This window comes from Pinus tabuliformis, chromosome 7 (assembly GCF_031772625.1).
Source record: "Pinus tabuliformis cultivar Carrire ecotype Pingquan chromosome 7, CPIR1, whole genome shotgun sequence".
NCBI classification, from domain to species: domain Eukaryota; kingdom Viridiplantae; phylum Streptophyta; class Pinopsida; order Pinales; family Pinaceae; genus Pinus; species Pinus tabuliformis.
In genome coordinates this window covers 848,965,691-849,037,779 of record NC_142293.1, presented here as the reverse complement: position 1 = coordinate 849,037,779, position 72,089 = coordinate 848,965,691, and positions in this window count along the sequence as shown.

Here is a 72,089-nt window from a genome sequence, read left to right as displayed (position 1 = left end):
CTGAAGAAGAAGAAGAAGAGGAAACAATTTCACCAACTGATGAAGAAGAGGAAGTTGTTGAATGCCATGGAATGTGGGACTTCATATTGCCTAACTCCGATATAGAAAATGAACAAGAAGCTTTTCCTGTGACTACTAGGAGTAAAGGTGCCCCTGAACCTGTCCAGGCAAGTTCAAAGAAAAGAAGTGCAGGTGCTACTACTACAAAGGAAAAGGTATCCACAAAGAAGCCACCTGCAACAGTGCCGCAAACCAACCTTCATCCTCAAATATACCTTCAACATCTAAAACATTGTTTGATTGACTCAGGGGCATCCTCTAATATAATGCCAGCTTCGGTTTGTTCCAAACTAAACATTGAGCCCCAAAAGTCCGCAATTCACATTGTGCAGTTAGATAGAACCAAAGTCCAGGTTTTAGGGGAAATTAACTCTGTAACTATCAGGTTATCGGCTGATCCACAAGTAGTTCAAAGAATTGATATCTTAATTGCTGATATACCTGAATTTTATGGTTTAATCTTGAGTAGGGATTGGTCTGAAAAGCTCCATGGGTATATTTCTACCGATTGGTCCCATATGTGGCTACCCTACAAGGGAAAGCCAAATCAAATAAAAATCAATCGAGAGAAACACATGACCCATACTGTTACAGAATTTGAACAGGAAAATCAACCAATAGCATTTAATAACAACATCTTGGGGAATTATTCATCTGAATCATTCTTTGGCAACTTCACTGCCCAACCATCTCCTTTCTCAGTAAACAATTTTACATCTCAGATCGAAAATTATTCACAAACAGATAGATCAAGATGTTTTTAACAATACTGAGGAAATTGTAAATAAAATTGTTGATAATTCTTTATTTTGGTCACTATATTTTGATGGGTCTAAGTCTAGCGGAGGCTCAGGAGTAGGATGTATTTTGGTTAGCCCTCAGGGGGAAAAACGATGCTGTCGTGTAGGTTGGAGTTTGAATGCACGAATAATACAGCTGATTACGAAGCCTTAGTCCAAGGACTATACAAAGCGATTGGCCTCAAGGTTCAATATTTGAAAGTGTTTGGTGATTCAGAAATTGTTATTAAATAGGTGAGAAATACAATTCATTGTCTTTCTAGCCATCTCAAACATTATCAGTCCCTGGTACAAGAACTCACCTCTCAACTTTTAGCATTCAATATTTCTTCCATCCCTAGGTCTCAAAATTCAGCAGCTGACTTGCTAGCTAATGTTGCTTCCAAACTCCTACCTTCCGAAGATTATAGCCCAGATAAATTTTTAGTAGGGTTACTTTTTAGACCATCGATTCCTGACAATGTCACTAATTGGCAAGTGTTCAATCACAATGAAGACATCTTACATTTTTTGACTTCCGAAAATTCCTACGATGATCAGATCATTGAGGAAAGCGAGCATGACCTTCAGATGAAAGAAAAGCACGAGGAAAACTCAATACCAAAGCCCGTGGTTAAACTTGAGCATCTTTACGATATTAAAGACAGGTTTAAACCAGTGACCAATACAAAGCTCCAAAGTTCCACCTTAAGATTTGAATTGATAAACCTTGGCACTGAGCAAAACCCTCAAAACATTAATTTGGGATTAGGACTTTCTGTGGAGGAAAAGATAGCATTCATTAGATTATTAAGGAAAAATAAACATGTCTTTGCTTGGAAATATGACGATTTAAAAACATATGATGCATCTATCATCTAGCATACCATTCCAATGCTTTCTGAACAAAAACCAGTTCAACAAAAGTTGAGGAAAATACATCCGAACTTAGAGAGTCAAATAAAATCAGAACTCAATAAACTCTTGAAAGCTAAGATTATTTTTCCGTGCGGCATTGAAACTGGGTCTCCAATATGGTGTCTGTTAGGAAGAATAATGGCGACACCAGGATTTGTATAGATTTCATAAATCTGAATAAGGCAAGCCAAAAAGACAATTTCCCATTACCTGCTATGGAGCAGATACTCCATTCAGTAGCAGGTTCTGAGTTAATGTCCTTTTTAGATGGTTTTTCAGGATATAACCAAATTTTGGTCCATCCTGATGATAGATTCAAAACTACCTTCAGAACGAAATGGGGAACTTATGCTTATCAGAAAATGCCTTTTGGACTTATTAATGCAGGAGCCACGTTCCAAAGAGCGATGGATATAGCTTTCAAAGGATTGATCAACAAAATAGTAGTTGTCTACTTAGATGATATTACTGTATTTTCTAAGAAGAGATCCAATCATTTGCATGATTTAAATCAAATCTTTGAACGCTGCAGAAGGTATGGTATTTCACTCAATCCCAAAAAATCCTTCTTCGCTCTTAATCAAGGAAAGCTCTTGGGCTTTATTGTTTCCAAAGATGGTATTTATATTGATCTGGATAGGATTAAAGAAATCTCTGAAATTCCTTTTCCTCACAATAAAAAATCCATGCAGTCATTTTTAGGACAAATTAACTTTGTCAAGAGATTTGTTCCTGACTTTCCTCACATCATTTTACCATTACAAACTATGATTAAGAAAAATTCAGTGTTTAGATGGGGATCTGCAGAAAAGGAAGCATTTGATTCAATCAAACAATCAATAATCAATGCCCCCGCTTTAAACACTCCTAATTTTTCTAATCATTTCACATTGTACACTATCGCCTCTGATTCATCTTATGCAGCAGTACTCACTCAGATTAATGATCACAACTTGGAAGCACCGATTTCATTTTATAGTTCAAACCTGCAGGGTGCTGAACTGAATTATTCCGAAGTTGAAAAAAAAGCCTTTTCTGTGTATAAAGCTGTCAAACATTACAGACCCTTCCTTTTAAAAGCCCATACAAAAGTTATAGTTCCTTTACCTACAGTGAGGCAATTACTAATCCAAAGTGAATTAGGTGAAAAAAGGGAAAACTGGGTTACAACACTTCAAGAATATGACTTGGAAATCAAGCTAGCAAAGATTGTTAGAGGCCAAGGTTTTTGCAGGTTATTAGCAGGAGCATCCAACATTCAAGAACCAGGTGATACAGAACATATTGAAGAAATCAACCAGATAAGTATTACTGATTCTGAATCGCAATATGCAGACTTGATCTTTTATGTGAAAAATGGATATGCACCTCCTAACATGTCTTATAAAAACAAATGGGCCATTAGATTAAAAGCGAAAAACTTCACAATCATTGATGATGTACTTTTTAGGCAAAATTACGATTCGATTTTATTAAGATGCCTAGAAAAACCTGAAGCACAAAAGGTTTTGCAGGAACTACATGATGGACCAGCAGGAGGACATTTTGGAGTTGACACAACAGCTCACAAAATCATTCATGCCGGGTACTATTGGCCCACCTTGTTCAGAGATGCTCATGAATATGTAAGGAAATGCCGAAGTTGTCAAACTTCCAGTGGAAGACAAAGAAAGCCAGCTTTCCCTTTGCAACCAGTCAACATTGAACAACCATTTGAGCGATGGGGATTGGACATCATTGGAGAAATCACTCCACATTCATCCAAACAGCATAAGTATATCCTTACTACCACTGATTACTTTACTAAGTGGGTTGAAGCGATTCCTTTAAAGACAACTAATTCCGAGGCAATTGTGGAATTCATAGATCAATTCATTATTACCAGGTTTGGTGTCCCAAATGCTCTTGTTTTCGATAATGCATCTTATTTCTCTGGAAATGCTATGTTTGAGTTTGCTATTAAAAGAGGGTTTAAACTGAAAGATGCTGCAAATTACTATCCCCAGGGTAATGGTTTAGCAGAATCTACCAATAAAAATCTAGTTAAAATTATTAAGCGAACTATCGAACAAAATCATAAAAATTGGCACAAATCTTTAATATTCGTACTATGGGCTGATAGGATAACACAAAAGGCTTCCATAGGTTCTTCTCCATTCAATCTTGTATATGGGAAAGAAGCAGTGCTACCAACGAATCTTGTCCTTCCTTCTCTAGCCCTAGTTCAGTTTATTGAAGAAAGCCCCTCTTCTTCTATTCAACTTAGACATGATCAAATCTTAAAATTAGAGGAAGAAAGAGAAAAGGCCAAAATTACTCATGCAAAACATCAGCAAATTATCAAGTCATCTTTTGATTCAACTTCATCCAGTTCAAAACAGTTGCAAGTTGGTGATCTAGTTCTGAAATGGGACAAAGCCCATGAGGATAAAGGAAAACACACCAAGTTCCAGAAAATGTGGCTTGGACCATTTCAGATCTGCGAGAAGATAGGCCATTCGACATTCATATTACAAGATTTATCAGGTAAGAGAGATTCTCTTCCTGTTAATGGCCTCATCTTAAAGAAATTCTTCAATTGAGGAGGTAACCCCTTCTCCCTTTTTAGTTCAGTAGAATTTGTAGTTTGTAGGACCATTAGGAAATAAAGTTGTAAGGTATCCTCCATTGGCCTTTGCTGAATTGAGAAGTTGCTCAAAGAAGTAGTTTTGATATTTACTTTTAAATAATAAAAGCCTTAAACAAAAGGGACAATTTCTAGGAAATTAGGTATATTCACATTCTGAAACCCCATTTCATTTTTGTGAAATCTTCTCAAGATTTAGAAGTATTGTAAATCATTTTATGGTTTTCAAATTGGCCACAAAAAGGTTATCAATATCAAAATAGAAACTAATTCAACCTTAGCATCTTCAACTCTTACCCTGTCATCCATTCGCTCTTAGGGAGAAAATTGTCCATCCCATTCATCAAAGTTTATGATTACTCAGATTGTAATTCTAAAAATATTTGATATAAAAGATAAGGGGTCTTATTACAAGCCTGCTTACCATGATCATTGGGAAATAGTTTAACTGACATTACCAACACTGCATACCAAAACAGGGTAATGGCTTATTATCATAAGACAAGGGGTCTCATCACGAGCCAGCTTGTTCGGTTAGATTACTACCAGTGAATGGCATTGTCAAACAGCTGGTCACCAAACCAGTACAATGGCTTTTTATCTTACAAAATAATAGAAAAGCAAAAAGAGATACAAAATATGAAAGCATGTTTTGAATTCATTCTTTTAATCATACTCTGAAATGGATGGGATAATGGACAATCAAATGGTTAAAAGGTATCCCTGTTGAAACTATGAACGTTTGCTGGCAGCAAAGGCTCTACCTATGACAAAGGAGTCGATTAAAAATGCTGAGTTGGAAAGGTTTTATGTTTTATCATTATCAACCAATAGAGGCCAATTTAAAACTTAGAGTGTATCTAATTTTAATGAGAGAAGAAATGAACAAAAATAGCTTTTATTTTATTCAGAATGTATGTATACCTAGTTATATTAATATTTTCCTCTTTGATAAGATTCCTATTCAAAGAAAGTCTAAGTATTTCAATATTTCTTAGAGATAACTGTTTCTCCCAGTGAATCGCCAATTGTTGTGTTGTACAACAACCCCCCATTTCATAAAATTTTTATTTTCAAAACTATAATATGAAATGGGTCCCTTTTAGATTAAAATGGTATCAACTTATCATTCCTCAAAAGGTTGAAAAGAAATAAAACATTATAAACCTTTTTGAGAAAACACATAATCGGTCTTATAATAAAAAAATGAATAATCCTTTATTATTGCGATAAAGCGATCGCAAGATTGCATATCACAATAACAAAGGATGCATGACAAAAGACCCATTGGTTCTCCCCGATGCGACAATGCACGAATAACTATCGGATATCGGGAAGGCAAGCGATCATAACAAAGGGCCCCTCTCTTTGCTACGATGCGATATCGCTATCGGAAATCGGGGAATGTAGCATGCATGCATCTAAAAGCCCTCGTTTAAAAAACTCCCGATGCGAATTGATGATATCGCTATCAGCGATCGGGAATTCCGAAAGGACACCAATTTAACAACTTAAGCATTCCCCAGATCGCCGATTGCGATAAAGCTAGGCGCAACTTTCAAAAAGGATTGATAAGGCCGGGATATATTATGGTTAAAGGCCTTTCTCTTCTCGATAGTGATTCACTTACGCCCAACTGCCAAAACATCAAAGCCACGCTTAAATGAATTATTCGGCCAATAAACGATATGATGAGCATTTAAAGGATTGACAGGTTTAAACGACCATTTAATGGAACAGTAAGGTCAAAATCTCTTCAGAGATTGTATCCGCGACCACCTTAAGTTAATCCTCCATTATTCATTGATTAATATACCTCATTCATATTTGGTTTGCGCCACCTATTCTCCGCATTATGTTCATTTTATCTCCTGTGCAGAGCTCCTCCGAAGCAGCAAATTCAGGCCAAATGGGGAAGAAATCTAAGAAATCTGGAACAGCTTCAGCTTCCGCAGTAACAGGACAACACATTGCTGATCCAGGACCAAGCAAAAAAGGATTAATTTCGGACACCACATGTCTAGGTCTCGGTAAAACTACTTGGCTGAGCATCTATAATCTGATCGAGGCCGAAGAGCCTCAGGTAACAACAGTGCAAGCCACAGCAGACCCAACCCGGAAGTCTGACGCAACTCTAAAAGATTTGGCCGACTCTTACCTGCATCAGATAGCAGCTCGAGAGCAAATTATTCCATATACAGATGTGGTAAGATGGGCAATTGAGGAAATCCCAATTACAAATAGAACATTTTGCACCATCGACGGGAGCGTGTTCGGCTCGTTTCAACCTGATGATTTGAGACAAATGTACCAGTTGCCTGCACCGGAGAAGAAGTACAACAAAGCATTTCTTGAGAAGTTCAGAGATGAAAATGACATTAATTCAGCACCTATACGGGATTGGAGACAAAACCCAGTGAAACACAAGCATGAGTCTTCGGGTAAGTACTCTGTCGATTCCTTGTGTTCTCCTTATTGTTATGCCGGAGTAATGATGTGTAGGATATGGGGGTTGCATGATTCCTCAAACTTCACTTTAGAGATGGTACCTTTAATGGAAGCAACATGCAATAGCGAAATAATGGATTGGGGGAATATACTGTCTGATAAGTTAGCAGCAGCTGTTCTTGAATTCAGAAACAAATCCCGCATTACTGAAAGGTTCATTCCTCCATTTTACTTTAGTGCCTACATCTTAGATACTCTCTGTTTTAATTCCGATATTCCTATGCTGGGGTGGAGATGGACTCCACAGGACCCCATGCCCATTCATATTTACCACCAGAAGTTGTGGAAATCCCACTATAAACACCACCTATATCAAGTTTGCAATGGATTTATGTTACCCATTCACTATGCCATTTTTGACAAACCTGCTCCTAAGATTTCCTCACAAGCAGAAAATGACTTGACAGCCATAGGAAGATGGTTCGGAGAAGAAAAATTCACATATGTAAGAGTTTTCGGTAGTCATGCCAGGCCTCATGTCCTCCCCTTGTATACACCTGAAAAAATGTTAGCTCGAGAGATAGCATATCAGCTTACATCCGAAGGAGTTACACAGACTCTAAGGAATAAAAAGAAGCAGGTTTGGCCTCCTTTTCCTCTAAGGTGTGGCGTTTACGCTCTGCATGACTACAAACATGCAGAGAAAGAAGCAGAAAAGATTAATACACTGAATCTCGCCACTCTTCCTAACAGGCGATTTGATCCAAACAAAGTCACCTATAATGCACTTGAACAGGCAAAACTCACTAAATTTGAACATAAAGATGATGAGTTTGATGACCTGTTCTCCTCAGCTGAGTCATTATTTCAGGTTCAAACGCTAGCCAAAATGAGATATCACGATGACGGGTTAGTCGAATTTAACAGACTTAGAGAGCAGAGGTTGCAAACTCTGCCTCTAGATTTGTTAGCAATGGCCCCGATGACACAGTCAAGCGAACCTGAACAATGACTTACCAATGAACCTCCTGCTACATCAGAAATTTCTGGAAAAATCCAAGCAAGAGAGTAGGAGGAACTCCAGAGGAAAGAACAAGAGGAAGTGTAGAGGAAAGAGCAGGAGGAAGTGCAAAGGAAAGAACAGGAGCAGAGCAACACGAACGTGAATGTAGATGCCTAGATTGACCCAAATTTGCTCCAAAAATGGCAGCAATTCGATTCAATCATAAACAATCTAGAAAGCTCAAAGGAAGCCGATACATCCAAAGCGGCTGATACATAGGATACAACATCAAAAGAGGTTCCAAGTGGAACCAACGGCCTACCCCCTACTACAGACATAGAAATAATTCCAAAGATCCTTCGGATCAGATCATTTTGCAAGTGGAGGATATACCTCCATTGGATGTCTTTTACAGCCCAAAGCACAGGGCTGTAGTAAAGCAACAGTGGAAAAGGAGAAGGACTGATCAACCTTCCCTATTCCCTGAACAAACAGTGACAGCCAACGTGGTTTGGAAGGAGGAGTTTGATCCTTCTGATGACCTAACAAAATTGTCCCAATATGTTGGAGCCTATTCGGTAGCCACCATGGACAAGGCATCAGAAGTGAGTAATCTATTAAAAGAAAAGGACCAGGCAATCGCTTCGCTACAAGCACAGCTATCGGAGGCACAACAGAAAGCAGAACAATTCGAACAACAATTGTCCACGCAACAACAAATAAATAATCAACTGAATAAGCAGTTGCATGAAGAAAAACAAAGGATTGATTCAAGTGCAATTCAAAAGCAGAAAGAGCTATCGAAGGCATTGGCAAAATTGAAAGCAGTGAATGAACAGATGTTGAAGATGAAAGATGAGCAAATTGCTCAATTATCAAGTCAAATAGAGAAGTCCAAGAATCTTCCGCAGCCTGCCGAGTTCATAGCAGAGGCACTACAGATTAATAAGGCATTGGTAACACAAATAATATTATTATGTCAGAAAATTGCTCAAGTGGAACCCCTGTGTGACATAACAGCGTCAATAATCGATAAATCAGTCGATGCTAGAACAGACTTGGAGCAGGCCGATGAGACCTTGACAAATTTTCTTGATTGGCAGGACACTGATGAGGGACAAGCAGCTAATTTGCCAAAAATCTTAGAATCCCATAAAGGGATCCTATTTATGGAATGGCAGTCCCAGTTAATGAAGGCAGAGAGAGCAGTTTCTAGATGCAAATTAACCACAAGTAATTTGGTTGAATTAATTAATGATACTCTCTATTTGTCTAATATGATCTCTCAATGTACACCAGGTAAATTACTATCGGCTAAAACATTGGAGCAGTCATGCTATCAAGGGTTGGAAAAGAATGGGAGATTGCTCGCAGGTATTAACAATTTAACTTGGGACACCTATTGGTTGTTCCTAGTAAAACCATACAGCCAGAGAGCTGCCCTCAAGTGCCTAATAGATGCAATCGGGTGTATCATTCCCGATATACAAGATGCCACCTATGCTGCTCAACTCAATTCTCGTCTCAGCGACCTCAAGAAGTGGAACCAATGCTAGCAATATGCCAGCTCAGGTCGAAAGGAAAACAACCAGAGTAATGAATCATGCTGCCGACTGCCAGATTGCTATGGGAAAGATATTCCAGATCAAGTTGTACCAATTAAGTAGCATTTTAATTTTATAGTTAGTTAGTTTTAATCAAGTATTTATAGACCCTTTCAATGCATTGGAAAGGGTCGTAAGTTTTTTTATATGAGTTAAACCTGAAGTTGCACTACTGTACTTCAGGCATATTTTTTATAAAGACTGGGCCAATTATTCCAATTTTGATAACGAAGATTTTATGTGGATGTGCACTACTGCCTTTATTTAAAAGTATTTCTGAGTCGGAAGAAGGAATTCGAATAGCGATTGATGTTGGGAATGATTTGCAGCTCATATGGTACTACTATCTATGTCTGAGTTCATTCTTTTTATGTGAATTGTTATTTGATCAATCTTGCTATTATCGAATATATGCATGTGTTTTTAACAACATTCTTTATACTTTCTACTATTGGATGTTTACAGGATGCTTTTCTTTTAATCATACATGTATTGGTAATATAAAAGGATAAGTGTAACAATGTTTTATTAATTACTTTGTTCAACTATTTGAACAAAGCAATCATTTAGTGAATGAATGTCTATGTTTATTGAGTAGAGTCATCTATATGCCTATTGATGAACATAGATCATCAAGCGTTGCACTTGATAGAATAGAAGCTTCCCGGGATAGAATAGTCATTTGTATTTTCGCTTTTAGATTAAGTCATCCATTCATTATCATTTATTAGAAAACCAATCACTCATCCATCCCCTTTTTATTCATTACTGGGAAAATGGTCCCATTATATCCAGTCGGAGCCACCATCCCAAACGGAAAAGGAGCTGTATTAAGGTCCGGACCGGGTGGTTATCCCCCGATGTTGATGCAACGATTTCCAGGGCATCAACAGAACCTTCAAAGGGGTTCTGGAAGGTTTAGAGGTAAGGTAATTTTCAAATGCTTTGCTTGTGGTAGAGTCAGTCATTATGCTGCGAGATGTCCTCATAAAGGTAAATATGAAAAAGGAAAGGAATATGCAAAAGGGAATAGGAAACAAGTTGGGAATATAAGGATTTACTATACTCATGAAGATAGCGATGGTTTATCTAATAGTGATGAAGATGAAACTGAACAAGATTATTGACTTCTCATGGCTTATGATAGCGATGATTTTTGGGATATTTTAGAAGAGGATAGTGATGGTTTATCTAATAGTGATGATTATAGACTTATCATGGCTTATGACAATGATGATTTTTGGGATGCTTTAGAAGAGGAAAAATTTAATGAAGAAATCTCTAAACTCAAAATCTGTTTAGAAGAAAAGAATATGATCATAGATACCTTGACATACCAACTTGCTGAAAAAGAAAAACACAATGAAAAACTAGAATGTGAAATTGTAGGTCTAAGAAAAGATCTTGAGAAAACAAAATCTCTCAATCTTAGATTTGCAAAAGGATCAGAAACTTTAAATGAAATTACCAAAGTTCAACATTCTCCTCTAATAAAGACAGGTCTTGGATATACTAAAGAAGCATCTCAATCACAGAAGCCATCAACCTCCACCAAAATCTATCTTGATGCAGCAAAGACCAGTGAACAGTATGAAAATCGTCAGCAAAGCCATAAAGCTGATCACCAGGTAAATCATACTCAATTTGCTCCAAGGATGAATATAAATAGAAGCCACAACCAACCTCAGGCAAATCATACTCAATTTGATCCAAATATGAATATCAATAGAAACTACAATCAACAGGTAAATAGATTCGATAGTCGAAAAAACTTCTTTAATGGGCAATGTTTTTCATGTCATAATTTTGGGCACAAATCTGCTCAATGCATTGCTTACAAAACCATCATGACTAGAGAAGCACGAAATTGAAGGAATGTAACAGGGATCAAGAGAAGTTCCTATAATAACTTTTCTCCTCTTGAAAATGAAATAGAATGCTCAATCTATAACAACTTTGGTCATGAAGAATCTGAATGCAGGAGCAAATTTCGGCAAACACCTCAAAAGGAGCAAATGCCATTAAATCCCAAGATATGGAGAAGGAAAGAATCTCAAACAGAAAGATGTGGTATAACCTTGTATGCAGAAGGACAAGAAAATCAGTGGTACATTGACAGTGGATGATCCAAACACATGATAGGTGACAAAGAGAAACTTCACTCATATAATGCCTTAGAAAAGGAAAAGAATGTCTCATTTGGAAATGACACTCTAGTTGTCATAAAAGGTAAAGGTTCTATTTTCTTGAAAGAAAAGGTTAAAGCTGGAAATGATATGTATGTAGATGGTTTAAAGCATAACATGTTGAGTGTTAGTCAAATGTGTGATAAAGGAAATGAAGTGGCGTTTTGATCAAACTAATGTGTTGTTCATGAGCTTGATACAAGAGAGACCATGATCAAAGGTACAAGAACTCCAAACAACTTATACATACTCAAAGGAGGACAACAACGGTGCTATCTAAGCAAAAATGATGAAAACTGGCTGTGGCATAGAAGATTGGGACATCTAAGCTTTTCTAAAATAAGAAAAGCATGCAGAGTCAAGGTTGTTCATGATCTTCCAGATATCAGCATCCCAGAAAATACAATATGAAAACCATGTCAAATTAGTAAGCAAACCAGAGTTCACTTCATGGAAAAAGAAGGGTCAGCTAGTAAGCCTCTTGAACTTATCCATACTGATTTATGTGAACAAACAAGGAAAAAGTCACCTCGTGGAGAAGAATACTTTATTTTGTTCATTGATGATTTTTCTGGAATGTGTTGGATAGGTCTTCTAAAGCATAAAGATGAAGAATTTGAAAAGTTCCAAGCCTTCAAAAGCTTTGGTTGAAAATGAATCAGATCGAAAAATCATATGCCTCAAATATGATTGAGGAGGGGAATTTAAATCAGATGAATTCTTTGACTTTTGTGAACAACATGGAATGAAAAGGGAATTCTCCACTGCAAGAACACCTTAGAAAAATGGTGTAGGTAGAAAGGATGAAGAGAACAGTTCAACAAATGGCTCGAGCCATGCTAGATGAATCTGTAACTCTTGCAACCTTCTGGGGTGAAGCTACATTCGCTGTTGTGACTATTCTCAACAAAGAAAATGTTCGGGTAAATAGCACTCAAACTCCACATGAACTTTGGTATGGTAAGACTCCTATTGTAAAATACTTTAAAGTTTTTGGAAGCAAATGTTTTATGAAAAGGACCGATGAAAAACTTGGTAAGTTTGAACCTAGAGCAGATGAAGGTATTCTTCTTGGTTATTCTTCCAGAAGTAAAGGATATAAATGTTATAAAAAAGAATTGGGAAAATTGTTGAAAGCATTGATGTTGTAGTTGATGAAGCATGCAGAAATCCAAAACAGATAAAATCAACAGAAGATTATGACAATGAGGAATATGGGGATTACTTTCCCACATCAAATCAAAATTATATTGAAGAAGAAACCAATGAAGCACCAGAAGAAGATATAATGGTAGAAGAAAAGACTCCGTCTAGGTATGTTCAGAAAAATCATCCAAAAGCTCAAATTTTAGGGGAAAAGGAGGCTGTTGTATAGACAAGAAGAACTATTACAGGGACCTCAAGCTATCTAGCATTACTATCCTCCATCGAACCTCAAAATATAAATCAAGCATGTAAAGATGAATGTTGGGTCAAGGCCATGGATGAAGAACTTGAGCAAATTAAAAAGAATGGTACTTGGGAATTAGTTCCTAGACCTCATGATAAAAATATTATAGGAACTAAATGGATATTCAAGAACAAGCTAAATGAAAATGGAGAAGTCATTAGAAACAAGGCCAAACTTGTTTGTAAAGGGTACGCTCAACAATAAGGTATAGATTTTGAAGAAACTTTTGCACCTATTGCCAAACTTGAAGCCATAAGGATGTTTCTTGCTCTTTCCAGTTTTCAGAAATTCAAAGTATACCAAATGGATGTAAAATCAACCTTCCTTAATGGAGATTTAGAAGAAGAAGCTTATATTGAACAGCCATAAGGATTCATTCTTAGAAATGATGAAAAACTTGTATGCAGACTCAAAAAATCTCTCTATGGTCTGAAACAAGCTCCAAGGGCTTGGTATTACCACCTTGACAAATATCTACACCAACAAAGTTTTACAAAAGTTTTGCAGATAGAAATTTATATACAAAGATTGAAAATGATACATTACTAATTATTATTGTTTATGTTGATGGTATCATTTTTGGTAGCAATGAAGAATCCATGAGTCAGAATTTTGCTTCAGTAATGTAGCAAGAATTTGAAATGTCCTTGCTTGGTGAACTTACTTATTTTCTTGGTCTACAAGTTCAACAAACTAAAGATGGTATTTTTCTTTCACAAACCAAATATCTCAATTAGATCTTGAAAAGGTACGGAATGGAAGATTCTAAACTTGTATGTACCCCAATGGTAACAGGATGCAGTCTCAGCTCAAATTATGAATCAACAACAGTACGTCAACCAACTTACAGATCCATGATTGGCAGTCTGCTTTATCTAACAGGTACGCGACCTGAAATCATGCATGCAGTAGGAAAAATTGGAAGTTTCCAAGCAAATCCAAAGGAATCACACCTTCAGGCAGTCAAAAGAATTTTCAAATATCTTCAAGGAACTCAGGACTTTGGACTATGGTTTCCTAGAGATGTAGATCTTACTCTTCATGCATATATAGATGAAGATTGGCCAGGAAGTTTTGATGATAGAAAAATCAATAGTGGTGGTGCATTCTATATGGATTCCGGGTTAATATTTGGTTTAACAAGAAACAAAGTTCAATTGCCTTATCTACAGCTGAAGCAGAATATGGGGCTGCTGCATCTTACTGCACACAACTTCTTTGGATGATGCAAACTTTGCAAGACATTCAGATCACATGTACTCCACCCATCTCCATTCTATGTGATAATACAAGTGCCATCAGTATTTCAAAAAATCCAGTCATGCACTCCAAGACCAAGAACATACCCATCAAGTACCATTTTCTATGAGAACAAGTGCTTGAACAAAAGGTCAAGTTGGAGTATGTCACCTCCAAAGAATAGGTTGCTGATATATTCACTAAACCACTGCCCAGAGAAACATTTGAATATCTCAAACAAAAGCTGGAGTAGTTGCTACATCATGCTGCTGTTAAATCCAGTTTTTCAGAGGAAGGTTATTATATGCAGGTTTCATGAAGTATAGTCACGTATACACGCGGGTTTCTGTGGCTGAAGAAGCGTATATGTTTTTCTGACAGGAAAAACAGTGGGTCAGACTCTGATATGGGCGCTCTGTCTGATGTTGATGATTACAGTCTGACGATATGTTTTTGTTCATTACTTTTTATCTGACTGACAAAGATGCCTTGATGAATGACTTGTTGACAATGCACATGTAGCAAAGGTTCAGGGGGAGCATTAGCCTTCACTCGCATTTTGCATTGTTGGCATTATGGTTGCTGAGTCTAGCTATGGCTTCAGATATTTATAACATTTGTTTCTTAAGTCATGTAAAAGTCTAGGGTGTGATATGACTTCTCATACATTTGAATGAGTCCTATCAGACAAGTGATGCAATTTGTATCCCCACTTTGCATGGGATGGATGATGTAATATTTATTGTATTTTTGTCATGTATAAAAAATTGGTATATCCCCACTTGGTTGGGTGGATGAGTCAAATTTGGTATATCCCCATTTGATTGGGAGATTGATGTATGTATGAGTCATTGGTGATAGCAAGGTCAAACTCACATAGTTGAGTTATAGAGTCATGTTCTTCTTTTGGAAAATATTTTTGTAGACTTTGTATGTGGTCAGGGGGAGCATGGACAATTTAGTGCATCACAACATGTACAAAGGGGGAGTTTAATCATAGAATTCAGCATGTGCCTAAGGGGAGCATGATCAATATTCAGTTGTTCATATATGAAAGTCTTCATTTTGGTCAGCCCTTTTCCCTTGATACCAAAGGGGGAGAATATCTTGGTTTGCCCTTTGCCCTTGATGTCAAAGGGGGAGAGTATTTTGGTGTTGCTTGTTATCTCTGACAGTTTCTAGAGCTTGCAGTAATCAACACCAACATGGTTGCCATCAAGTCCAAAGGGGGAGATTGTTGGCATTATGATGCATGTGTTGTCCTTGATGGCAACCCACTTGTAGTAGAACAACTTACTTGTATATGGTAACTAGATGAATCTACGTAACTAGATGAATCTACAGGAGAGATATCAGATGTGACAGAATGCATGGCAGTTGTGTTTATAGATGTGACAAAATGCATGGCATTTCCAAGGAATCATTTCAGAAGTAATATGGCAAATTAGAGTGTAACAGGTCTATTAAGAGGTAACAGGGCATTGGTACAAAATAATAGGAAGATGGAACTAAGGTCTACTGATAAGAATAAAGAAGGTAAAGGAAAAGGCTGATGAAAAGCAATTTAAGAAGTATACGCAGGTCCACTTAGTCAAAACAACGTATACACGCTGGTCGAGAGAACAAAAAGAGCGTATATGTATACACGCACCCCCACAGGAAGAAAAGCGCATACATGTTGGAAAACCAAGGTTATGGTCCAAGGTATTTGATCTGTGGTATTGACCCTAGGTATTTGGTTTGTGGTATTGACCCTAGGTATTTGGTCCAAGGTATTGGTCCTAAGTGGTTTTGGTCCAAGGTATTGAGAAATGCCTAAAACTATATAAGGAGGAGAAAATCAAAGGGATAGACGTGCAAGTAATGAATATCTTATGAAGAGTGGGATCAAAAGCAAATATGCATGTTATGGGTTTATGGTGCTTTTCTTGATCTGAACTAAGGATGAACCTTAGTGGTTGATGGGGGATGAGAACTAATGATGGATCATGATCATGAGACCTAAAATGAATTATTATTATATGGTTTGATCATGGATAGTCTAGATCTGAATGCTAACGCATGATTTACACTATAAATGTTCTGATCTACGTATGATTGAAGTCTGGAATAGTTGTGATGTTTTAAGTTAGCATTTGCAAATCTGTACATTGGTTCGCTTTGGTGAAGGTGTGTATACACGCTGGTTCGGATCTTCCAAGTAGCATATGCAAAAGAAAAGCTTGGTGTTCAAGGATGACTGATATATCAGATCAGTGCTATTGTTTTACTATTGTCTGTCAATGAAGCCTTCTTAGATCTGAATGTAAAACTAAATGAATAAGGAGTTTGTTATTTGATAGATTGATTGTATAAGTGAGAAGAAGTGATCTCTATTGCTGCCTGTGTAATACTCTGTAAGTTGACAGTATATGTTTAGTATATTGCTGGTTGATATGGACTTGATTCAAAAGTTTATGTTTGCAGTAGCTTTGGAGGTATACACAAGTTTGATTAACGTAAGTAGCTTATACACGCAGTTTGGGTTCAGCCAAGTAGCATATACAATCTGATGCATGGTTTCTGAGGTTACAGCTGGTTCTGAATGATGATGCAGGTTTCTAGGTTCAACACAGTGTTCTGATGACAATGATCTAATTGTTTCAGATTAATTGCATGTTGGTTGATGAAGTTTGAGTTTCTAAATTTTTGATGGGTTATTGATTAGTCAAGGTCTTCATATGTTTTGATATGTGCCAGGAGCATCCACTCTGAAAATTCATGAAACGTGGTCCCTGGTGGAAGAGTGGAGTTTTCTATAGGCTAGCACCTATGTACTAGTAAACATATTGGCTAGTACAAGAGCTAGGGGGTTGTAGCTCCCTTCCACTTGAAGCTGGAGAATGAGAGAAGGTTGTAACCTTCTGCAGGTAGAAGCCTATGTACTGGTATGAGTCTGCACCAGTACAAGATTGTAAATATATTTTCTTATTATTAAAAGAAGATAGAGACAACAACAGTAAGTGGTTTTCACCCACACTGGGTTTCCACCTTAAATCTTGGTGTTCATGTGTGTTGCTTACGTGTGATGGTTTATTATGTTTATACTGCACATGGTTATTGTTTAATGATTGATGAAGTACTGATGCACTGATTAAAGATCAACATATCATGAATTAACTAAATCATAAGTTTACTGCATAAATGCTGGTTGCCTTAAAGATAGTTGCATGTACAAGCTAGTTCCCCTCTATGAAGTAGCATATATAAATCTGATTATGAAAAAGAAAAATTCTTAATCTGATAATACTGATTCACCCCCCCTCTTCGTATTATTTCCAACAAAAATAAGCATGCATGACACACTTTTTTGACAGTAGGAAAGACCTTCAAAATTTTGTGTAGGCTATTTAGGTAAATCTTTTTATTTCTACACATTGTTTCATCATGGTTCTAATTACTCGTATCTTTTTGCTTGTAGGTCGGGAACAACTTGAATCGCTACATTAGAAATTTGGCTTCACATAAACTTGAATTTTTAGTTTAGACAGATTAGAATTTAGGTTTAGTTCAATTCTTTCACTTATTCACATTATGGTTACTTTTGCATTGCATTATAACACTTTTCCCGTATCCCTTTTTTCATTTGAGTTTTGTTCTCAACATCCCCTTTTCTAGTTTTACATGTTGTTTTTATTTTTATATCACATCATGTTTTCTTTGTGTGTTTACCTCTTTTTTTTTTAAAACCATGTATGGAAGATGATTTATTTGGCTCTATGGTAATGTGGAAAAAGTTGAAAGGGAAATTGTGACAACTAGCAACACTTGGCTTATCTTTGATCTACTTCTTTGTTTGGGCCTAAATATCTTTTAGGGTCAATGTTGCATGTACAAAAAATATGTTTCATCCTAAATGAAAGCTCAATTAGATCTATGATGCCATTACCTCTCATAGGATATGCATTCCTTGAATCAACCCTTTATATTGATTGGTTTTAATGTGTTAGCTAAGTCGAGTAGAGAAGGGAAAGAAGGAAAAAAATTAAGAGAACATACTAATTTGAGAGGTGTATACATAAGAGTCTCTACAAAATAAGGAACAACCTCTCTTGATAGTTAGATAAGTCAGGATCCCTCTTATGTCCTTGTTGAAATAAATTCCTATGAAATGATAATGAGCATAAAGTAATAAAATAAATAAAGGGTGAAAGGAGAGAAAGGCTTCCTTTGTAGAGAGGTGAAGCAAGCAACTTCGTTGGGGTATTGAATAGGATCACTGGTAGTGAAGCAAAGCTTATGATTCCTTGAAGTGACTCTGTTGGGGTACTAAGCAGGTCTTCTAGTAGCAAAGCAACACCAAAGATGGGATTAAAACTCTGACATCTTAAAATCACATATGTACATACTCCTACTCCCTAATAGAAACCACTAAAGTTTGACTAGTCTTATGGAATGTATTAAGCTAATGAGAGGAATAGAAGAGACTGCATTTGTAACTGGGCTAAGTAAAGAAACTAGAGTGATCAACCAGATGAGGCAATACTTCCAGAAGGCTAGACCTTATAAATAATGTTATACCTAAACAAAGAAGTTGGATTTCTTCTAGTGTGCCACCAAGTGTTGTCGTTGTGACAAGCACCCTCCAAAAAATTTTCTACATCCAGATTTTGGAGCCTCCTTATGGTCATGCCATCCTTCATTTCAAGCCATTAATGTCATGATTAGTCATGTTGCTTAAGCTTTCAAGCCTTGTTTGGAGAATTCTTTTTCGAAGCGACTTGATTTTACATGCCTAACTTGTCATGCCTCCATAGCAAACTTATTCTAAGAAATCCTAGCAGTCAATGTGTATCCTTCGAGTCAAGCATTGCATAGTCCTTGATGATAGTAGTTATCCAATGCCTAATGAAAGTGACTTTGTAGTCTCTATAACTAGTGACTGTGCAATCCTTGATTATATTGCTTTCACAATCCTTGATGATAGTTCTTACGTAGTCCTTGATGCCAGTGCTTGCGAAACTCCTATAGACAGAGACTGTGCAATCCTTATGGATAGAGACAATGTGAGGGTATCCTTTCAAAATAATGATTGCATACTCTTTGTCGACAGTGAGAGTTTACTTATTCACTTTTGGCTCCTAGTTACCAAACATGCACTAAGAATGCTCACCAATATTAACTCTAATTGCACGTCTTCTCTCCCTATGAAAAGAGTCCATTCCAGAGCTCATTTTCACATTCATCTTTCATTTCTGAGCACTGTTCACTTATGGAGTATAAGGAGTATTCTCTCACCCATGGATGCAAATGCCGCATAATTTGGGTGAGTTACTCAATTGTGGCTTTTACTTTCTTTTGATATTACATTCATCATTTTTGTTTGCTATATCTTTTACAAGTGTTACTTTTTCCTACTTTCACTCCTGCATGTGTTGCTTGTGTTTTCTTTGTGTTTGCAACTATCATTTTCACTCTTGCACGTGTTTCTTTCACTTGTGTCCACACATATTAAGGGAACCTCTGATAGGCATATCCATCACACCCTCTTGTGCTATTTGATGTTATTTATCATTAGGACATGTGCTTGACATGTTATTATGATATAGAGCACCTTTTGGTTGCATTGCAACACTTGTGTTGTAAAGGTACATCTTAAGTGTCACACTTGGAGATAAGTGTCGTTTCACTGTATGCTTGTTGGTTTTGGGTACTGTGTGTCTTCTTTTCATGTGATTGGGTGTATATGTGTGTGTGATCATGTTTGAGACCTGTTATATGCTCTTACTCTCTTGTCTCATTGATCTCACACTTAGTCAATTTTGGAGTTCATCCCTGTCCTCACATCTTACGCAAATCATGAGCACACTCAATATTTTTTAATCAAAGTGATGAGTGCACTACACACTCCTAAGCCTTATTGATGGAATCCTTACTTCTTGGACCTATGCATTATACCCATCTTGAAGACAACCTCCTCCAATTGCACATTGAACAACCTCATAGTACAAACTGTCAATTTTGTTGCTTAGTCTTTCCCACTATGTAGTCCATGATCCCTCCTTCCCTGTATTGAGAATTGAATAGTTACAATGGATAGTGGGTTAATCTCAAGTCTCTTGCAATGCCCAACTATGCATTCCCCTGAGTCTCCTCTTCAATTACTACGCATTGCACAGTCACAGTGCACAACCTTGCCTCCCTTGTCTCCTTCGCTTGCTCAATTGCGTAATGCCTTGTCATGCCTTTCCTCAACTACACATTGTAATATTCTAGTGGATATTAGGTCTATCTCTAGGTCATTGCAATGCGCAATTGTGAAATTCAAAGAGTCTTCTTCTCAATCAATACACATTTCATAGTTACAGTGCCTAGTCTTGCCACTCTTGCTAACTGAACTTTCCCACTCTACAGAACCTTGACACACCTTCCTTTATTGTGCATTGCGTAGTTCTAGTGGACAAATAGTCATCCCTTGGTCCTTGCAGTGCTCAATTACGCAATTCTTAAGCAGTCCTTACATAATGTATCATCATAGTCAACATGTCACATGAACAAACACATATAGAATAGGTGATTATGGGATTGATGTTGTCTTGTCATGGATGGAATTCATTTGTAGGTGATGTCATCCTATCATGGCAAGATGATTCTTAAGGAGGTTAGTATTAAGGGGTTACATGAAGGACACTCATGGAGACAAGACACAAAGATGCTATCATGTAGGAGTAAAGGAATCTTGGACCAAGACAAAGAGATGGCAACTCATGTTGACTTAGAACGTTCCAACACTTATACAAACCCTTTGGAGGGTAAAGATGAAGTACAAGAAAGACCTATTGTGAAGAAGTTGAAGACATTGCAACAAAGAGAAGAACTTGGCATTGACACATTACAATGAAGTCTTATGGCATTGTCGCAAAGTCATGGATTCTCAAAGTGTCACCACAATAGTCATATGTTATCAATATATTTTTCCCCAATTTATGGAATGTGATATTGCATGTTCGAAAAATGAGAAAAATGTAAAATGTGTGGAAGCCCAACATGGAATGTGAAAATTCACTAGAAATTCCTAGAGTCATGTACAAGTTCAAAGGTCACATAGAAGTTCGAAAAATCACATGGAATCTCAAGAGTCATGAGGGAGTTCAAGAGGTATGAGGGAGGTGAAAGGTCACCTCATTTTTTATAAATAAACCCTCATGCCTCAAGAAAAATTATTTTTCATCTTGGCTTCTCTAGCCTGGCATAGGAGAGAGGATCATTCTCTGGAGGATCAAGTGGTGACTTAACATTCCACTGTTGGTCTAGTGTTGTATCATTGTAATGATGTATATTGGGACTTTCAATTAATAATTTGAAGCTCTTGGAGACGATGCACTTTCATGCATATGTCGTGAATTATTGTAAGACTATTCTTTCATTATTTTTGGTGTATGTTTATGTTTCTACATACTAATAGAAATGAACCATTTCATTGGCTTCGATATGCATCTTATTGAATGCATGTTGTTACTTCCTTTTATGATTGTTTTTATCTTGTGAACTACTTTGCAGGTTGATCAACAATTCTTTTTATGCTCTTGTGTGTCACTTTTAGGATAACACTATTAATTTTCTTCTAGAGGTTCACTCTTTATTTCCCTTTCATGAAAGTACCTTCTATACATTGCATTTGCATGGTTCATAGTGTCAACTTGTTTGTTTCAAAGGTTGTGTGCATGCTTTCTTATGTCATTTTCTGCAACCAAGAAAAATCTCTAAGTTATGGTAATCAAGCTTCTTATCCAGATGTGACTCCCAATCCAAACAATGTGAGGTCTAGTTGGGTCTTCATATTGGGGAGATCCTCTGTGTTAACATACTTCTAGTACCATCAACATAATGGTGCATGCAATATCATACACCTTGCACACTCCATAATAGTCTTGTTCATTCTTTCTGACACACCATTTTCTTGTGGTGTTTCTGGAACTTTCTTCTCTCTACAAATTCCATGGTTTGAACAATAATTATCAAACTCCTTGCTACAATATTCACCTCTATTACCTGATATGAGACACTTCAACTTATTTCGTGTCTCTTTCTCAATCAAATATTTTTGTTTCGTAAAAGTATCAAAGACCTTAGATTTATTTCAAATACAATAAACCCAAGTTTTCGTAGTTGTACCATCAATAAAACTAACATAATAATGAGAGAGACTCGGAGATGATACATGAGCAGGTTCCCATACATTTATATGCACAAGCTCTAATTTTTCACTCTTCTTTCTTTCCCAACTTTGAGAAATGTGATTCTCTTATATTTTCCATAAAAACAATTCTCATTGAAATCCAAATCAATATGCTTCAAACCTAGCAACAAATTTCTTGAGTGAAGAATATGCATCCCCTTCTCACTCATGTTCCCAAGCCATAACATCATATCTTCTCCTATGGAGGTTAAATAATTAGTGCAATGAAAAATAGCATTGCATAAATACAATTTAACAACCTTCTATCCTTTTTCTCTTATCAAGGCTCCTTTAGTGACCTTCCAGGTTTTTACTGTAAATGTTATTACACAAGCTTCACTTCCCAACTACCCATTGAAATTAGATTTTTTTCTTTAGATATGGAACATGCCTTACCTCCTTTAGTAGCCATTGGTTTACATTTTGTTGTTTTATAATTACCTTACCCATTCTAATAATTTTACAGGGTTTATCATCACCCAGATGAACTTGTCCAAAATCTCATTGAACATAGTCATGAAAATGTTTCCTATGGGGTGTGGCATGGAATGAAGTTCCTAAATCTACCACCCAGGCATCAATAATATTTTCTAATGAAATAATCAAAGCATCTTGCAACACATCACTTGTTACATTCACTTCCTATTTGTTCTCTTGATGTCCATCTCCTTCTTTTCCCTTCCAATATTTATAGTCTTTCTTTAAGTGTCCTTTCTTCCCACATTTCTAGCACACTATTGCCGATCTGGATTTGGGTATGAATTTCCTTGAATTAATGTGATATCCTAGGCTCCTTCCTCTCTCTAGTTCTATTACCCTAGTCCCAACAGTCAAAGAATTACCTAATGTCTCTCCTAAGCTTTTCTATTGCATTTTCTCACTAAGGATAACACCAACATCGTCATCAAACTTTAAAGTATTAAAACCAAAGACATAATTACTGATAGCCATGACTAAGCCATTCCAACTTTCTGGCAATGAGCGCTGAAACGACAGAGCCCTAACTTCATCATTAAAATTTATCCCTACAAAGCTTAACTGATTGGTAACTATTTTAAATGCATTTAAATGATTAGCTACATATCCACCTTCTGACATATTCATATTAAATAAATTCTTCATAAGAAATATTTTGTTTAAGGCTGATGGTTTTTCATATTGTTTGTCCAATGCCTTCATTATATCCCCTGTTGTCGTTTCCTTTGAAATTTTGAAGGCCATCGATGCTTTCGGGCACAACCATATTGTTCCTAGTGCCTTTCTATTGAGAATCTCGCATTCTTTATCTTTCATACTCGTCAACTTCTTTTCTTTTATGCTCAATGGTAGGTAAATATATTTCTGGTACAAATAATCTGCCATTTTGATCTTCCATAGTTGCTAATTTTGGCTCTTGAATTTATCAACCCTAAACCTACCATCTTCCACCATTTCTCCCACTCAAACCAGTGACCCTTATTTCCTGCGAGTTTATCATCCAAATAGACCTTTGACTCTGATACCAGTTGTTATAAATTAAATAACAGAGCAATGGAACACATAAAATATTGTGTAAACACAAACACATAAAATCATAAAACAAGAGAGACACAGATATATGTGGTTCACACAATTTGGGCTATTTCCACTGAGAAACAACCAGTCTTTCCTTTTATATTATCTAGCACTAAAGGGATACAACCTACAACACATCTGTTGTAACTTCCTCTTCACTCTCACACAATCTCCTCTATTTTTTTCTCACATAATAATACAAAACCACAATACAATTACCTCATATAAAATTAGGGTTACCTTTTAGGGACAAGACCCTAAATTAACACAAATTCTACTGCCAAATGTTTCTCCTAATGAATGACCTTGATTGACTACAAGATTACAATATTTTACAAGTCATTTTTTCTCTAAATTTCCTCCAGGTGGGGCTAAAAGGGTGCTACCATCCCCCCACCCACCTACACCCCATGGGGGGGCAAGCCCCCATACACCCCCCCATCAAAGACTGAGATCCAAACACGACTAAATCAAGAACTTTGAAGCAGGAAGATAATCAGGCTCTGCACCCAATAAATGATGAAGTCCATTGATATAACTTCCCACTTCCATCCTATAAGTTGTATTGTTTTCAATAATTCCACTCGGTACTTGCATTCCACTCTAACGTGTTGGTATTATAAACATATAGAAATGTATTCAAAAGTTTCCCTCTCCACTCTTGGACAATAATACAATTTCTTGGTGGTTGTTATCATCTTTTGTTATCTCAGTTGACCTACATATGGTCTTCTGTGAAACTTATCCATTATGATATTTTTAAAGTAAAATATACTAGGTATGTATATTTTGACTCTATAAATTAACAATCCATCTCAAGTTAGCTGATAGTTTTCTCTTATTGGCCCATTATGCTCTTGCTGTAAGAATGTACTTACATTTGGAAGTGATCATTTTCTTGTAGCGCTTCTCTAATTATTTCCTTGGCATTTGTCTCCCATGTACTAATGGATGCCATGTGTATCACTTGCATGCTTATCTGAATGCATCAACCACTCATTTCTATTTTCCTTTCATGTGTTTGATCTCAAAATTTAACTTTCTAATAAGTTCCATCCAACTATATTACTTGGCATTCAATCAAGGTTGATCAAAAAAATACTTCATCCCATTGTGATATGCGATTAAGATGAATTTCCTTCCAAGAAAATAGTGCCTCCACATTATTAAGGCATGCACTATGCTTCCAAGCTCCACATTATGTGTTACATAATTTCTCTCATGCTAATGCAACTTCCTGGAATCATAATTGATCACATGTCCATCTCGCATTACAAATCCATCGCGTTCCTCCTTCCAAGTATCGATGCAAACCAATACATATTTATTTAGGTATGCGATCTTGAGGATAGAGGCGTGTGTGAGAAGGTGCTTTAGCTATTCAAATCTTGTTGCACACTCTGATGTAATGAAACCTCCCTCCATTTTTTTGCAATGGTGTAATTAGGTGCCCAATCTTTGAGAATAATTGAATGGGTTTCCTATAATATATTGGTAGCACCATAAAATATCTTATTTTTGATATATTCTATGGAACATACCACTCTATTATGGTTTTGATATCTTTAGGATTAGCTCCTACTCCTTCTGAGATAACATGTCCCAAGTAATGCACTTGTGACTAGAAAAAGTCACATTTATTGAATTTAGTGTATAGTTGATGCTCCCATAACACTTGTAGCACAACCTAGAGGTGCTCTTTGTGCTCCTCTTTAGTATTTGAATATATTATAACATAAAGAGTAAAAACCAACACAAACTTATCCAAGTATTTGCTGAGAGCATTATTCATAAGACACATACATGTGGTTGGTGCATTTGTTAAACCAAAAATATAGCGTCCATAGCTGTTCTAGAATGTCGTTTTGTGGATATCCTCATCCTTGATATGAACTTGATGATACCCTAATCTCGAGTCTATTTTGAAAATGTTGTGTCTTATCTAAACTAGTCAAAGATATTATCAATCCTAGGAAATGGATAGTTGTTTTTAATAGTTACTTTATTTAGACATTTATATCAATACACAACCTAAGTGTAACATCCTTATTTTTAACATACAAATTTGGAGATCCCTAGGGTGACATGCAAGGTCTAATATTCTCTATCCAATATTTCTTCAAAATTATATCTTTTGCTCCACCAACTTAGGTGTACTCATTCTAAAGTGTGTCTTGGATACATGAATTGTTGCTATGGTGAGCTCTATAAATAAATAAATGTTCCTTTTGGGTGGAAATTCTAGTGTCTCCACATGAAATACATAATTTTATTCCCATAGTATGGGGTCATCTTCAATCTTTTACTCATTATACTCTACTAAACTAGTCAACTATATGGTGTACATGGGGCATCCTTTTCTGTAATACTTCTTCAATCGCAGAGCTAAAATCTGTCACACACATAGAATTATGCACTCCTTGAAGTAGCCTTTGTTCTCCTTCATCGTCTCTATATTCCAATGTTTTATTATAATAGCCAATTACGTAATATGCACTTCTATCCAATCCATTATGATTAGAAGGTTATACAAGCCCAAGGGTAGTACATTTAAAGTGGCTTATGTAAGCATGCCACTCATATCAAATTGGCATGATTCAAAAGAATCAGTTACCTTACTTTTGGTCCTAATGGCTAATTGGACTAGCCTCTACTTGCTATGTTATTTTATCTATAAAACACATCCTTTGACAACTTGTGGAGTATCATGGCTAAGATTAGAATTGGGTTTAATTAAAATTGAAGTAGGGAAATTGGCAAGTATACCCTCCATTTCTACCACTTAGGCTTGGTGGTTCGCTTGTCCATTTTCCACTGCTATGTTGATCAAGGGTACAACATGGGCCACATCATTAATCATGGTAGCCTCTTGTACACATTACAAACTTTTACTATTTTTTTTTAGTGTGTATAGTCTCTTAATAGATTCTCTTCCCCACACCCCCAACAATTCAATGGAATTTTCCTTGATTCTTCAACTTCTTCCTTTGCTGGTAAAGTTGGATTATTCCCACTTAGAGTGGGAAAATTATACTATAATTCACTCTTATTTGGTATGTTGAACTTGATGCTTTTATCATCTTTCTTGTAGCGTGAGGGTCCCAATCCTCTCTTCTCGAAGTTGGTCTTTTCCTTCTTCTTCCATTATGTTTGGAGTTTAGTCTTGTGCTTAGATTGGTCATAACAATATTTAGCTTTCCAAATGGTATCCTCCAACATATTAGGTTCATCAAATTCTATTCAATCTTGATAGGAATGTGGCAATCCACTAAGGAAGCATTGTGTATTTTTATTTCATCTATGATATAAGCTACATACCTCAATAGTTGTATGAGCTTTTTGGCATATGCCTCCATAGTGAGATTTTCTATCTTATGCTCATGGAAATCCTTGATTTTTCCATCATACTACTTTTCAAACATGTATTTTTCCTTGAAGTACCTTTCAAGCTTATCCTAGGTTAGTTTCTTCTCTAAACTTCCCATGACATTCTTGAGATATTCCCACCATATATTAGCCTTTCCTCTTAGACTAAAAATGGCTACTTGTGCCTTTATGTTTTAAGAGTAGTCATGCACTCTAAAATATTTATTTGGGCCTATAATATATTCTTCATCCTCTTCACTATTTCTAACTTCCCCATCGAAACTAGGAGGTTTTTACTTCTTAAATTATTTAGGTAAAATATCCCCCCAGTCTCCTTTTTCTTATGTGGTCTTGATTTAGTTGTTGTGCTAGAAAACTTATTAGAAATGTTAGTTCAACCCTTAGAGGTGTCTACTAAAGTATCCTCATTATTTGTATCCTCTCTTTAAATTGTGGCTCTTTACTAATCTTCTCCCTTCTACCTTGCTAGTCCCTAGTCCATACTCATAGATTTTAGATGGACTATGAACTTTCTTGAACCTAGGTCTATCCAAATTACTAGCATCTAGTTCATGCTACTTTTGTCATTGTGAGTTTGATATACTTTGTAATATCACAACATTTACCTATTCCTACTTCTTTTTGGCTTTGATAATATACTTATTATTAGCCTTATAACTCCTGACTTTAGCCCTCGGGCTTCTAAGGATCTCCATCCAATCAGGAGGTGTCTCTACTGCCCTCCTCTCATCTGAATCCTATTCCCTATTATGGGAGGTTCCTTTCAAGTTGTATTGGACCATTATGTTACACATTCCTTTGTGTATTTATTCTAGAAATGTATATCCTTATGTGTTGGAATAACACACATAATTATTACTTTAAAAGATTCACGAAGAAAAACTAAACATAATAAGTTATCTTGGATACACCATTACTAGCTTAAGATGGCTTGAGGCTATTGTTTAACACATCCAAACATAAGTTAAATAAATTAACAAGATTAAAATCAACAAGGTCATTAAAAACATTAAAATTAATTCTCTACTATAGGTTCGTTTAGTCGAAGTGTTTAACTTTTTCTCTTTGGAGTGGAGTTCCAAATTCATTTATGTGGTGTATTTTTATCCCTTGAGGCCTAATGTTTTAACCATAACTTTAATACCACTTTTAGTTATCAGGCCCTCGTGCTATGGATACACGTAGTGTTGTCTTGTGTCTTAGAGAAAGAACAATATCCATCTTAGAGAGGGATCACATCTTCTTTGTAACACATGGTTGCGAAGATATTTGTGGCATTTTGATGAGTTCGATGTGAGAATGGATGTAGAATTTCCTTGGAGATGGCATGCGAACTTGGCACAAGTATGCCAGCCTTATATCCTGTTAAGTCCTATAAAAGCCTCATGTTAACACAAAAACATCTGATTAATTCCTAGATATTGTGTGATTACATTTATGTTGTTATATTATTGTGTAGGCTAGAACCCATCATGGTCCCATTTTATTTTAATTGTATCCTTTGTCTCCCATATGTATATACTAGGAAACCTAGTTTTAGGATCACAAAATATTGCCTTGTTCATTGTATTTATTGTATATGGAGATTTACTCCTTGAAGTGGATTGTAATTAATGGTTTCCTATCATTTTTAAGGTGCAAGGATCACACCATTTGGTATTAGAGTTCTTGATCCTAGGGTTTTGCTTCTTCAAACATGACATCGTGGCATTTTCACTGAAACGTTTTTTATATGAGGTTACAGATATTGAAACCTGGAGAATATTGAGATGACATCCTGAGAAACATTTGGTTCAAGTTTTAGATATTGGTTTGCTATATTTTCATAGATATGGTCCAAGGAAGTTAGGTTTTTATTGCTCCTAAATTTTGTCTCAAACAAATCAGTTCAACATTTTCTCTATAAAATTTATGTGAGGTTACATATAGTGAAACTTTGACCACATTAAGGAGAATTATTGGGGAACATATGGTACAAGTTTCATATCTTATTTTGCTATATTTTTAGAGATATGCCCCAAGGAAGTTAGGGTTTTTATATGCTCAAGAATTCAGTCTCAAACAAGTTAGTTTGGAATTTTTGCTATAATTTTTTTTTTGTAAGGTTTCATAAAGTGAAACTTGGACCATATTAAGGAGAAATACCGAGGAATCTTTGGTTCCATTTTAAAAATTTGGTTCACTATACTATGGGATTTTTACAATATGGAAATTAGGGTTTGTGAATAATTATGAAATAAATTTTAATCGGTTAGCCTGGTATTTTGGCTATATCTTCTTGTCTAGAAATTTCTAGAGTATGAAATATTCAAGAATTTTAGGGGACACAAAGAATTACCTCAGGTATAGGTGCTATAATTATATTTCAATTATTGGACATGTGGAACACTATACAAGTTTACTCGTGGGAAGAGGCAAAAAAAAATCAAGTCTTTAGGAAGTTACTATAACTTTTATTTGGCACATCAAATTCAATTCCCACCAGTGGAATTGCAAAAAATACATATCAGAGTATCTCAAAATGAATTTTCAGATACAAAATGCCTCAAATCTCGAAGATATATCAATAAAGCTTAAACCATTATGATATTATCCATATTAAGGTACATAAATTTCATATTATTGTTGCATACATACATATTCAATAAGATATGACAACGGATTTCATCTTGTTATTTCATACACACATAATGAATCCAACATAACATTCAAAATGAAACAAAAAACATCAATAATATTTTATTCATAACGAAAGTAATACACTTATCTATTCAACTTGAACTTATTAGAATTGAAGAAGGGACAACCACTCTCCACCTAACCATAAACACAACTACACTGCAAGTTTCTTATAGCTAGCCACCCCCTCAACTAGATCCAATGTTTGAAGGATGCTTCACTCAGGAAATTTCAACAAAGGCTCAATTCAGGGTAGAGTTTGAAGGCCAATATTCTTCACTTGTAGGAAACAAAATTACTACCCCTCCAACACTAAGTCCGGTTTATTCACACAACAAAATATGGTCATTGGGGGATTGGACAAAAAAAAAGGAAATCCATTGATCAATTCCTATGGCCCCTTGGTGATTATCCTTCTCGTTAGTGCTTATAATTCATAAGACAACCAAACAAATGAGTTCCTTAGGCTACCTAAATCAATCTAAGGATTCCTCGCTAGTTTCCATTCACAATTCAAACAAGAACTCTCTCATAGACTTTCCATGAATCGAGGGACACTTTTCTCTCCCTCTTTTCATATTTCTCTCAAATAACCCTTGAAGTTCCAATTCCATGCACAAGTTATAGGTCATTGGTTCACAATGGGTTCTTGGTTCCTTTCCACACAATATCTTTGTCTCCTCCTATAACTCAAATGGCCAGACTCTCCCCCTTTTTTCTCAAGAGCTACCTCTTGCATGTGACCTCTAAGGTCCATCCCTGGGTTGCAAAGTCAACCAAGGCCTATCACATGGTACACAACCCATGCTTAGGGATTTTCAGAACCTCCTTCCCCATCTCTCTCATAATTTATTGGTAGTTAAGTAGTTCTACAAGAACATTAAGGGTTAGAATCAATAATTTTAAGAAAATTTCCTAACCACCATTACAATCTTCCTCGGGAAAACTACGCTTTCATATTTGGCATTGATATAGGCTTGTCCTCTTCATTAGTTTTAACAATTCAGGATTTAATAAATATTATATTTAAATCAAACTAGTTTAGCATGATATTGATGTTGGCCCTCCAACATTATTATCTTTCAATTACATTTACAAAACTTAGGGATTAGCAAATGGATACTACAATCCCCTCCCCCTTAAAGGAATATTGTCATGGAAGTTTACTATCCACAAAATTTAGTCTATATAGAGAAAAAAAAAATTATTCCCTATTCATGGAGCCCTTTAGTTCCCATGTTGCTTCATCTACTCCAAAGTACCTCCATTTCACCTTGACCTATGTCATGAATCGATTCTGGAGCATGGTTTCCCTCTTGTTGAGTATGCACTGAGGTTATAGTTGGAATTATCCTTCTGGTTCCACATGTCTCAAAGCCTCATCATACTATGATTAACATCATGTATATAGATTTTAATTAATGATATACGAAACACATCATGTTCCTTAACTGTGGGAGGCAAGGTAAATTTGTATGCTATTGGTCCCACTTTCTCCAAGATCATAAAAGGTCCACAATATCTTGGTGCTAACTTGGCACATGATCCCACTTTTAAGTAAACTATCTTTTACATAATTTGGAGATATACATTCTCTCCTACTTTAAATTCCTTATGAGTTTTGTTTTGGTCTACATTACTTTTTTTCTGGTCATGAGCTACCTTCAATTTTTGTAGTATGTAAATTGCTTCCCATTCCATTTCATTTAACATATATTTCCCAAGTGTGACTCCATCCAGCAGATTATCCTAGCTAATGGGGATATTCCACTTCCTTCCAAACAAAGCTTCAAAATGGCTCTTCTTTAACGAACCTTGATAACCATTATTGTAAGAAAATTCTACTAGAGGTAGAAAATATTCCCACTTCTTAAGATGGTGCATAATATGCATATTGAACATGTCTTCCAATATTCATTTAACCCATTCTATTTGTACATCATTTTGAGGGTGATAATCCATGATAAACGCTAAATAGATTCCAAAACATGTAAAAAAATATTTCCAAAAATTTGAGGTAAAATTTGCATAATGATCCGATATTATCTTCTAAGGAACATCATGCAACCATAAAATATCTTTCATAAAAATATAGGAAATATACATTTCTTTATAAGTATAAATTGAGCTACCATGGTCAAATTATCCACTACAACCATGACCACATCATGTTTCTTGGACGTTCTTGGTAGACCAATGATAAATTCCATTGATATAACTTCCCACTTCCATTCTAGAATTTGTATTGGCTATAAAAATTACACTAGGTGTTTGCATTCCACTTTGACATGTTGGTATTGTAAACATATAGCAATGTATTCAACAATTTCTCTCTTCATCCTTAGCCAATAATACATCTTCTTACTGGTTTTTATCATCTTATAATATCTTGGGTGACTTGAATATGGTCTTCTGTGAAACTTATCCATCATGAGATTATTTATGTCAACTATAATAAGCATATATAGTTTGAATCTATACATTAATAATTTATCTCCAACTAGTTTATATCTTTCTCTTATTGTCCCCTTGGGCTTTTGCTGCAAGAATTTACTTGCATGTTGGAAGTGTTGTTCTTCTTATAGTGCTTCTCTAATTATTTCCTTGGCATCTTCTCACATGTACTAATGTGTATCATTTGTATGCTTCTATAAGTTCATTAACCACTCAATTCTATTTTCCTTTGATGTGTTTGATCTCAAAATCAAACTCACTAATAAGCGCATCCACCTAGATTTCTTAACATTCCATCGAGGTTGATCAAACAAATACTTCACCCCTTTGTGATCAGTTATTAAGATGAATTTCATTTTTAGCGAGTAGTGCCTCCCCATTTTTAAGGCATGCATTATTGTAACACCCCCTCCCATATTTACCCAAATTCACAAGCTCGCAATGGTAAACATGAGCAGAGTGTCACTATGAAAAGACCTCACCTCCAAGTTCTAGTTAAGGAAGTGGGACCTACAAACTAAAAACTTACTGACATCTCATAGGACTACATATCACTTAGGAGATGAACAACCACCCCAGGTGATCAATCCCTGAGTTGGAACCATTTTTCTCTCACCTAACATCCCAAATATACGCAAAACAAGGCAAAAGTATAGTTATGAGGCCCCAACTGCACGAACAAGCCTCCTTCCATGCGGTTATGGCCTAAATCCTCTAGTTCTGAGCATGCGTTTCAGGATTTGTGCCAGGTTTTCAAGCCAACCTCTAGACCACTACCTTGAATTGCCTATAACTTTCCATAATGCAATGAAAGGTAATGACAAAGCCATCCAATCAAAACTCAAGCAAGAACTTGACCCAAAGATGCCTAATCCATAACAAAAATTTCATTAAACATAAAGAAAACATGTAAGCTATAGATCATGAATGCATATTTGATCATAAACTGATAGTATTCATCTGAGAATCACCGAGAATCTCTAAACATTCTCTAGCTAGCTGCAATAGTACTTGTTAGTCCATATATTGATAAACCATTTGATAACTTAGCAAATCACGACAAGAACCACAAATATCATACATAATATAACCAACAATTAACCAACATAGAAACCATGGAAAATCAACCATAAGTCAACATGATAACCAATACAAGTGCTCATGAATCACAATAGGAAAATAACTCTTATTAACATATGAAAATTATGACCAACTCAGGGACTTCCACATACCACCCAACCATAGCTTTGGCTGAACCAAATATCTCTTTCATCTAGTCACCCACACAACCTATTCCAATCATGAATGTGGGATTTCATAGAATAAACAAAAAAAAAACAACCAGGGCTTCCAGAGGAAAAATCACCTCAACCCTCAACCATAGTGATTCCACCTTTATGGTCTGGAAATCACTAACATCAACTAGATCAATCTCTACCCAAGATGTCTAGGGCTTCGTTGTTGTTGCAGCAATGACCCTCCAAAATTTTTGACTGTGTTAATTTTGGAGCCTACATGAACTATCGTTTCAAGGCCCTTAGTGTTGTCAAATTATATGTGGTTGGATCACAACGCAAAAATTAGAGAAAAGTTTCCTTGTAAAATAATGCAATTTCATAGTCAATCTGGGTCATTCATTAAGCAAAATATCTGACAGTAGAAGTTATATTAATTTAGGTATTTTTACCCTAGAAGGCAACCCTCGGTTTATATGAGGGAATTGTATTACGACTGTGTATTATTATTTCGTGTGAGAAGAGGAAAGGATACTGTGTGAGAGTGAAGCGGAAGTTACAACGAATTTGTTGTCGGTTGTATCCCTCAATTTTTCTAGATAATGAAAATGGAAGGACTAGCTGTTTTTTGTGGATGTAGGCTAGATTGGGTGAACCACATATATCTATGTCTCTCTTGTTTTATGCGTTTCTGTTATTTAATTTATAACATGAATATATTTTACTTCCCCCAATTAACTCAATGTATGTAATGTAATTACTCTTTCCAGAATAATCCCGAACTATTGTAAGTACATCAATCCCTCAAACACATATTTCTAACAACTCTCAACCCTCCTTTCTTGTTAAGCACAAATGAAGAACTTGAAATGATTCTTCCTCTTGACCATCTAGGGTGGATGTTTCACCACCGAAACTAATCACCACTAGCTAGGGTGAATAGTTCCAACACCGAAATTGAGATCTCCACAAGGGTTTCCCCTCACATAATAATTTATTAGAGCCACAATTTCAATTCACAACATTCCAATAATATCCCCCTGAATGAGTTCCTCCTTTCTTTTATATAGATGGACATTCTGAAGAACATGGGTCGCTCGTTTTCATAAAATAGGAAATATGTGTATATTTATATACAACCATTACAATAAAACTAACATTTCCATTTATGAACATACAACAAACACAAGTCACAACCATGAGAGAAAGGCTTCCAATGTATATAACATTCATATTCATAAAAGGAAAGCATATTAACCTTCAATCATATTTAACATTACTCTTAGCTCACTTCTCATACATATTCAATAACAAATTTCAACTTGTTATTGCATACATACATAGTGGATCTAGCATAACATTCAAACATGAAGCATGAAACATCATTAATATTTTATTTATAAGGATATTAATGCACTTATCTATTCCACTTAAACTTGTTGGAGTTGAAGAAGAGACATCCACTCTCTAGCCAATCGTAGGCACAACTACACTACAAATTTCTTGCAGATGGCCACCCTAGAGCTGAATCTAATGTCTAAGGGATGATTCCCTTAGGGAATTTCAACAAAGGTTTAATATAGGGTATAAAGTTTGAAGGCCAATCTCCTTCACTTGTAGGAAACAAGAGTGCTTCCCCTCTAGCGCTGAGTCTAGATTATTCACACAAAAAAATATGCCCACTAGGGGCTTGCGAAGCACAAAAGGAAATCCCTTCACCACTTCCTATGATTTCTTGGTGATTCTCATTCTCTTCAGTTCTTACCATGCACAATACAACTAAATAACTGAGTTCCTCTCATGATACTTGACTAACTATGAGGCCTCCTCACTACTTTCCATTCAAAATTCAAACATGGTCTCTCTTGCAAGCCTGCCATGACTCAAGGGAATATTCTCTCTCCCTCTATCTAAGTCATTCACAATCCTTGCAGTTCCAATTCCACACCTAGGTTATCGACCACTGGTTCACAATGGGTTTTGGGTTCCTTTCCACATAGTATATATGTCTCCTCCTATCCCTCTAGTAGCTAGACTCTCCCCTTTTTCTCATGAGTGTTGACTCTTGCATGAAATATTTGGGACCCCTCCTTAGCTTGTGGATTCAATCGAGACACGCCACATGGTACACAACCCATGCTTCAGGAAATGTAGCTCCTACCTTATCTCTCTCATAACTTCTTGGTAGTTAAGAGGTTCAACTAGAAAATCAAGGGTCATAATCATTAATTTTAGAAAAGATAGGAAACTTCCAAACCCCACATACAAGCTACCTCAAGCAAGTTATCCTTTCAAACATTGGGATCCGTATAGGCTTGTCCTCTTCTATAACTTTAGCAATTTAGGATTTAATAAATAGGATATTTACATCAAATAGTTTAGGCATAATATCCATGTTGGCCCTCTAACATTATCATCTTTTAATTATATTTTCAAAAATTGGAGAATAAAAAAGGGATACTACATAATGCACATCCTGGATATGCATTTGGCACATCTCTTATTTTACGACATATGTCAAATGCACGCATAACACATGTCTAAGCATGTCTAATGTTTAACATGCAAAATATGAACATATAAACTTAAAATCCCGTCAGTTTTTAAGAATATTATACAATTTTTTCAAAACTTAAATTATCTTCAATCCCCCTCTGACTCCAAAATAAACATGAATTAAAATTAAAAATCAACATCATATTTTAAAGATTATATTGTTTTAGATACTTCAACCACATACATCTACCCTGGAACATCCCTTAAAAGAAAATCAAAATAAATCAATCATAATTATGAACTTATAAACAAATTCATTAACATCTACCCAACCCAGACACCAAATTGGTGTATGAGGCCCCTTTGTTTGTGGGATAATGGACCTACCTCTGCACAACGATTTGACTACTAAGTCTACAAAGGCATACATACTCTACCCCCCTCTAGTTTTGAATCTGTGACCTCTTAGGAGGAAACACATACTCTTAACCATTAGGCCCACTCAAACTATATAATTGAAGACCCACATATTATGGGATTCTAGTACTAATTGATTTAAAACCCGATAATAGAGATTCACAGAGCGTTTGTCTAGTTATTTCAATTTCCTTTGTTGAAAACCCACAGATGATGGGATTCGAATACTAATTAATTTAAAACATGGTAATATAGATTCACAGGGGGCTTATTTAGTGGCTTGAGTGGGGTGTTATTGTTCCCCCACAGAGCTTTGATTCTCCAAGTGATATGATTTCCCTTCTCCTCCATTGTCTCCTCTTGCTGTTATCTCTATTTTAAATGAGTTATATATCATCCAAATTTTGGTTTGCATTGGCACCAACATCTCGTTGGTTTGGATTTCGAAAAATACTCAACTACTATAAGACCTTTGATTCTCCAAGTGATATGATTTCCCTTCTCCTCCATTGTCTCCTCTTGATGTTATCTCTATTTTAATTGAGTTATATATCATCCAAATTTTGGTTTGCATTGGCAACAACATCTCGTTGGTTTGGATTTTGAAAAATACTCAACTACTATAAGACCTCTACCCAAGGCTTGGATAACAAAGGAGTACCATTGAAAACAACAATGATGGTGATAGTCACAACTTTCTAGGAATTAATTATCAACACAATATACAACACATTGAAGAGGAATTCACATTAAAATGACAAAATCTGATAATATAAATTTATATGGAACCTTGTGTTGACCACGCATTTTGTCTTTAAAAAATTGTAAAAAGGAGTAATTTGCTAAAACCCATGTTAAAAACAACAACAAGAAATTTCAATTTAATTTGTCCTTGAATTAAATTGTGAATTAAATCAAAATTTTATTCCATAGAAACTTGTAATAGTTAACTAAGTTAATTTGACTTAGTTGGCTTAGGAAATTCAAGTTGGAAGTCTATCTAGAGTCATGTAGAGTGATCCCTAAATTTTAGGGGCTCGGGTTGAGTTTTTTTGAGTTGTAATTAATTAACTCAGTCTAACTGACTTATAATCAGTTAAACTAGTTTTAACTGTTGGAGGAACTAGTAGGAGGTCTAGTAGTGGGGACGGGCACTAGTGCATACTCAGTGCAACACCGATTAACTGAAGATTCCCTCATAAATAACTCATGCATGTCAGTTCGGAGGAAGACCTAGTTGAGATTAGAGTTCAGGGACAATGTACTATCAATTGTACAATTTTTTGAGTTGTATAGATGGTGCATGCAATCAGTTGAGGGCCTATGGATGGACTGCGCAGTTATGGAGTGAGGATTTCCAAATTAAATATGGGATAATTCTCTCATGAATTGTGCAAGGAAGTAGGGGCTTGGTAGGCAACAAAATTGACTAAGTGTTGGCTTGAGCTGCGTTGTGAAGTAGAGAGATAGATTGTACTTGTGTATGAATTGTTCGGGTTGAACAAGCATTAACATAGTTACCAATAAAACGAGAACTATTACCTCAAAATGGGTACTCGAGCCTAAAAACCCCAAAAAAACATGAAAAAACAACCCAAAAATAAAAAGTATTGATTTTGCATCACCATTTTTTTGAGTAAATTTTTAATATTTTTTAAAAATAACAGTAAAAAACAATAAAATCTATTTTGTTTGGTGCAAAAAACACCTTGAAATCGAAAAGTGTTGATGCCGAAATAACGTCTTATTTCAGGGTACATTTTCAACATTTTTTAATAATGATGTTAAAAATAAAATATTATGACTCTGAAAATTTTTAGATTTCCAATGATTTTCAAGCATGACATTAAAGATAAAATATCATGTCTTTGAAAAGCCTTAAAATTCCAACGATTTTTAAGCATGACTTTAAATTTAAATATCACTTTTTTGAAAAACCTTAAAATTCCAACAATTTTTAATTTTTTATTATTATTATTATTTAATGGTTTTTTAAATAGATTTTTATAATTTTAATTAAAAAAAATTCTTAAATTTTATTTTATTTTATTTAAATATTTTTAAATTTATTTGTTTTTAATTGATTTTTTTTATTTTTATTTTTCCTTATCTTTTTTAATTTTATTTTTGGTAATTATTATTAATTTTTTTCGATTAGGTTTTTGTTTTTTATTTTTTATTTTTAACTTAAAAAATGGTTTTAGATTTTTTTTTTTATTTAATTTGTTTTTCTTTCAATTATATATATATTTTTTTAAATTCATTTTTTTTTTATTTATTTTCATTTTTTTGATTTGTTTTTTTTAATGTTTTATTACCAATGTGAAAATCACCAACATTTAAAAAAAATTATCCACATTTAATAGATTAGAAAATTTAAAATGTAAAAAATAAGCCCTATAAACAACATTTTCAAAATCAAGATGAAAATCGCCAACAAAAAAATGTTCACACTTATACATAAAAAAATTTAAAGTGTCAAAAATAAGCCCTCTGAAAAAATGTGTTGATGTTGTATCAACACTTTTCAAAGTCAGCATGAAAATCACTAACATTTTAAAAAAATGTTCATACTTATAAATAAAAAAATTAAAGTGACAAAAATATGTTTAAAAAATGTGTATTCTCAAGCATAATTTTTCAAAATTCTTGTTTGATCGATAACTATGTTCATTGTATTTTGTTCTCAGATCTTTTGGTTAATACAATATAGATAGTCGATAGTCCGGGATTTCCCTAAAAAAATATTGTGTTATGCGCCATTGAAATTCTTCTTTTTCTTCTTATTGTTTTCATGGATCAATTTTGGTTTTCTCTGAAGTGTAGAGTAGATTCTTGTCTTGTGTTTTAGCATATCACATAAGCCGCTGAACCTACAATAAAAATCTACAGCCTACACCTGTAAAACTTCTATACCTCTTTTGCAAAACCTTTTTTGTGTGGAAGATAGTGATTACCACATCATTGTTTATTGTGAGCATGTGTTAATTTGTCGATTCTAATCCTATTATTATTGAATGCATTTTAAATCTAATAACTAGATGGTTTTAATACATTTTAACTAGATGGTTTTAATGTTTGTAGATAGTGTCAACATTATCTAGATTTATATAAATCTATTTGATGCTTAAAACATATTTTTTTATTCTATAATATTAATAAATGTGATACATTATGTTGTTCATTATTTTTGGACTATCTTAATGGGAAGTGCCTATACATAGGTCAATGTTGGAGAGACAATTCTTTTTTGTACGTAATTATGATTAGTGGTTAATAGAAAAATAATGTCAACTATAATAAAACAAAAAAAAAAAAGATGTTATACATATTTAATTAGTTGTCCATATGACCTAATATAATTTCATCTAAAATAATTAGAAGTAAAAAAAATATGTTAGATTAAGATGGATCTACGTTGGTTTAAAATGTCAGTTTGCCAAGTATATATATATATATATATATATTCATTCAAAGGGAAATTATCTTCTCTTTGAAAAGTTAAGAGAAGATAATTTCCCTTGAATATATGCATATATAAACAAAACTTTTGATTTTTCTATAAAAGAGAGCAAGTAGTTTTAATAATAACTTTTTCATAATTAATATGGAGAATTTGATTTTTTACATAGCTAATTATTGCCCAGAGGTAAAATCAAAATAAAATTAATAATTTAACATTGATGGATTTTGAGCTCCAAGTTTTGACAACCCATGATTTTCCCATGATATTTGTTATGATGAAGCCTATTTAAAAGCTTGAGGAAATCCATCTAGAATATAAGAGTTGTGTAATGCATTTCTATATATTGATCTAGTCAAGCACAACAAACCCACTTCATGCAAAATATGTAGGTTTTAATCTTTTCTTTAAGATAGTTTTGTTTTCTCAAGGATTCATTTCTTTTAATTTGAATTTATAGTAATGAATTTTATTTAGTATATGCAGGGTGTTCGTGACTATGAAGCTTCCAAGTTGTTCAATGAGAAGGTTGTAGCCAAAGGAGAGGAGGTGTTGTTCAATGAGAAAGTTGTAGCCAAAAGAGAGGAGGTGTGGGGAGGAGCATTATAAATTGTACTTGTGAGTTAATTTGAAATTATTTATTTCTAAAGTCACATTTATTCATAAAATTTTTAATGGTTGTTCCAGACTGAAAATATGCTTTAAAATCATAGTAATTTAGTTTTAATTTGAATTTATTTATTTCTAAAGTCACGTTATTAATAAAAATTTGATGGTTGTGTAAGATTGAAAGTATACTTTAAAATCATAATAAATAATCTAGTAAGATAAAGATGATTATTCAATAATTAGAACTAAATCATAATTTAAATTTTTTTATTATTATTTAATTAACCAAAATAATTAGTCTCTCTACGAGAAGTTATAACATCATAATAATTTAGTTTTAATTTGAATTTATTTATTTCTAAATTCACGTTTATTAATAAAAAGTTGATGGTTGTGTAAGATTGAAAGTATGTTTTAGAATCATAATAAATAATCTAATAAGATAAAGATGATTATTCAATATTAATTTTTTTATTATTATTTAATTAACCAAAATAATTAGCCTCTTTGCTCTCATACCAGAAATTGGGATTATACAACAAATTCTTCATGTGCGTCTCATAACTTACCCCAAAAAAAAATTATACTCATAGTTTAAATTTATTTATTTCTAAAGCCACATTTATTCATAAAATTTTAATAATTACTTAAAACTAAAAGTAAAACTTATTTAATATTTTTAAAGTAATATAAAACATAAAAATAAATGACCAAACCATAATTAAAAAAATTATGTTGACAAAAACACAATACTTATACTACCAAAAATTTGTTTTTATAATAGCAATTAAAAAACATGATATTCAAATAAAAATGAAAGCCAAAGCTTATGTAAAAAGCAATTTAGAACTGCTTCTGCTTGGCTAAGAGCTAGTCTTCCTTGGGCGTAAGGAAACAGGTTAACGGCCCAAGACCTCGAGGCATCGGGCAACAGGTTAACTGCCCAAGACCCAAAGGCATCCGGCAGGAGTGAAACCCTGCTCCCTTATGGACCACCAACCAGAGATGGCTGTCCTCTCTGTTGGAAACCGACACCTAAAGTTGATAGGTTTTGCCACCTTCAAAAAAAAAAGAAGAAAAAACAAAAAAACAATTTAAAAACAAAAAATTCATAAATTTAGCCCAAGCTCTTGTAAACCTCACCATCACAACTTTCCAGGGGACAACTGCCAACGCAACACAACCCATAACAGTGCAACATGCCAGAAACATGCCAAAACAGTACAGATAATTCTCTGCAGAATGATGTCCGGGTAGCTCAGCCATGACAACGAAAGCGCACCCGAGGCCGAAACAAAAATACCCGCAACGGAGGCCTGTTGCCAAAATCCTCGGGTATCGTTCCTCTGTCTGCCATCCCATCAACTGATATAAACCACTACTCATTCCTGTCTCAAATATCCCCATCGACTGGATGCCTGTCACGAGTGGAACAAAGTATTCCAACACCATTCGAAAAATATCCCAACACTATTCGAAAAGATGACTATTTTAAACCCAGTTGTTTTTTTGCATTTTTTTTGGCCTTTTTGAATCTGCAGAGAGGTGAAATTTTGATTTGTGTTATTTAAAATATTTTTGAGGTGAAATTTTGATTTGTGTTATTTAAAATATTTTTTTTGACTGTAAATATGGATTCAGCGCTCTCAAAAACCCAGGGCACTTCCATTGTGTAGGGATTACCCACTGAACTTATGATTTCAATAAAAAGATCACGTAAAATTTACTTAAACTTGTATGCTCTTTGGTATAGTTTAATTCTCCCAAAATTAACTTTCATCTTTAATACCAAGGCACCAGGCAAACAACCAAACAGCTCAGCAAACAAGCCACTAAATATTAAAAACACCAAACCTAAACTTGAAATCTATTAAAACTAAACCACAAATAATATACCCCTCATGACTTCATTCCTTACTTAAATCATGTTTTAAATTAAAAAAAATGTTCTCTATTTATTCTCTCTCCTGCTAGGGTACCATCTGAGTCCAGTGATTCAGATTTCTGAGCAGTGTATTCAAATAAAGATTCCAATGCATGTTGCTTCTCTCTGCTACATTCCTTACTTAAATCATGTTTTAAATTAAAAAAAAATGTTCTCTATTTATTCTCTCTCCCGCTAGGGTACCATCTGATTCCAGTGATTCAGATTTCTGAGCAGTGTATTCCAATAAAGATTCCAATGCATGTTCCTTCTCTCTGCTACTAACCTTGCAGGATGCAACTTTGGGATATCCACCACTAACGACCTTGCAAGATGCAACTTTGGGATTGATATCAGATATCAATCCCATGACACAGAGAGGCAGCAGAAAAGACATTTCACAATCAAAACTGCAGTAAATCCCCACAATGGTCAGGGCCCTGCAGTTTGTAAGCACTACTGTCATTACCAGAACAGCGATGACCCTAAGGCAGCCCCCAACCTAATATATTTGAGATAGTCCAAAAACAGAACTGGGTACTGGGCATTCTCGATCACCGGACTCAGCCACTTCCCATCCCTGCGAGAATCCCCAGACTGGCCCAAAGGCCGAAAACACCCGCACAACATACCCACCATTCTAGGGTCCCCATCTCTGTCGTCACAATGGTCTCAGGAATATTCAATATGACAGGGAAAACACTGAAACTCAACAGTGTGGCAGAGGTCCCCAGCTCTTGTTGTGAGGCAATCGTTGTTGTTTTCTCCTCTGGATAAGTGTTTTGCCCTTGCTTTCCCTGCAGTCTAATAATGTCAAGTAATTCATATCGTTAGATGTTGCCCAGAGTATCATGGAAATGTGGCATTATTTTGAGTAGAAATTTTTGTAAATTCATGTTATAGCGGTAAAGTTTTAAAATTTTAGATATTTAGAAAATTTTGATATTGATAAATTTATTTTTATTATAAAAACAAAATTCAAATATTTTTATTATCAAATTTATTAAAAAAATAATTACTAGATTCTAACTATTTTTAACCATCTTGTAATGACATAAAAACAAACTTTATAGTTCAACTATTTTTAACCATCCTTTGATGACATAAAAACAAATGTTATGGTTTATCAAAGCAGACAGACAAAGACTTCACCTGGTAAAACCCACCAATTGAGGTTTTTTTGGATTCCTAAGTTGTTTAGAAATTAGTATTTATTTGAAAACTATACTTTAAGGGTATTTAATTGTTAAAATTATTTATTTAAAAAATTATATTTTAAAGATATTTAATTGTTAAAATTATTTGAAGATGCTATCTAGGAATATTTAAATATTATATTTTACATACACTATCTCTTAACATTATTAAATTCCTAAATTTTATATTATATTCTACATACACTATCTCTTAACATGATTAAATTCCTAAATTTATGTACTCACAAAATTTAAAACCACCCATCTTTACATTCAAAAAAATATCTTAACAAAAAGACCTTATCACACTACTACAATAAATCCCATTTCAATTACATCTTAATTACTTTGGACAATGGATCCAAATGAGAAGTTTCACAAAGGCAAAGCCATTACTATCTCCTCTTTTGGTACACTTAGGTACTTTTGGCTTTCAGGCAATTTTGCTTCACACTATTCCTAATCTGACTACACAACAATGTTATTTCTCCCATCTCAGACTATACTCATGTATTTAGATGATTATTGGTTATTAATACTATTAAGCTTTTTTCGTATTGAAAAAAGCCAATAACTTAATGGAACTATGATGGAAGTTGACACATTTACCAAATTTTCAAAGAGTTAAATTTATTTTGATGAATTTTAATAGCAGTGGCTCTTCTCTATAGGGTAGTAATTTCTGTATTCAAGCTTCTGTGATCTATAATGAATTAAGAAAAATCTTTCGGTATAAATCACATAAGAGATTTTTTTGGTTGACACGCGTTTTGAACCAACAAATGTGGTTCATTATGAGGACCAGATGAAGAGGCAGACCACAACATATGCTTAAATAGAGAGCAATGTAGAGACATAATTTCAAGTAACAACTATATTTGAACAATAATATTTAAATTATAATATTAATTTATTAATGTATTAAAAACAAATATTCTTAAGTAAAGACTATATTAAATAGCGAGTTTTTGAAAAATAATATTTAAATAATGATATTATTTCATTAAAATATTAATAGGTAATGGTTATATTAAACGACTAGTTTTTAAAAAATAATATTTAAATTGCGACATTAGTTTATTAATTTATTAAAAACAAATATTAATAAGCAATTGCTATATATATATATATATATATATATATATGCCAAACTTTAAAGCAAGGGAGTCAAAAATTATAAAAACGAGTGAAGACCCACATAGAGACCATTTGATAAATAAAATAATTAATGGAAATAAATTAAAATAAATTAAAAATAATTAATGGAAAAATAAATAAAATAAAACAAAAATATACACAAGTAAAAAGAAATATATATATATATATATATATATATCTCCAAAGAAAAATAATCAATAAATAAAATGGGGTCAACAATCAAATATGGGGCTCAGGCCCATTAAACAAATAACAATAATACTAAAAGGAGTTAAGAACGAATAGGATGATAAAATACATAAAAACACGAAAGATCAAGAAAATAAGCTCTAATGAAGAATAAATCAACAACCAATACTATAAAAGGGATGCCAATACCTATAAAGATAAAGAAACAAACAAAAAAAATCCCAAAAAGAAGCCAAAAAAACTAGAAGGACAGGACAGGGACCCGACTTCTACTAATATTCCAACCATCATCTCTATTCAAATTATTGGGTCTTTTTTCAATTTCTAGGGCCTCCCTCAATTTACGATGATGGAAATGACTAACCCTATCAATGAATTGGGCCTCCTCAATGCATATGTGATGCTTACATTTATTTGCATGCTTCGCCAAAGTAGAGGAGTGGGTCCTGCCATGCTTGATGTCAACAACATGCTCTCGAATCCTTTGATTAATTGAGTGACCAGTGTCACCAATGTAGGGAGTCCCACAAGAGCATAGAATAACATAAACACCCTTCATATTCTTGGGGTCCACTGGGTTTGTTACAGATCTAAGGGAGCTCCGGATGGTATTTAAACATTGAAAGGTTGAAGCCACCTTATGCTTCCTTAAGATCCTCGCAATCTTGTCAGTGGTCCCTTGGATTAAAGGAAGATGAACACCAGAAAATCGATCCTTGGTATCTTTCTTAGCAATAGGACCTTTTTCAGCTCTGAGGAAAGCCTTAGTACATTGGTGTCTGCTATACCCATTATTAAAGAAAACACGTAGGAGATGTGCTTTCTCTTCCTTAAGATGGTTCTCATCAGAATCTCTTAAAGCTCTAGTCGCTAAGGTGTTGAGAACACCAAGATTTTGAGTTGGGAAATGATGAGAATTAACATGAAGATATTGTTCCGTATGAGTTTTCTTACGATATACCTGATGAGAGAAAGAGCCATCATCATTCCTTGAGAGGAGGACGTCAAGGAAGGGAAGACTACCATTACATTCAAATTCCATGGTGAACTTTATAGAACTAGATTGATTGTTAAGATGGAGGAAAAACAGTTCCAACTTTTCTTTACCATGGGATGAGATGACACAAGTGTCATTCACAAATCTCTTCCACATCTTAGGCAGAAGACGAGAATAAACTAAGGCCTTTGATTCAAAATCCTCCATGAATAGATTAGCTACCATAGGGGAGAGGGGGGAACCCATGGCGACACTGCAAGTTTTCTCATAGAATTCCCCATCGAATGAAAAGAAAGTAGAAGTAAGACAAATACCAACTAAATAAGTCGTATCAGGATCTGTGATGTGCTTGATGACTTCGATGGCCTCATTGATAGGGATATTAGTGTAGAGGGAGACCACATCGAAGCTCACAATCTTGTCATCTGGATCAAGCTTGAAACTCTTTAACTCATTAACAAACATTGCAGAGTCCTTGATGAAGGATTCTGTAGGGCCAGTAAGGGCTTAAGCTTTTGGGCTAAATATTTAGCAAGAAGATAAGTTGGCCCTCCTATCGTGTTGATAATGGGTCTCATTGAGGAGGCCCAAGTCATTGCCAGGGTTAGTCATTTCCATCATCGTAAATTGAGGGAGACCCTAGAAATTGAAAAAAGACCCAATAATTTGAATAAAGATGATGGTTGGAATATTAGTAGAAGTTGGGTCCCTGTCCTGTCCTCCTATTTTTTTGGCTTCTTTTTTTGGGATTTATTTTGTTTATTTGCTTATCTTTGTAGGTATTGGCATCCCTTTTATAGTATTCGTTGTTGATTTATTCTTCATTAGAGTTTATTTTCTTGATCCTTTGTGTTTTTTTTTTTATGTATTTTATCATCCTATTCGTTCTTAACCCCTTTTAGTATTCTTGTTATTTGTTTAATGGGCCTGAGCCCCATATTTTATTCTTGACCCCATTTTATTTATTGATTATTTTTCTTTGGATATATATATATATATATTTCTTTTGACTTGTGTATATTTTTGTTTTATTTTATTTATTTTTCTATTAATTATTTTAAATTTATTTTATTTTATTTTCATTAATTATTCTATTTATCAAATGATCTTGTCTCGATTGGGCCTTCATTCGTTTTTATAATTTTTGACTCCTCTGCTTTAAAGTTTGACTTTGATATATATATATATATTCTCACAAACTAGTTGTTTAATATAGCGGTTACTTATTAATATTTGTTTTTAATAAATTAATAAACTAATATTACAATCTAAATATTATTTTTAAAAAACTAACCGTTACATATTAATATTTTTAATAAATTAATAAACTAATATCATTATTTAAATATTATTTTTCAAAAACTAGTTGTTTAATATAACCGTTACCTATTAATATTTTTAATAAATTAATGAAATAATATCATTATTTAAATATTTTTTTTCAAAAACTAGCCATTTAATATAGTCATTACTTAAGAATATTTGTTTTTAATATTAATATATTAATATTATAATTTAAATATTATTGTTCAAATATAACCGTTACTTGAAATTATGTCTCTACATTGCTCTCTATTTAAGCCTATGTTGTGGTATGCCTTTTCATTTGGTCTTGATGATGAACCACACTTGTTGGTTCGAAACGCGTCGACCAAAAAATTCTCTTATGTGATTTCTACCGAAAGACTTTGCTTAGTTAAATTCATTATTGAAAAACATGTGACAAAAATTGAATATATATTGAAATAAAAATCCCAACATGAGCTAAGTGACAATGATGTTTGAACCAATATGGGTTAAGTTAGTTTGGGAAGGATGGTGAGAGTCATGTTGTTAATTTACATGGAAAACAACTTTTTTGTTAGAAAGTGTATCAAATAAGACTCAATTTGACTTTAGCCTTAGTCAAATTGAGTAAATCAAATTTCCACTTCAACAGGACAATTTGGAGACAATTATCTATTGTGACATATCTCTTGTCACTCAATTAGTTTAGTAAATTCGAGTTAGTAGGCTTGAAGTTCAGTCATGCATGTGTTGAATGCTAAATTTTAACAATCTAGTTCAATTATTTTCCATTGTATTCAGTTAACTGACGTCTAACTATTGATAGAGTTAGTTGAAGGTTAGTTGTGCAGTGAGACAACAATCTTACTCAGAGATTTGTTAGTTAATAGATCAATAAACCCAAAATATCTCATGCATGCATGGAATTCGAATTCCTCAACTAAAGTGGAGGAACTAAAGCTAATGAAAAATTATTTGTATACTAGTGGAGTGTACAAAAATATACATAGAGGCAGTTGATCAATCCTTGGGAATTGCGTAAGGAAATAGGGACCTTTCCTATTGTTTAGGAGCTCAAATTAGCTCAGATTTGTGCAAGGAAATAGGAGGCTCAAGGAGAAACAAATTGGCTAATTGTTGGGCAAAAGTTCTCATTCAGTAGAGGGAAAATTTTTGCTTTTGCAGGTGGTGCTTAGAGCTAGAGCATTAAATTGTAATAGTGTCTCTATCCAACTAATTAATGCAAAGAGGCTTGATGGGTTTTTCTTAGTTGGGTTCCCCCAGAAATCGCTGTGTAATTGTGGTTTTTCTTATTGCATGTCTATGCATGCTATTTGAAATTGTGATTTCCATTCCGCAGATTAGTAGAGTAGAATTTGTGTCTCTTGTTTTCAATTCGAAATATTGAGGAGTTGCAATTTCTATCAAATTTCAACATGGTATCACAGCCCCGAAATCACATTAGAGACCAATGTTTTGAATTTTTTTTGTAGGAAATTCGAATTGTAGCCTCAGTAATAATTTTTTCTTCAAATTCAGGAGAATGTCTTTCAATGGACTGAGATTGGAATATGCCTTGGAGTGTAGCTCGAATTTCATAGCATAGAAGGACCAGATGGAAGAAATGCTTGATGTTAATGGAGTGATTAAATACACTCAGGTCGACATTAAAAATCCAACATCGGATGCACAAAAATTATCCTAGTGGAATAAGGACATTACAAGAGCCAGGAGGATCATCCTAGCAGGTGTGAGAGACCATGTGGTCTCAAATCTCCATGGAAGAGAAACACCATAGGCTATGTGGAAGACACTGAATGAACTATTCAAATATAACGACCATAGAAAATTGGCCCTGGAAGACAAACTTCAAAACATTAGGATGCAGAAAAATGTTACAGTTCCACAATATCTCTCTAGATACACTCAAGTTCGAGATGAACTTGGAGGGGTTGGGGTGAGTGTTGCAGAAGATGATCTAGTGAGCCTAGCTCTTCTAGGCCTTCCAAAATTATGGTGAAACTACTAGGACTCTGTGAATGGAAGGGAAAATTGCCAAATTGGGAAAGATTGTGGTTCGATTTGGTATAGGAAGAATTCAGGAGAAATAGAGATGGAGTAACATCCAAAGAAGATGAAGTTGACTTTGGTCTAGTTGGAAAAGGAATGAAGGCCAAGGGCAAGATGGCCCAAGGTGAGGCCGAGTCTAGCCAAAACAATGGCAAGAAGAAGGACCTAAGAAAGATAAAATGTTTTCACTGCCATGAATATGGGTACCATGCTACAAAGTGTTCGCATAGGAAACACAACAAGGAGCCTGCAACAGGAGTAGGGCGAGATGTCGTGACATCTCAATTCAAGCTATATTTCACCCTCTTTGCTTGTTTAGTAAGCATAGTAAGAGGTAGTGATTGGTACCTAGATTCTGGTTCCTCTTACCATATTATAGGAAACAAGGAATTTTTCAGTAGCATGGAGGAGAAGGATCTCCAGATGCATATAATAATTGGGGATGATGGGAGGTACAATGCTACAAGAAGTAGTACTGTGACCTTTAAGAGGGAGTCAGGCTCTCATCTTTGTCTCAAATATGCTATGTTTGTACATGGGCTGAAGAAGAACTTGATATTTGTAGCAGTATTGGAGGGTAGATGCTATGATGTTATTTTCAGTAAGGGGAAAGCCTTCCAGAAACATGTAGCTATCGGGAAAGTGAAACAGATTAGAGCTAGAGTGAAAAATATCTACAAGCTAGAGGTGGATTTTTCCATGCATGCAACTATACCTCCAGGAGTGATGTGGGGCAATGTTAAGAATTAACCCCAAAGTTGATAAGATTTGGGTAGGATCCATAGGAGAGTAGTAGTAGTTACAATATACTCTTCTTATGGATCATTACCCTTGCTACAAGGGCCCACAATGTTTAGGAGCAGAAGCATCAATGTCAGTTGGTGTAGTTAGATGTTGTAGAATACAGAGGAGTGTTGATAACATTGCAGATTCAACATCAGGGAAATCTTCCCAGTAGACAGTTGTAGAGAAATAGTTGATTCATATATATATATATATATATATATATATATATATATATATACACACACACACACACACACTTCTCAGTTGCAGTTGTTGCAGTAGCAATAGAAATAGTGAGAGGTAGTGCTACAATACATTCCACAGGTGTTAGATAGGGGTGGTGCAAAATCCATTTCTTACTACGAGGGAGTGTTAGAAAGTGTAGCAAGAAAGGAACAATTCGACTTTAGCCTTAGTCAAATTGAGTAAATTGAATTTCCACATCAGCAGGACAACTTCGAGATGGGTTAACTAGTGTGAGATGGCTCTTGTCACTTAGTTATCTTAATAAATCTGAGTTAGTGGGCTTGGAGTTCAGTCATGCATGTGTTGATTGCTAAATTTTAGCAATCTAGTTTAGTTATTTTCAGTGGTATTCAGATAACTGGCCTCTAACTATAGAGTCAGTGGAAGGTCATTTGTGCAGTGATACAACAATCTAACTCAGAAATATGTTAGTTAACTGATCAATCAACCCAAAATAGCTCATGCATGCATGGAATTAAAATTCCTCAGCTGAAGTGGAGGAATTAAGGATAATGAAAAATTGTTTGTATACTAGTGGGGTGTACAGAATTATGCATGGATGCAGTTGATCAATCCTTGGGAATTACAAAAGGAAATAGGGACCTTTCCTATTGTTTAGGAGCTCGAATTAGCTCAGATTTATGCAAGGAAATAGGAGGCTGGAGGAGGCAGAAATTGGTTATGTGTTGGCCATAAATTCTGGTTCAGTAGAGAGAACAATTTTTCTTTTGAAGGTGGTGCTCAGAGCTAGAGCATGCAATTGTAATAGTTTCTATATTCAACTGATTAATGCAAAGAGGCTTGAGGGGTATTTTCCCAGTTGGGTTCTCTTAGAAATCATTCCGTGGTTGTGATTTTTATTGTTGCATGTCCATGTATGTTGTTATAAATTGCGATTTCCATTCCGCATATTAGTAGAGTAGAATTTGTGTCTCTTGTTTTCAGTTCGAAATCTTGAGAAGTTGTAATTTCTATCAAATTTCTACACTTTTTTGTAATAATATTTTTCATTTCTATCTATTTTGTAACACCCTCCTCCCACATCTACCCAATTAACTATCCAACCAAGGTAAACACGTGACGGGAGGTTACTATGATGGGATTCAACCTCCTATGTGACCTTAAGGAAGTGGAATTGACCGAACAATAACGTACCCACCTTCCACATCAGTGACAGGACACCCAAAAACCATCCCAACCTTTTCAACAACGAGCTCCTAGGCCCCACTGAGTTTTTAGACCAATTAACTGTAGGTTTTAACCCTGTACAAAAATTACCTGCAAAGGAATTCTCAAAAAAAAAATATACAACATGGCGAGAGACACAAAAAAATACACATAGATTTCCCCTAGATCCCAAAACCATGACTACCAGATTTATTTTTCATTATATTCATTTCAATGATATAATACATATATATACATCCCGAAGCATCCATAAACCCCAATCCATTAACCCTGGATTAGAACATAACCATAGTACCCTTGACCATATCTAAAAAATACCATGGGCAGAAAACCATCATGCCCAAAACCATGTGCGAAATCCATGCACAAAACCATAGGTAGGTCCGCTCACCTAATATAGGGTCCAAAAAGAAAATTTTCAGGGTGCTGCACCGGACCCCATGCAGGGGGGCTACCTCCCCCCTACAAACCCCCTGATGGGGGGCTTTCGCCCCCCCTGTGACCTCCCCGCTGCACCCGACTCAATGAAGGGTAAGCTAGCCACCCCCTAGCTTCACACCTGGCACTAGTTATGGAAAGAATATAACGCACACCCAACATTAAATCCCAGACTCTTAGATGATATGGGCATGCCAACATCTAGAGGGCTCTAGACACTCCCACAACATGGCATGCCAACATCCAAGGACTATTTTTCTCAGTGTTGTGTCAGTGTCCTTGAGAATTGAGCCACTTTTTCAGGCCCATAACTTAGGTCACTGCCCATAATTAAGTGACACCTTTAGAACAGAAATATAACAAGGGAATGATAATGCAAATGAAATTACTTGAATAAGGGCTTGACTAGACCCCTATTAGCCATGACAACCATTTTGTCAAACATATCACAAATATGTAATCTATAGGTGTAAACAACAAATTTAAGCATAGCGGTCTCATACTTATCTGAGAATTACTAAGAAGCGTTGTTCGCTTATATTATTAGTTGCATTATCATCTATTAGGAAATATGTACATTTTTCATTCATTTACCAATCGAAACATGAGGAAATCCATACATCATTACTGTAATAATACATGCTTATAACCAACATAATAACAACGAAAATACCAAGGATACATCAACCATAAAATCCACATATAAACCAATACATTTATACATGAGAAATCAAGGGGAGGACCTCTTATTAATGAATGCAAAATCCAACCATCGAAAATTTTAGGGGTGAATATTAGCCCATGGGTGAAATTTAAGGGGTTTCCTATTTTGAAGGGGCGATTTTTTAAATTACACCCCTTTTCAATAGTTAGCCCAAAAAATATTTAAAAAATAAATTATTATTATATTTTAGCCCATAAAAAAATAGGTCGGATCAACCTTCCCAGTACAATTCACCTTATTTGTTTGTAAAATTTCTTCCCATCGCCCCTAATTTTTAGGAATGCGACTGGTTATGTACTATTTCACCCTCTCCATTCCTGGAAAATCAAGTCCAACATTGAATTTTCCCTGGATTTTAGGGCCAAGGGTTCCAGGAATTAGGCTCTCTATAGATCCGACCCCTCTTCACTGTTCATTTACCCGTCTGGAAATGCCATAATTTTTTCTTTCAATATCTACCTATAGGTGACAAGGATTCACCACTTGCTTTTTTGAGAGCAAGGACAAGTTGCTTCACACATTTTCACAATGTTTCAAACAGATAGGTGATGCCAAAGCTAGGAGGATTTGGATTGCTGGCTGGAAACATATCTACTTCAATCCTCCCATAAAGACTAGGCCCAACACAAATAGAGACCTGGTAAGCGAGGTTGTATATGTTTGGATCCAAGTTACCCAGAGAAAAGGAGGAGTTATTCACAAAACAAGGAATTTACTGATGTTAGCTAGAGGAAAGACATCTATTGTAATTTTTCTAAATCTCCTTTTTAGGGGGTCGGAAGATATAATTTCATTGGGCTATTGAAAGTGTAAATGAGGTTTTTCTTGTGAGTATGAGTGATAACAGGTGCAATTGAGGGTTTTCTTGCGAGGGGATTGATGGTGGAACTAACGAGATTGGCTGCTAGACGTGTTAACTCCGCTCTCAAGTTCTACCTGTAGGTGACAACATGTGTGACTGAGGATTTTGTTGCGAGTTTAGACTGTATCTTTACACTCTAATCTATACTCTGTACTCTGAGAAGTTCATATTACTATGGTTTTAGACTAGTGGGGCTTTGTGCTGTATCAAATCACTATGCAATAGTGGGTAGCTTTCTTGAGACTCCGGTTTTGTCTTTTGCTTAGATCCATATCCATATATAGGGAGATATGGAATATTCAATAGATTTTTATACCTGGTATTTTTATTTCACAAAAGTTTAAGTTTAGAAGAATAGGTCTCACAACAAGGTGAGCGTCCAATAGTTTTTCTGAAATGGGAAAGGCTTTCCTTGCACTATATGTTGTGTGTGTTTAAGTTATATCTTTGCACCTTTCTCTATATACTCTCAGTACTTCGGTTTTTATCTTTATGGAAGAATAAATATCTAATCCAGGAACAAAAACCCTCTATAGTTGCTTGCGTAGGGAAAGTTCAAAAATAGTCAAATAGAAATAACTTGATCGCTCCAGGCATACGACCGAGAGACATCCAGGTTTTCAATCTTGTTCCTCGGTTCAAATCCAAGCATCTCTCTCTACGAGGGAGTGAGTTTTGGACGACCAAGCACCTTTCCCCGAAAATCATCATTTCAAAAAGTCAATCATCTCGCTCATCTAGCCAAAGAAGGTAAATTTCTGATCAAGACCTTTCTTTTCTTTCCACTTTGCTCTGTACTTTGATATCTATATCAAGAACACATAAAATTTCATTGTGTTAGTGTTATAGAATCCAACTACATAACATGTTAGGAATATTCCAGTATGGATTTCACAATAAAAATCCATGCGTGATATAGTATTTTGAAAACTTTGGCTTAACTTCACTTAATTTTGTTCCTTTAGGAATTTTTTTTTGGAGTAAACCCATTAGGAATGTGGATTTCTTGCCCCTTTAAGTTTAAATCAATGACCTGGAATTTTTTTCTCTAATACTAGTACAACTGCACATAATTCACTTCTGAATGTAAATGGAGAAATGGTATCAAATCTCTTTGCAGTCTTCGGGTGGAGTCCATAGAATTGCGTGGCATATTTATTTTTGGTATAGATCTCATATGAATCCATGGTAAATAGAGTTATAGAATAGAATATTATTGCAGTGTATTTAATGTTTGCCTTGTTATAGAGCTGGTGATTGGTATGGTGCCAGTAGCCATTATATTTTGAACTAGCTGAATCTTCTTGAATACAAAAGGATTGTTAACTTAACGGTTAATATGCACACGGAGGTTCATTGGGTTACTTAGGTAGAAAATCATGTAGATTCACAAGTCAATGCAATTTTCTAAAGCAAGAGGCAAGAATATACTTTTACTCTTTACAACGAAAGCCCATAAACATCGAGCAAACAATATTCAATAGAGGAAGAGAAACAAAGGCACATAACACAATAAATATCTGGGGAAAGCCATAGCTCAAAACCCCACTATCTGTTTTGTATTAATCCGGAAAATCAAGATGAATTTACAATGCTTGTTCTCTCTAGAACAATCCTAACACTCAACAAATTCAATCTCCAACTCATAAGCAAGCTCAAGGCCAAATCTTAGCCTCTTCACAAGCTATCCAAGTCTCTATTCCAATGTGTAATTCCTATGAAGGATAACTTGTATTTAAAAGGAAATAAAGCCTCTAAAAATAGCATGATCCCTTAAGGATCAGTTTTTGATTGCATGCACTATCAGTCCAACTCAGAAAAATATGAAAAAAATAGTACACTATCCCTACACCCTAGTCTCAACTGGGTCTTTCTCAGAATCGACATGCATGAGTTTCTGATGAGTAAATATTCAGTTAACTAGAGTAGCACTGGTGGAGTTCATTAGTGTCACCACTGATTGTTAACTCACTATTAGTTCTCTCAATCAGTTTAAGAACTAATTTTACTAAACTGACTCATGAAAATGAGGCTTCTATTTTACAACTCACAATTAACTCACACTAGAATCCTAAAAAGTAGGGAGAACATATACATGACTTCCAAAAGACTTCCAACTCAAATTTCATAAGTTATGTAAGTTTAATAAACTTAATTTAACTATTTTAAGTTGCTATGAGAATAGAATTCAAATTTAATTCACAGTTTAATTCAAGGACAAATTAAACTTGGATTTCTTGTTGCCATTTCTCAACACTCCCTCTCAACAATAAAGGGATTATCAACTACCCCAATTCTGTCTGTATGAAACTCAAATTTACATCTTGACAATGACTTTGTCAAGATGTCAACATATTGCTCCTCCATGGGAATGTAATCTAACAACATGATCCGCCTCAATACACAATCTTTGAGATGATGATACACTGTGAAGTTGGCTAAGGAACAACAGAAGACAATAGAAGAAGAACGTGAAGGACAAAAGTCGCCTTTGCCCGAGCCAGAAACAGACACAGAACAAGGTGGTGCGGACCTGCAGACAACATCCACCCAGCTAAAATATCCATGCCCAAGAGAGCAGGTAGGGCCACGAAGAAGACAAAGGCCTCAAAAAAATCTGTTGACCCTATCACCCTTACTGAAGGAGACTTGCACGATATTGGTGAAACGGTGAGGGACATCACCGCGGAGGCCCTCCAATAGTTTGAGGAGCAGCACCAGATGGTATTGGGGGCTCTCTAGACACAAATATAGGAGTTGCAAGTGCACACTCCATTGGCTGGCACAATGTCAACCAGCCTTGCAATCGGCACATCCGCAGCCGAGGAAATGCTGCGCACCAGGATGACCAACACAATAGTGCTACCAGATGGAGTACTCGTTACAGAAAATGAAGCCGACATGCCTATGGTCAGCAGCCTGAAAGGCATCAGGTTAAACATGGCTGCGCTCCCTCAGGAGACACTCTATATTTTGTAGGGTGGAGTCACTACAAAACTATGCGCCAGGGAGAGTTGCACGCTACAGGTAATGAGCGAGTAGCACATCAACATTGAACAACCGAGCCTGCATTGCTACGAGGTAGTGGCGTTGAACAGAAAGATAGTGCAGGTGGTGGAGGAAGCCTGCTAGATGGTCTTGGAGTTGGCCATCCAAGCAGAGGAACCGATGACGGTGCGTGTTCGAAAGTTAGCAACAGGGGTATGCTACGCCAGAGCAGAAATGGTCAGGGTTCAGTTGGAGCTGAACCTTCAGATATCAGAACTACAGTTGAAGGCAAAACCTTCAACTCCACTAGAGATCAAGGAACAATGCACTACTGCGATCAAAACACCAATGGTGGCGTTAACAGTGTAGTGACAGACTGCACAAAGCTGTTCGAGAAGTCATTCGAGGTCCTCACCACCCTGCAGGAGGACCCGAACATAGAGCGCCTGGAGACATAGGTGTGTGAGTTGTAGAAAAGATACGATGAGGTAAAAGGGACTGCGCAGATGGTTTCCCTTACACAAAGGCTCACAAGGATGCAACAGGCAAAGGTGCTCAAGGAGCAGGTGGATGTTGCTCGGCATAAGGAAGTAGTTTTGAAAGCGCGCCTACAACCATGGATTGATGAGGTGTATACCATTACAACCTCCATTGAAGAAAAGCTCACGCAACTATAAGCAACTTAGGAAAGGATTCAGGGCAGCAGTTTGATGACAGCGGTCACCGAACAATGCGTAGAGGAAGTTCAGCAGGCAGTTGCTCAGTGCGCCGCCGAACTTGCAGCGATCCAATTAGAGTTGGGAGGTCTTCACGCAAAGATCTCCACACCTACAGAGTGATTGGAGGGTGATTCATGATGTTTGTGTTGGGGGCCTGTTGGGTGCAAGATCCCCCAAGGGAACTTTTGGGGCTTAGAGCCCAAATTTTGGTAAGTTTTGTAATTCCAATGTAAAAACTCCACATTTTGTGGGTGTGGAGTGTGTAGTTTGTTAAAGAATCATAGGGTTATCCACCCTTAATTTTTATAATGAAATGTCGGCTGTAGAAGATCTACCCATGGTCCGCGGACCATGGAATTGTATAAATAGAGAGAAGCTCTAAGTTGTTAAGGCAGCTAAGCAGATCACAATATGGAAAAAGATATGATGTATGCGAGATAGTTTTGAAGTGTAAAGTCTAGTTTTGGGTCATAGCATAGGAAGAGGATTTGTAGCTGAATGCGCAGAGGCCTAGTAGTCCGTAGCTAATTACACAGACCCCTGCAGCTGAGTGCGCAAGGCAAGTCAAGTCTGTAAACAGTGGAAGTATTAATAAAGAGAAGTTGTTTGTATTATGATACACATGTTGTCCTTGATGGAAACTCTCTCAGATGACAGTTCACAGTGCAACAAGCTAACAATAAAGGATTACAGATCAGACTCCAAAGAATGAAGAAAGAGAGGTATACACTGGTTCAATTTGTCTAAGAAGCATATACACGTGGGTTAATAGAACAAAAGAAGTGTATAACATATACACGCACTTTCACAGGAGGAAAAGCACGTACATGTTGGAAAACCAAGTATTTGATCCAAGGTATTTTGATCTAAGGTATTGGTCCAAGGTATTTGGTCCGAGGTATTTGGTCCGAGGTATTTGGTCCTAGGTATTTACCCTAGGTATTTGGTCCTAAGTGGTTTTTGGTCCAAGGTTTTGAAAAAGGCCTAAGAGTATATAAGGAGGAGAAGATCATTAGGATAAGTGTGCAAGCAATAAGATTCTAAGGAATACTTCTATCTGAAGTATATTTTATGTTGTAGGGTTACGTTTGGGACTAGATCTAAAATATTCATGTGCACCTTGAGTTCAATATTGGATTAGGAATCATGAGACTTGAAATGACTTATTCTTGAATGATCTGATATTGGGTGAGACTAGATCTGATGTTTTGTGCCTGTTCTATTCGTTATCTATCATGATCTGGGTTTGTCTGAAGTCTGGAATTGCAGCAAAGTTCTGAGTCAATATTTTCAGATATGTACGCAGGTTCGTCTTAGCCAAAGAGCGTATACATGCAGGTTTGATTCTTTCAAGTAGCGTATACAAAAGAAAAGCTTATTTTCAGATCTGGTTGATCTATCTGATAAAAATATGTTATTTTACTGTTGTCTATCAATGAAGTCTTCTTAGATATGAATGTAACACTGAATGCATAAGGAGGCTAGCATTTGATTGATTGATTGTATAAGTGAGAAGAAGTGATCTTTGTCCTCGCCTGTGTAAAGCTCTGAAATATTCAGAATATTGATAGTTGGTACATACTTGATTCAAAAGTTTATGTTTGCAGTAGTTTTGAAGGTATACATAGGTTCAATTAATGGAAGTAGCGTATACACACAGTTTGGATGCAGCCAAGTAGCATATACACTCTAATGCATGATTTTTGAGGTTACAGCTGGTTTTGAATGATGATGCAAGGTTTTGGGTTCAGCACAATGTTCTGGTGTCAGTGATCTGATTGTTTAGATTATTTGAATATTGGTTGATGCAGTTTAATTTTAAAAGTTATGATGGGTCCAGTGTGAAAATTTGATGAAACGCGGCCTTCAGATTGTGGTGTTGTGATCCAGGAGTATCCAGTCTAAAAATTCATGAAACGTGGTCCCTAGTGGAAGAGTGGAGTTTTTCTGTAGGCTAGCACCTACGTACTAGTAAACATATTGGCTAGTACAAGAGCTAGGGGGTTGTAGCTCCCTTCTAGTAGAAGCTGGAGAACGAGAGAAGGTTGTAACCTTCTGCAGGTAGAAGCCTGTGTACTGGTACGATTCTGCACCAGTACAAGATTGTAAACAACTTTTCTTATTATTAAAAGAAGACAGAGACAACAGCAGCAGGTGGTTTTTACCCACACTGGGTTTCCACCTTACATCTTGGTGTTCATGTGTGTTGCTTATGTGAGATGCTTTATTATGCTTTTACTACATTGTCTAATAAATCTCTGATATACTGCTTTAAGATCAAAATATGATAAGTTGTCTAAATCACAAGTTCTCTGGATATACGCTGGTTCCCTTAATCATAATCGTGTGTACACACTAGTTCACTTCACTAAAGTAGCGTATATATATATATATATATATATATATCTATTTGGGCAATAAAATTATTGATCTGATAATACTGATTCACCCCCCTCTCAGTATTATTTCCGACAATCGGTATCAGAGCAGGTCCTTTAGAAGAAGCTTGATCGCTTGAAGGGAGATCCATCAACATGAATAATCAAGAAAGCATGGGATCCATCAGACCGTCAATCTTCAATGGGTGCAACTTTGTTTATTGGAAAATAAGAACCACATCCTATCTACAATCGCTTGGAACGTATGTATGGGAAATTGTGGAAAGAGGATATACATTTCCAACAACAATTCCTACAGATGCGGTGATAAAAAGCAATGAAACCAATGCCAAAGCTATCAATACTTTGTTGGGAAGTCTGTCACAATTAGATGAGGATAGTGATGGTTTATCTAATAGTGATGATTATAGACTTCTATGGCTTATGACGATGATACTTTTTGGGATGCTTTAGAAGAGGAAGACCTTCATGAAGAAATCTCTAAACTCAAAGTCTGTTTAGAAGAAAAGAATATGATTATAGATCCCTTGACATAACGACTTGCTGAAAAGGAAAAACACAATGAAAAACTATAATGTGAAATTGTGGGTCTAAGAAAGGATCTTGAGAAAATAGAATCTCTCAATCTTAGATTTGCTAAAAGGATCAGAAACTTTAAATGAAATTATCAAAGTTCAATGTTCTCCTCTGATAAAGAAAGGTCTTGGATATACTGAAGAAGCATCTCAATCACAGAAGTTGTCAACGTCCACCAAAATCTATCTTGATGCAGCAAAGACCAGTGAACAGTATGACAATTGTCAGCAAAGGAATAAAGTTGATCACTAGGTAAATCATACTCAATTTACTCCAAGAATTAATAGAAGCCACAACCAACCTCAGGCAAATCATACTCAATTTGCTCCAAATATGAATATCAATAGAAACTACAATCACCAAGTTAATATATTCGATAGTCGTAGGAACTTCTTTAATGGGCAATGTTTTTCATGTCATAATTTTGGGCACAAAGTTGCTCAATGTGTTGCTTACAAAACCATCATGACTAGAGAAGCACAAAATCAAAGGAATGTAATAGGAATCAAGAGAAGTTCCTATAATAACTTTTCTCCTCTTGAAAATGAAATATAATGCTCAATCTGTAACAACTTTGGTCATGAATAATTTGAATGCAGGAGAAAATTTCGGAAAACATCTCAAAAGGAGAAAACATCATTAAATCCCAAGATATGGAGAAGGAAAGAATCTCAAATAGAAAGATGTGGTATAGACTTGTATGTGGAAGGACAAGAAAATCAATGGTACATCGACAATGGATGCTCCAAACCCATGACAAGTGACAAAGAAAAACTTCACTCATATAATGCCTTAGAAAAAGAAAAGAATGTCTCATTTGGAAATGACACTCTTGCTGTCATAAAAGGTAAAGGTTCTGTTTTCTTGAAAGAAAATGTTAAAGCTAGAAATGTTATGTATGTCGACGGTTTAAAGCATAACCTATTGAGTGTCAGTCAAATGTGTGATCAAGGAAATGAAGTGGTGTTTCGATCAAATGGATGTGTTGTTCATGAGCTTGATACAAGAGAGACCGTGATCAAAGGTACAAGAACTCCAAACAACTTATACATACTCAAGGGAGGACAACAACAATGTTATCTAATAAAAAATGATGAAAAATGGCTGTGACATAGAAGATTGGGACATCTAAGCTTTTTTCAATGGTCCAGACTTAAACAAGTACACAACAAAATATAGAGATAACCATATACACAAAGATGCAGCGGAAATAATACTTCATTTCATTAATGGAAAACACTGAAATATGCTTACAACCGGAAATAGAAATAAACCAGCTAGGGCGATGGTAGCTTATCTCTGAGAAGAGATGTGGTGGCTACATGCCTCTGAACTGTTCTGAACTGTGTTACAATGAGGCTCGAAGGCCTATGTATTGTTTGGAAACAATGGAAAACCATTCACATTCCAAAACCTAACCCTAGAAGATGAAACGCCAAATTGTGGGCCAGGTTTTTGGGTAAGTTGGTACATCAACTTCTCGGGGTCGCGAATTGGTCGTATTATCTCCATTTGACGCGCATGATAGCCCGTTGGAAAGATCTCTCCGAGGACTACAATGGAAAAGACGATTTTTTGAAAAAAAATCGTTAGCGGTAGATTTCCCAAAAAACGTCGTTTAGGGCCTCAAAACGACTCCGGAAGTTTAGGACCCGAAAAACTGCTAAAAATAGTAAACTGAGCTATAATTAAGGAAATTGAAAAACTGAAAGGGACAGTTGTGGGGGTCCAGATGGGATAGGTGGTTGGCCACCAACATCCACTTGGATCATTCCTCCCCCCTTAGGAAGCAGAGTTGATACCTCTGGTTGTAAGCATATAAAAGGATTGCCATTCCCCTTGTCAGGTTCTGGCTCAGGGTCGGAACATGCATCTGATTTGGAAGCCTTCAACTCAGCCACCAGCGATTGCTTGGTCCGACACTCACTTGTGTTATGAGTGGGACTCTTGTGGAACTCACACCACTTTCCTGTGTCCTTCTTCGGCTTCATGGTGGTGTTCTTTTCTTGCGGCTTCGACAGGTTGTCTTGGGCCACCCGGCCTTGGCTTTGTCCTTTGGGCTTCGGATTTGCAGATCCAAAGTATCGCTTCTTCTATTTCAACTTTTGCTCGATAAGCTATCAATGACATCAGTTTCCCGTGTTATTTCTCATAGATGATGCAATTTTTATAAATTTGGTAAGGAAATGAAATATAAGTATGGGGGTTTACGCAGTGCATTATATTAGATATCATTTTGGGATTCAATTGCGTTAATAAGTAAGTCATTCACGTATGACCATTTCCATGAGAGGTAGTCGTAATTGACTAATTTCTCATGATTTTTGAATAGTTCACTTAGCACTCATTGCATTGGGTGATGCTCACAGGGGTGAAGAAGTGGGATTGAAACTAGTGAAATGAATCACATAGCATCAATCATCACTTCCGGGGCTTGCACCCGATAACCAGGACTTCCCAGGAGGTCACCCATCCCAGGACTCCTCTGGCTCAAGCGCGCTTAGCTGTGGAGTTTTCCCCACAATCAAGCCCACTTAGCTTGCTACCCCATTTGCAAAACCTTAGCAAGTATTGTGCCTCATGAACCATTCAAGTAGAGATCCCTTGACTCTTTTTGAAATGAAATATAACATATGATGGTATGAGATTTAAGTATTGGAAATTCCACGATGAACAAAAGATATCACATAACACTATTTCATTATGAAAACTTGTTACAGGCTAGGAAAGGATTCTATTAGGTCAACCATAAATAAATAGTGGTAAAAGGTCAACGTAGAGCACTTAAAAATCATGGGGATATAGGTACTCTAATGACCCCAGTCACATGGTAAATATGTAAATATGGTGCTAATGGTCCTTGTCTTACTACATTCATGTATACAATGTAAATATTTCCTTGGTTACCTTGCATTTGTATAGATATGGTAAATATTTTATTTTTATCCTTATGTACATGTTGAAGTTGCATTTTCATGATTTGGTAAACAATTCCTTAGTTATTCTTGTATACACATGGAAAATCATTAATATACTATGCCTATAAATATAATAATAAATAGTTTCTAATTGATCAAAACCATAATGTCTAATTGTCTAACGTAACCTCCATTAATGAGGCCTCAACCACTAACATAGTGGTCCTTCTCTAAGGTGGCCACTTATAATTATTTATTCTACATTATTCTAACATATGGATTATTCTAACATAAATTGGTAGCCTCAAAGGAACCCAAGACAATCACGAGTAGTTTGATCTTTTATCCTCAAAGGCACACCCAACAATGTCGTATGGAATATTCTGCTAAGAACCAAGAGATAAGGATTGCGTAACTAAGGTCGACATTATGGTCGTATTTTATCACTTATGTACTCAAAGGTATAGAAGCATTTCCTTGGGGATTCTTTGGCAATCACCATACCTCTACGTTAGAGTGAAAGGGATTTCTTTTTGCACAAAGGTGGTAGATTAGAAGAAAATGTTGTTTTAAATGGATACACTGGAGGATATGCTAAGGGTAGTTAAGACATGTGTCGATGGTGTTATCACCAAAAAATTAATCATCTAGCCTAATTTACTAGAGGGATCAAAGTACACCATGTAAAGTTAATTTTACCATAGTAAAATTGATTTCACTGTGAGAAATTACTTAATAAACAACATCTGTTAAGTAATTTATAATTAAACCCATGAAGAATAATTAATTAAATCACTATTTATTTGATCTTCTTCTAGGAATAATTAATTAAACCATTGTTCAGGTATGATTCCTTGTCATATTTGACCCAATTATGAAAAATCAACAGATAAATTGTTAATTAACTTATTTTTCTCTAGGAATAATTAACTAATCACTAATTAATTATTATTCCTTGTCAAATTTGACTAAATCCCTTAGGAATAATTAAATAAATAATTATTTGTTTATTATTTCTTAATGAATTTCTTGAGATGATAAAAAAATCATTTATTTATTCTAAATAAAAGTTTAAATACTTGTTCCCTCCTAACCAAATATAATAAAATATTCCAGGTGGTTATTCCAAGAATGGGGTTAATAATATTTTATTATTGCTCATTATTAGAAGAAAACTCAATATTTTTTTATAAATAGAAGGGGTTTCCATTCATTATTCACTTTTGATTATTTTCATTGTTGCACTCACTACTGTAACTCTGATTATTTTCATTGTCCACCACCATTTTTCTTCTATTTGAGTTCCCATTGAGCTCAAACATTTCATTTGTTGGGTTTACACATTATAGAGGAGAGAGACTCTACACAAGTTGAAGATGTTTGAGGATAGCCAAGAACCCATCCCATCGAGGGGGACTTGTAACATTTATTTTTTCCTTCACAGGTGTTATAATAAAAACTATTCTTTGTATATCTAGTTTCCATTAGATGATTGAAGTTATTACTGTTTCTTTTTGCTCTTTAATTATGATTGTGGCATAGATCAGGACTTTGGCATTTTGTTGAGACTGTTTTTCATCCACAGTCTTAAGTGGGTTCTTTTCGTACATCCTTGGGAAGGAAACACTACAACAAAATTGGTGACTCAACTGGGTTTTTTACTTTAAATCTGAAAACCCCAATGACCTTCAGTTTTCAGCTTAGGGTTTCTTATTTTTTCAATCTCTTAATGTTTTTTTCTAGCTTTTTAACACTATACCTATTAAATTTCTGACTTCCACAAGTTTTATAATCTTTTTCGGAGGTCACAGGAACCAATCACGACAGAGACGACACTTTTTTCCGAGATTTGCTGACTGAGAATCAAGGAGCATAAATCATAGTTTTTAGCCCAAAAAGTGTGATATGGAGTCCAAAGCACACATTTCAACCCAAAAAGTGTGATCTCACTTGAAAACAGGTCAGTACCTATGATTTTAGGGTTTCTAGTTTTTTACCATATCTGTTTTTGGGTTTTGTCGAGAGTTGTCGGATAGGTTTTTTGACCTTTGTCTCATCCCACTTAGGCCTTGATCTACCCTTATTTACTTGTTGAAGTGGATTTTATCCCCTAGGGCTTCTAGTACACTACCATCTTTATAGGAGGAGTTTAGTTGAGTGAGCAGTTTGAGTTTCTGCATCACTTTCAACCATATTTTCCAGATATGTACCCTTCTATTTTAGATCTATAAAGATAGGTTTTAAGCATCCATAGTTTCATATTGAAACTTCTCTCGTAATTGACCTTAGGATCCCATAGGTTGCCCTAGGTTCTACACCCATCTCCCTATCTTTTTTCAGCGATCTTCCTCTTTGGTTTTTTGTTGTTTCTACACCACTTTCTAGCAGCATAGTGTCATTTGATCCTAGTCATACCGACACTTATATCTCTTAGCCTTTTTAGTGTGTTTTTAGTTGATCTTTCCACCAACCAGCACAGTGTTTACAAACCAAAGTTTGGGTGGGGTTTAGTTAATTGTTTTGCTGTTCATTTTCTGTTGTTAATTTCAATATATTTTCAGCAAGTTTTTTTTTTTTATTTACAAACAATATCTGGGATTAATTAATAAATACACTTGCACATACAAGAACACCTTAAGCGAAGGGCACTTGGTTCACACCACTAAGACAAGAATTAACACAATAGATTTATCTCCTCTCATCAAGACAAAGGCATATTGTTGATCTCCGTTCACCATTTCTGTGTCATGTGTGTCTAACCACCATTGCGCCCCCATGGCATTTGTCACGGAGACTATTAGGCCTTCACCCCCAGTTTCTGCTTGGGCATATTACCTCTCCCCATCGGGTTCATGTTCATAGCCCTCCGAGTCCTCATACTGACTCTTCTCCTTGCTCATCTAATTCCTCATCTAATTCTGAGCCTCCTTCACTACATATCGTCACCATGTCTGGACACACAGCTGGTGTAGGAAACCAACCTCGTGTTGGCTTTGGTTCTATCTCGGTAGTCACATCAAGCAGAACAATCTCAAGAACCATTTCGGCAACCCCCATGCTCCCTTTTATGGTTGGGTTAATTCTACCAGATTTTAGTTAGTTGATAAATGACTCCATATAGCATGATGCTGGTTTGCCTTCTATACCGATTAAGCTTCCCTCAAACATCCCAAAGTTTGAGGGTAAGTCTGGAGAGGACCATACTAATCATGTATGTTCCTTCCACATGTGGTGTTCATCCAACTCCATTACTGATGACTCCATTCATCTTCAGCTTTTCCAACGCACGCTCACTCGAGACGCTTCAAAATGGTATGTAGACCAGCCCGCTGCATCTCATTCCATTTTCATGATGCTTGCTAAAGATTTCCTTGCATATTTCCAATTACCTCTCTGGTATGACACTGGTACGGAGATATTGACCTCATTCTGTCAGTCCTCCGCCACTCACCTTTCTGACCATGTTCAAGAGTGGCATAGAAGGAGGAGCACATGCCATGCCTCACCCTTTGAAGACCGTGTCTATCTAGATTGGTTTCTTAGGAGCCTTTTGGCACCCATTAGAAAATATGTCGTGTCCCATTTTCCTTAAACCGAGGAAGAGGCTCTCCAAACTGCTCTAAGAGATAACCTGAATTATGCATAATCCGGTTATGTCTATATCACCATTCCATACCTTCCACATCCTGGAAGTGCCAATGCACTAGAGGCATCTCATGCTACCGATGGTATCAATAGAACCCTTTCACATCCCTCACCATATGCTCAGCAAAGTCATGGCTATCCAGAGGGGGGCACCAGTTCCTCCAACACTTATGCCCTTCCTACTAGCAACATGTTTTCAGGGACCCAACCTGTCTACCAAATTGTTTCTCCTCCTTATGCATAGTCGAGCACTCCAGCCACTCAAGCATTAGAGCCGCAGCCTCCCATGCATCCTCAACCCCAGTAGCCACTTCCCCCTCAGGGTCAAGTGTTTGCACAGCAGAGTGCAACCAATCCCCAAAATTTAAAGAAAAAGAATAAGGGGAAAGGTGACAAGGGTAACAAGGTTAATCAAGGTAATCAACCTATTGAACCCCAGGGGAAGCAACCTAATACTAACAACCAAAAATAGGGAAGCCAACCAAAGCAGAACAAGGCTATTTGTACAAATAAGCCTTGCACATGGTGTGGTGTTCATGGCCATTATACACAAAAGTGTCCTCTCTTACCCCAGATGCGCCAAATGTGGGAAGCTCAAGAAACTTCTATAAGTCAACAATCACTTCAGAATCTCGTGCCATCTCAACTGAAATGCTTACAAATCATTTCCCTTAGTAAGGATTTATTGCTGCTCAACCTTAGCCAGGTGAAGCAGCCCATCCCCCCCAACCTTCTGGTCCTGGTGACTACCAAATCCTCATGATGAATTCTGATGAGGTTAATACCTCTGCTATCAACCTGCAAACTTGGTCGCGTCAATATGACAAGCCATCCTTTTCGTCTGCCACTGAGTCCAAAACCAAAGCATCTAATAAGCCTCTTATGACCCCAAATGGTCCGCTACGGATTCCTCAGCCTAAATTTGAGGCAATTCCCAAGATCCCTAAGGGACCATTACATCGTAACGCAGCTTCTAACCAAGTTTCCCATACATACAATATAGTAGATGAATTTCACAATCACCTGCTGCCATGTAAACATTGGAAGTCGTCCAGTCGTAACCATATAAAAATAAATCTCTACTAACTGCCTTAGGCACAGTAGATCTTTTTGACGATCATTTTATTGTCTTCCCAGTTGATACATCAGAACATCCCCCATTTCCTTCATCCATTTCTTTTGAGATACTAGTCCGAGTCCATAATGCCGTCATATCCTGATGAATTATTGATGAAGGTGCATCCACCTGTGTGATGTTCACTACCATTTGGAAACAACTCATGTCACCTGAGTTGTCCCCCTACACCATCACTTTGCATTCTTGGGATGGACACTCCTCCCAGCCTCTTGGCATGTACTGCAACTGTCCAATGACTCTTGCGGGCAAGATTGTCCGTGTCGACATTGAGGTTATTGATGTCCCTTTGGATTAGAACATTCTCTTAGGTTGTAGTTACACATATGCCATGTCAATCGTTGCATATACGGTGTTCCGCAATATGTGCTTCCCCCACGAACGGAAGATCATTACCATCGATTAATTGACTTACTATGAGCCAACATCCATGACCTCCCCCAAGTCCATTATCTCGTCAATTAGCAGTCTTCAACTCCTCCCACTAGTGTTTCACCTAGAGTCTACAAATATTCCTCATTGTTGGGTGCTTTCCCTGGTCCTCCCCCTCTCATCTCAGAGCCTAACTCTATGAGTGTTTGCATGTTACAAGCATCATGGGCTGCCCTTAAGTAGTCTTGTACATTGAATCCGGAACCAAATCCTGATCACACTGTGGTTACCATCCTAGCTGAGCCCTCTGGATCCACCCCCCTAGGACCTCCTCTGTTTGTTGGTGCCTCTCCTATGTTTCCACCAGGAACCGTCCCTTCATGTCTCAACCATCTAGGAGATGTTCCACAAGGACATTACCCTGTAGGCCAGATACCTTTCTTATTTCCCCATCCAGGAATATTTTTCGTCCCTGTCACAACTTCGACGATCCTTCCTAACATGACTTTGGGGACCCCAGTATGGTACATCGATCCCTCTACAAGCATTCCACCTTGTCAGCTAAGACCTTATCATGCTTTGACCCCAGTTCAATAGTCACTATGGCCCCTACCGCTATTTTAGTTCCTCACAACCTCAACAAGAACCCACTCTTGTTGTGCAAGCATCCAGATAGGGGGGAAAATCTTAGAGGAAAGAACCTATGGATAAGGCTCCTCAAGTTCCTCTAGCCCCTAAGGCCCCAAAGTCATCACCTCCATGTACTTTATGTAAATTTGTTGGGCATGCCACCAATAATTTTCCCGAGTTTCTTCATCTCAAACCTTTGGTTCATGAAACGTTCCCTGAGTCAAATATCCCTGAAGTACATGTTACCTTGCCAGGTCCACCCAAGAAACTTAGAATGATACACACAAATCAGCTTTGTGCCTTATGCAATCATCATGGTCACCATTCCCATTGTTGCCCTTGTCTTAATGAATTTTACGATTTCCTTGAAGCGCTTCACCAATACGAGACCACTCATAGTGGAACACCTACTCCTCTACCTTTGGATTTTGGTACCACTAAACTAGAATAGGGGGACTCTAGTCCAACCATTGTGATCCCTCCCCTTGATGTGGAGATGACAGACACCACAAGCCATATCATTTACCTATCGTCATCCTTGAGTTCCTCGTAGGAAAACCTTTTTGATGTTTCTGCATGCACTTCTATTGAACCTCTTTCAATAGAATCCAAGGTCTCAACATTCGTAGATCGTCCATCTACGAGCTTGTTGTCTACCATTCAATATGATGCGTATGTGAATCTTCTTTCTCAAGTTGATGCACTAGGTACCACCGCCGCATCATGTAGTCAGTATTCCTCCTGTCTGCACATATTCCATTCTGATGAGGACATCATGGAAGCTATGTCTACCCCTGATTACCCTTGGGATGATATGCACCATCGCACATACTTCCTACCACAACAGTCTCATGACCAATATGCTATGGAATCAAATTACTTCATCTAATGAGAAGTTGATTGGTTTCGAAATCCAATCCCTACCCCAGATGCTTTCAAAGAAGGGAATATGGCCAACATCTCTCCTACTTTCAAAATCAAAATTTTAGATAAACTAGGGGTCGAATAAAATATTACGTTGGGGAAAAATGCACCCAGGAAGAAATTGAAGCTTACACCAATCTCTTCAAAGAATTCTATGATGTTTTTGCCTGGTCTTACTCTAAAATGCCCAGACTTGATCCCACCATTATTGAACACCATATTGACACATGGCCCGATGCCACTCTTGTCTATCAGAAGTTGAGACCCATCCACCTTTCTCATCATGAGGGCATAAAAGATGAGATCGAAAAGCTCAAGCAGGCTGATTTCATCTATCCCATTGAATATACCACATGGTATCCAACCCAGTTCCTGTCCTTAAGAAGCAAGACACCATTCGTGTCTGCATGGATTTTCATGAACTAAGCAAAGATTGTGCCAAAGAAAACTTTCCCACACCCTTTATTGACCATATCATTTATGAGTATTTGCGGCATGAGGTCCTATCCTTTATGGATGGATTCTCTGAGTACAACTAGATCAGTATCCATTGTGCTAATTAGTTAAAGACCATGTTCATTAGTTCGTGGGGAACCTTTGCATTTTGGGTCATGCCATTTGGCTTAAAAAATAATGGAGCGACATTTCAGTGGGTCATGTCATATTGTTTTTATGAATTGGTGCATCTTATCCTTGCTTACCTTGATGATCTCACCGCTCGTTCTAGGTCTCAGGCATAACATATTCATGATTTGCGCACCATTTTCTCCAATGTCTCAAGTATAAAATTCGTCTTAATCCATTGCAATGTGTTTTTTGTGTTCCTCTTGGCTGTCTGTTAGGCTTCATTGAGTCAAAATATGGTATTGCTCTTGACCCCTTGAAAGTTCAATCCATTCTTGAGCTCCCACCTCCCTGTACCTTGCGCCAGTTACAAATCCTTCAAGGAAAATCCAACTTCCTTCGCAGGTTTGTACCTAACTATGTGACCAATGCGGATGGGTTTCTTAGAATCTTTTACCAAACAATTCCATTTGTTTGGGATGACCATGCTCAATAGTATTTTGATGCCCTGAAGCATGCTCTCACTTCCGCACCCTTGATCAGTCCCCCTGACTTCACCAAGGATTTCATGTTGTACATCTCAGCTTTTTCCCATTCAGTTGCTGGGGTCCTTAATCAAGGAGATGAAGATAGGAATGAGCATGTTATCTACTATGTGAGTAAGAACCTAGTAGGTCCCCACGTTAACTACTCTCATGAAGAGAAATTGGTGCTGGTTGTCGTGTTCTCCATCTAAAGTCTTCGTCACTATATCCTTATGCATACCACTAGGGTCATAACAAACTCCAACCCCATGAACTTCATATTGAGTAGACAGATCATCAATGGGAAGTATGCACACTAGATCATCATCCTCCAGGAATTCGATCTTGAGTTTGTTACGCCTAAGAGTAGGAAAGGTTTTGCCCTTGCTGTTTTTGGGAAAACTAGTGTCTTTTCGAGTGACTAGCCCTCTAGGTTTGGAAACTACCCTAGAAACAACAGTTTAAAGCAATTCAACAATTTATTCTATGTGTAATGGATAAGAGAAATATAATGGGACCAACCTGGAACTTCCACTTAATCTCTCCCCCCCTTGACAGATCTTGCAACTCCTCCCAGTACTTATCCCGCTTGGAGAGTACCTGTAGAAACACAGTAAGAAAGAACCATCAAAGCATCTTGATCTATTACAACATACACAAAATTAGATATATAATGAACATATAATAGCATTAAAAAATGATAACATTCACAATTGCGCAATCATATGGAAGAAAAATTGAAGAACTTTATTAAATAGAAGGGAGAATTACAACCCAGTTGTCTGATCTAGCATCATCCTCCTAG